Here is a 72,089-nt window from a genome sequence, read left to right as displayed (position 1 = left end):
TATAACAATAAAAAATAGATCATTAACACTCCACATTATACATTTCAAGTCTAAATTCCACCCCGATCCAATTGACCATTTTGCCCCTAACTTTTTGCATTTTTAAGATTTAATCCCTAGGCTCGTATAATGAAATGCATGCAATTTCTACATTACTTAAGCGTAGTTGAACACTTTTCCCTCTTATGGTAGCCCATATTTTCCATTATTTTTACATTTCTACCACACATTTTACAACTTTTGCAAAAAGGTCTCGTTAAGGGTTTTTCATGAAAATCACCTAGGAAAAGTTGTTTAACACACCTCAAAATTTCATATTCCTCCATAAAACATCAAAATACAAGTAACTCATGCATGGGTAAATTTTTAAAAATGAACCCTAGCATGAAATATGGGTAGAAATAGAGAGAGTAAGCTACCGAGATCTAAAAATTACGAAGAACATTAAAAACGGGGATTGGGAGCACTTACTAATGAGCTTGAAAAGCTTGGAAACCCTAGCTATGGTGGCTTAGGAACTTCGGCTAGACAAGGGAGAAGAATGGCTGATTTTTGCTTTCGTTTTCCCATTTTATTTCATTAATATGCCAAATGACCAAAATACCCTTAAACCCTTTCTTTGAAATTTCATCCATGCAAGCCCATTTTTGTCCAAAAACTTAGAAATTGGGAAAATTGCACCCCAAAACCTTCTATTTTATAATCTAAAGCAATTTCATGCAAATTGCTTCTAGAATCCAAGTTTTGCAATTTATTAAATTTAGTCCCTAATTTTCCAATTGGGCACTTACTCAAAGAATTCCTTCATGAAACTTTAACACATGCATATACTCATATTCTAATCCTCGTAATAATCATAAAATAAATATTTTTATGTCAAATTTTTGGTCCCAAAACCGTTATTCCGACTAGGCCCTATTTTGGGATGTTACATGTTATTATGCTTTGGCCAAATGTATTGGTTTATATTAAGTTATATGTATATGGCCACGAGATGTGACTCATATTGATTATGGCTTTTAAACCTAGCTATTCATGTCATGTCTAATGTTTATGATGTGGTTATGTTTGTTTGCCATGCTTGGTTGGTAATATGACATGTGTGTTGGATGTATGCTCTATGACCAATTGAGGTGGTCATAGTCATGTAGTAATTGCATGTTATAAAAACAACATTATAATGGTTGAACATAAGTGCTTGATGGATTTTTTGGTAACCATAGTATAATGGTAAAAGTGATCATCAAAATGACAAGTCTTATGAATGTGAATTAAGGAATCTAGACTTGGTATTGTATGAGTAGATGCATTGCTTGTAACAGGACATGTTAATGTTATGAATATGTCTTAATAAAGGTTGTTTAATCACTAAAATGATTCCATGATTTGTGGTTTTAATATGTATAATGTTGTAAGAGTTTATGGGTAACATGAAGGCTTCGAAAGTAGCCTAACTGTTGACTACACGGGCCGAGACATGGTCGTGTATCTCAATCGTGTGAGGGACCCAACCTGGAGACACGAGTGTGTGGCCCGGCCGTGTGGTTTGATTTGTATGCTGATTTCATAAATAGAGAGTTACATGACCTGAGGACACGAGCGTGTCAAAAACACATAGGCGTGTGACCTTGTTCCATGGGAAAATTTTCTAAGTTTTACCAAAACTTTCTAAGGTTCTCGGTTTAGTCTCTAACTACTTTTAATGCATGTTTAGGGTTTCGTAGGCCCGTGTATGGGACATTATGCATGTGTATGAAAAGTTTTGAATTAAAAGAAATTTTGTAGCCTAGTTTTTGCATGTTTGTGAACGATTAAGTCTGGTAATGCCTCGTACCCTATTCCAGCAACAGACACAAGTAAGGGGTGTTACTTTTAGTGGTATCAAAGTAATGGTTTAGTTAGTTCTTAGACTAACCTAGCACGTATGAGATTCTAGCTATACATGCCACAGATCTGTGATAGTGTGATGTCTCCCGACGCGAATGAAAACTATCTTGCTTAGACAAAGGTACTCTCTAAACGAGCTACACCCAACCATGTTGATAGTGATACCAAAGTGAAGTGCCGTGGTGATGAGTTGAAACTTGAAAAGGTACGAACAAGATTCATAATATCATGCTAAGGATAAAACGACATTATTTCGATTGGACATTAAAATTTTGATAGATTACAATGGTACCTTGATATGAGAAAACGACTATATTGTAATGAGTTTATTTATGTTTAGTTAATGATTCTATGATGTATATGGCTGATTTACTCGGGCGAAAGCATGTGTTTAGATAACTTATCAAAAATATCGATGGAATGAATATTCATGTATATTTATTTGAATGAATACAGTTGGAAAATTCACATAGTCTGAGTATAAGTGTTAAATTACTTGGATTGATTTACATTTTGTAATGATATGCATACGATGATATGCGAAATGAAAGTACAGATTGGAATATACTTATCCATGTTTGTTGACTCTCGTATGATGTTATGTACATGACTTGTTTGATTAAATGAATGGGATAAGTAAAGTCACTCAAAATTCATAGAGTGCATGCAGAGTGTACTTGTCTAAATGAGATAACTGGAAAGTTGGCATAAAACAAATATGAATGTCAGTTTTTCTGAAATGAATGATATGATTTTGATGATGTTTCTATGATGATGAAAGTTGTGTCACATGTGTATGTATATGAGAGTCGAGTTAAAGGCCCTACAACCTCACCCCCTTACTAGAGTGGTACTTTGTAATGGAATTTCATGAGATTTGTGTTGAATAAACTCACAAGTGTGAAAACCAAAGAGTTTAGTAGAGAAATATCTATAAACATGATTAGAGATTAAGAATGAGTTGAAAAGTAAAGTCGAAGCTAGAAAGGTATCAAGTTGACATAAAGATTATGTCAATTATACACTATCACAGTTAGAGAAGAAATTTACTTTGGTAAATTGAATTACTCAGGTACGAGGTCGAGAAAATGTAATGATTGAGATCTTCTCAGAACTGATCTTCTTTAGTGAAAAGAATAATATGGGATTTGTGATGACAGAAATAGTTAGAGAAATAATATTTGAAATATAAGATGTCTGAGTATGGAACTTTCAGTGAACAGATGATGACTGTCTCTCTTGATATATTCTAAAAGATCATTGTTCTCAGAAGTGTTATAGTAGCTATCTATCTTTTGATGAAATTCTTGTTATATGAGGATGTTGTTTGATTTAAATGTCAGATGAAGGCATTGTCAGTTTGACTGGTTTATAATCTGTTTTGCTCTACTTTTCTCTGGTATTCTGTTATATTCTGTCTGTTGGGAACTTATGAGAAAATGCATATAATGTCATGATTCTGTTTCCTTTAATTGTCACATTTGATCCCAGTGGGATGAAATGATGTTTTCTTCTAGACTTTTTCTCTCTGAGGAATTATCGAGGTCTTTCATATTTCTTTAAGAGTTTGTTTATGGTCTTTCGATATAGTATCGTATCTTGGGATTTCTCTATCTTGGATTTCTCCACTTGGTTTTCTTGTTATCTTTGTTCCATAATCTGTCAATTATGACTCGTGCTCAAAATGTGTTCTTTAGTTGCGATAATCATGTCAAGTGTGACTATGCTCCTAATTTGATCATGGTAATGCGATGATTTTAGTTTTTGGATTTCTCTAATTTATGTGTAAGGATTTGACATCTGCAAAGGCATAAGTGGTGAAATTTCGAATTTCAATTGGTATGATAGATCTCTTTTATCAAGTAATTTAATCAAAGCTAATGTCTTCAATTGAGATGTATTGGTTATTTGAGTTAATGCAAGTGAAATGATCTTTGATTAGCATGATGAATGAATTCCGAATGATTGTGAGATAAAATTTTTGTCTTATGAAAGTCAAATGGCTTAATCTATGATTAGCAAAACTTGGACAGATTAGAATATTATTAACCGAAGCATTTGAACTTGTCTAGTCTGCACTTGGGTAGACTTCTTAATTTTCAGTGACGCACTGTTGTATGAATTGTGATGTTTTTTAAGACAATAAGATAATGTGATAGCTTAGAGCATTCGATACCACAGAAATATTTAAGTTGTTAACAGGGTTAGAGTCAAGCATTAGGTTTTACCGGAGCTATCTTCTCCAGTGTTGATATTAGAATAGAAATGAGAAAGGATTATTCTTGAGGCCTTATCAGAATTATATCTGTTCTGGAAAGAGGAAAAAAAATGTGATGTAGCTTATTGTTAAATGTTTGATGAGATCTATAAATCATGCCGGTATGTACTGAATTCCATCTCATTAGATTAATGAGACTTCGTGTCTTTATGAATGTAAATTTCTTGGAATTCTAGTCTCCATTAATCGGATTGTGTGAAATTAGAGAGTATAAGGTCAAAATGAACTAACTAGTTTTACTATACGAATTCAAAAAGATTCAAGTATGTGTGTATATGTAACATGATGACATAAATCAGGCTTTTGTGTGTATGAACTCTCAGATAGAGGTTCAAATTCAGCCAAGGTGTAGTATAGCAATGAACCGCTTATGAAACTGATATGAGAAAGTAAAGAGATAAGTATTAAAGACACAGTCGAGTGACAGTTCTTTATCAATGATTATGGAAAAGAAAAGCTTATGTGAATACCAAAACCACTTTTCCGGTAAGATTTTCGGGGATGAAAATCCCTAAAAGGGGAGAATTGTAACAGCCCGATTTTGGGCCTAGTCAGAACAGTGGTTTTGGAACCACTATTTTGGGGCCAGAGAAATTTTTTTTAATATTATTTCATGTGTTATAGCATGATTGTATGAGTGCATGAAAATTTTGGTGCAATAATTTTAACGATTTCATGCTTAATTTCAAAAAAGGACTAAATCGCATAAAGGGTAAAAGTTTTGTTTTGCTAGCTAAATATGCTAAATAGCTAGAGAACCAAAATATGGGGTGTTTAAAGTGCAAATAGACCCTAAAAAGGTGCTTGGCCGGCCATAGAGAGAAAGAAAGTAGAAAAGTCAAAATTAGGTGAAGTTGGTAACTTAATTTTAACTAGAAATAAAATAAAATAAAACAAAAGGTATCATCTTTTCATCTTTCTTCTTCCCCACCAAAAATACCAGCAAAGAGGGGGTTGTCAAAGCTCAAAAATATCAACCACTCTTCACCCTTGCAAGTAAGTGGTTTTGATGGCCTTTCTTGATAATTTTTGTACTTTTGAGACCCTTGTAGCATAATCTAGCTAATGACGGGACTATTTTGCAAAATGGATGAAAGAATAGGGTTTTCCCATGTGAATACTCATGTTTTTTTCTGAATTTTTATGGAAGAAAATGAGTCATGGTTGTGTAATAAACAACTTTTGTGAAAGGAGTTTGCATGTAAACACCTAATAAAAGCTTTTTTGTAAAGTTTGTAAAATAAGTTGTAAATGTGTGAAATAATTGAAATTGTGAATTACTATAGTTATAAAGAGAATTCGGCTAGGCTTCGTAAGGGAGGAAATTCGATAAAAATCGATTTACGAACTTGAGGGCAAAATTATAATTTTTGTAAAGTCTAAGGGCAAATCGGTCATTTTTCCAAATTATGAATTATAGAATGTTTTGATTAATGTAATGACCAAATGAGTGAATTTCATCATGTTAGATCAAGAAAATCGAGATTCAGGCTTAAATCGAGAAAGTGTGTGGTTAAGGATAAAAAGAGAATAATTAGCCGAAATTGCATTCGAGGTAAGTCCGTGTGATTAAATAAACATGTTATCCATGTTATTGTAATATAATTGAAATCTATTTTGCTATGATTGCATTTAATTATATGTAGATGGGGCTATACATGAGAAACTGATGCCAAACGTTAATAACATTTTTGTGATGATTAAATACATTGGAAATTTGATGGAATATGACATTCCATTGAAACAAGTAAGTTGTATGTAAATAATGCAAATTAACTATTATTATGTATTATACAATTTGTTTGGCATGAATTTTTGAGTTGTGTTGGGAATGTGAAATATGAGAATTAATGTAATAAAGACTTTCGGTTGAACATTAGGAATAGATTTGGGATATTCATGCCATGACATTGGGTGATATGTGTGCTAGTGTAAGACATGTCTGGGACATGCATCGGCCACATTATGAGGACCAGTGTAATACATGTCTGGGACATGCATTGGCATTGGGATGAGAGCTAGTGTAAGACATGTCTGGGACATGCATCGGCCTCGAGATATACTAGCTAGTGTAAGACCTATTTGGGACATGGTGTCAACTTGTTGTGTGTCAGTGTAAGACCTGTCTGGGACATGGCGTCGACACCTATAGATGAGAACTGGTGTAAGACCTGTCTAGGACACGGCATCAGCCTCGAGATATGAAAGTCATTGTAAGACCTGTCTGGGACATGGCAATGGCATCGTATCCTATGTTTGGAGCTAATAAATATCCTGTAGTATTCCAAATGGTTCAACGAAAAATTTATGATTTATATCGAAATGAGAGATCTTATGACCATGTGGTGAGTGGTACAGGTACTTACATGAAATTGATGAGATGTGAATTCAATTCATATTGTATGATTAGTAAGGAATGAATATGAGCATGATGAGTAACCCAGGTATGTATGCCAAGCTCATGAAAAATGATTTCAGTTTATGATGCACATTTGGTGAAGATGTAAATAGGTAATTCACGCCTATGAGAATGATTTTATGATGACCTTGTGATTATAGGTCTATACTTATAATGTATAAATATGTATCTTTACCAATGTGGTGAAAAATGAATTAATAAGGTGTGATAAACTTAGTATTATTAATTTACACTAAAACAGTTTTGGATAGCAGCCGTAGTCTGACTTTGAAAATCCACCGAAAATTGTGGAAATTGAGTTAGAGGCTTAATAAAATATTAAATTAAAGCTTAATGAGTCTAATTTCAAATAGAATAAATGGTGTAAGGAAAAGAGTTTCATACTATGAAATATTTAAATTGTTGTGAGACATAGTCAAAATGATTTCGAAATCCCCTGTCCTGATTTGGGAAAATCATTACAAATTGTAAAAAAATAATTATGGTCTAAAATTTATATGATTAGAATTATTAATGAGTCTATTTTCAAAGGAAACAAACAGAAATATCATTTGAATCCTTTGTGCGGAGATAATTAATTTTTAGTAAAGAAACGTTTAAGCTGTCAAACAGCAGAATAAGAGTGAATTTGAAGAATAAACTATACTAATTTGCTAAACCAAAAATTCTAAAAATTTTATGGTAAGAATATATGTGAGTCTAGTTTCTTTGAAAATTTTAGAATCTTAATTTAGAGTTCCGTAACTTGGATATAAGTAATTTAGTGACTGTGACCTGAAAAAACAGCTTGACCTGAGCATAAGTAAAAAGGCAATTATGGTAGTATTTCCTTGAGATCATGTTGTAAGAATTGGTGGAAGCATATTGATAAATTTCTTATTATTTTCATATGGACTTTCTAAACATGAAGCTTACTCCCTCCTTTCCATTTCTTTCAGCTTGTCAAGTAGCTCGAGGTTGGAGATCATCGGAGGCAGCATCACACTATCAAGTCACTACCTTTGGAATAATGAAGTATATATTAGAAATTTCAAGTGAGTGACATGTATAGGGATCTAGTTTATTGACATGTGTTATTATGCTTTGGCCAAGTGTATTGGTTTATATTGAGTTATATGTATATGAGCATGAGATGTGGCTCATATTTATTATGGCTTTTAAACCTAGCTATTCATGTCATGTCTAATGTTTATTGTAATAGCCCGAGTTTGGGGCTAGTCGAAATAGTGGTCACGGGACCACAAATCCAAAGTAGAATAAATTATTTTATTATTATTGAGCCATTGCATGTTTATATTAGTGTATGAAAAATTTGGTGGGTTAATATTGACGTTCGTGAGCTCAATTGGGAAAAATGACTAAACGCATAAAATAAAAAAGTCCTAAATTGATAACTAAAGGTGTCAAATAGCTAGAGAATAAAAATTGGAGGCCTTTAAAGGGTAATGAGACCCTAATGTGATAGTTTGGCTGGCCATAGGAGGTAAAAATGTTGAAAAGTCAACATTAGGTATGTTGATGACATAAGGTGTAATATAATAATACCATAAGTGCCTAGCCTTCATCTTTTTCATCTATTCTTTCTTCTCAACCAAAGTTTTTAGCAAGAAATAGGGTTTTAAGAGCTTGAAATTTTAGCAACTTTAAGCCTTCACAAGTAAGTAATTTTTATGGCTTTTCTTGAATATTTTTTTACTTTTGATACCCTTGAAGCATAAGCTTTCAAATGAGGGTACTATTTTGCAAAATGATTAAGAGTTTAGGGTTTTTCCATGAAAGGTTTTGTAATGTTTGCTGAGTTTTTATGAAAGAAAATGAGTCTTGGGTGTCTTATGACCAACTTTTGTGAAAGGTGTTAGTATGAAAACACCTAAAAGGACTATGTTGCGTAAGTTGTAAAATAGATTATAAGTGTGTCAAATAGTGGGTATTTGGAGTTGCTATAAGAGTAGAAAAGGTTCAGCTAGGCTTAAGGTGTGAAGAAATTTGATAAAAATTGATTTTTGGGCCTAAGGTAAAATGGTCATTTTGTCAAAGCCTAGGGACAAAATGGTCATTTTACCAAAGTTATAAATTTTCGATTTGCCTAGTTTTAATTAGTGACTAAATAAGTACATTTTGCTATTATAGATCAAGAAATATCAAATCTGAACCTAAATCGGGGGAAAGCCAAGCAAATCGACTAAATCGACTAGTTGCTACATTTTGTAATCCGAGGTAAGTTGTATGTAAATAATACAACTACAATGTTAATGTATGTGTTGAATTGTACTTGAGATTAATATAGCATGAATTGCTTGATTGTGGAATTGAGAAAGCATGATGGTAATAGAGATAGTAGAGTTCCCGTTTGAACTTAGGAAATAAATCGAATATTCATGCCATAATATATGGGTCATTGTGAGCTAGTGTAAGACATGTTTGGGACATGTATCGGCCATATTATGAGGGCCAGTGTAAGACCATGTCTGGTGTAAGACATGTTTGGGACATGCACCAGCCTCGAGACGTAAGCCAGTGTAAGATGTGTCTGGGACATGCATCGACTACGAGATGTGTCAATGTAAGACCATGTTTGGGACATGGCATCAACATAGATATGCTAGAGCTTGTGTAAGACCATGTCTGGGACATGGCATCAGCACCTGCACCCATGTTTGAGGCTAAATGAGTATCTGATAATGTTCCAAATAGTTCAACGGTAAAAGTATGATTTCAAGTTAACAAGGAAAGTATAACCTGGTTATAAATGACACGGGAACCTATTTGGTATGTATGAAATGTGAGCTCAATATATGCTATATGAGGTTTATTGACTATTGATGAGTAAGTTTTGCTTATGCCACTTGTGTATTATGATACTTGTTGATGAATGGCAAAGTTATGTTGTATAATTATTTATGTGCAACTTACTAAGCTTTATTCTTACTCCCTCTCCTTTTTCATTTTCTTGTAGTGCCGCCTATCTAGCCCAAGGATCAACGAAAGTCAAAGATATTAATCACACTATCAATCAAAGCTTTCGGTATAGTTTGGTTCATATTTTTGAATATGGAATGTATAGGGAACTAGACTTATGTTTTGTGTCTTTATAAGTTTGGCCAAATGTATTGGTTTAGGATAAATCCTTCATTTTGTTTTAAGCCTTGAATGATGGCTAACATTCATTTTGATCTATATACAAGATGTTATTTTCATAGATGAGTAAAATGGACACATGGAATGTTGTTTATTGTGGCTGAAATAGTTGCACGAGATAGCCTTGTATTGGTTTTGATTCCTAATGTGTAGGCAGTGTAAATAAGGGTGGCAAAGAGGCATGGTAAATAGCCTTATATTGTCCATACAGGTAGGCACACGGGCATGTTTCTAGGCCGTATGTGACACATGGTTTGACTTATGGGCGTGTGGTCCGGCCATGTGTCCCCTGCACGTAAAGATTTCAAGTCAGTATGCATGATAATAAACACACAGGAAGAGACACGGCAGTGTGTCTCAACCGTGTGATGGACATGGCCTACCACACGAGCGTGTGCCTTGGCCGTGTGACATTTTGGGGATACTGATGTCAGAAACAGAATGTCCATGTTTTTGCACACAGGCTAGGACAAAGGCGTGTCATGGCTGTATGAAGGACACGGGCCAGGGAAACAGGCGTGTGCCAGGCCGTGTGAAAACCCCTGTAGATGTGCATTTAGAATTAATTCAACATGGGTAGAGGACACAGGCGTGTCCATGAATTGCTTAGGCCGTGTGAGCCACATGAGCCATCAACACGACCATGTCAAATTAGTCACACGGGTGTGTTGCCCCTCCCACACGCGCAATTGCAAGATTTAACAGATAGAGGTTTTGCATGATCAAGTTTTTCACCCTGGGGTACGCCTGTATTGTTCGTAAAGAAGAAAGTCGAGTCAATGAGAATGTGTATTGATTATCGTTAGCTCAATAAGGTTACAAAAAAAAAATGTATCCATTGCTGAGAATAGTTTATTTGTTTGACTAGTTGAAAAGTGCACCAGTATTTTCAAAGATTGATTTGAGGTTTGGTTATTATCAATTGCGAGTTAAAGACTCAGATGTGCCGAAAACTGCATTTAGAACAAGGTACGAACACTATGAATTCCTTGTTATTCCTTTTGGACTAACTAATGTTCCTAACATTTTTATGGATTTGATGGATCGGATCTTTAGACCGTATTTAGACATATTTGTTGTTATGTTCATTGACGACATTCTAATCTATTCTGAGATGATTTTGAGCATGCCAAGCATTTGAGAATTGTGTTGTAAACCTTGAGAGATAAGCAACTATTTGCTAAATTTAGCAAATGTGAGTTTTGGCTCCGAGAAGTTAAATTTTTGGGACATATTGTCTCGGCAAATGGCATTTGAGTTGATCCGAGCAAGATTTCTGCAGTTATTAACTAGAAACCACTTAGAAATGTATTCGAGGTCAGAAGCTTTCTAGGATTGGTTGGTTACTGTCAACATTTTGTAAAAGGGTTCTCGATGATTGCTACACCAATGACCAGACTGCTACAGAAATATGTGAAGTATGAATGGTCCGAGAAATGTCAACAAAGTTTCGATCAATTGAAAGCATTATTAACCGAGGCTCTAGTGTTGGTTCAACCTGAATCTGGTAAAGAATTTTTTATTTATAGCGATGCGTCATTGAATGGTTTGGGTTGTGTATTAATACAAGAAGGAAAAGTGATAGCCTATGCTTCCAGACAGTTGAAACTGCGTGAAAAGAATTATCCGACGCATGATTTAGAATTGGCTGCTATAGTTTTTGCATTGAAAATTTGGCATCATCATTTGTAAAGTGAAAAATGTCACATCTTTACTGATCATAAAAGCTTAAAATATATTGTGACTTAGAAAGATTTGAATTTGAAACAACGGAGATGGCTCGAGTTTTAAAAGACTATGAGTTAGTAATTGATTATCACCTGCGGAAAGTGAATGTGGTTGCGGATGCTTTGAGTAGAAAATCGTTGTTTCCTTTAAGAGCAATGAATACACTATTGACATTATCTGATACTGGTTCAATATTAGCTGAATTAAAGGCTAAACCAGTTTTTCTTCAACAAATTTGCAAAGCTAAAAGGTGTGATACTGAGTTACAAGCTAAAACAGTGCAATGAAAGTTGAATAGTGATTTTGAGTATCAAATTGGATCCGATGATTGTTTGATGTTCTGAGATAGAATCTGCGTACCAAAAAATCCAAAGTTGATTTAGAAAATTTTACACGAGGCGCATAGTGGTCGCTTATATATTCATTCAGGGAGTACCAAAATGTATAATGATTTGAAGAAATTGTATTGGTGGTCAAGTATGAAACGAGACATTTCTGATTTTGTATCGAAGTGTTTGATTTGTCAGCAATTGAAAGTCGAGCATCAAGTACCTTCGGGTTAGCTTTAGCCTATGATGATACCAAAGTGGAAATGTTACAGAGTTACAATGGATTTTTTATCGGGATTACCTTTGACTCTAAAAAAGAAAGATGCTATATGGGTTGTCGTTGATCGATTAACGAAATCAGCACATTTCATCCCAATACGTACTGACTATTCACTCGATAGATTAGCTGAATTGTATATTGTTAAGATTGTTAGGTTGCACGGGGTACCAGTTTCGATTATTTTGGATAGAGATTCGAGGTTCACATCGCGATTTTGGAAGAAATTGCAAGAAGCTTTGGGTACAAAGTTGAATTTTAGTATAGATTTTCATCCACAAATTAACGAACAGTCTGAACGAGTAATTCAATTCCTCAAAGATATGCTCTGATTTTGTGTTTTAGAGTTTGAAGGCAACTAGGAGAAATATTTGCCGCTGGTTGAATTCGCATATAATAACAGCTTTCAATTGAGCATAAAGATGGCTCTGTATGAAGCATTATATGGTCGTAAATGCCGAACTCTATTGTACTGGACTAAACTTAGTAAGAAACAGATTCACAGAGTTGATTTGGTTAGAGAAACCAAAAAGGAAGTGAAAGTAATTCGTGACTGTTTGAAAGCAACTTTAGATCATCAAAAATCATATGCGAATGTGAAAAGAAAAGATATTGAATTTTAGATTGGTGATAAAGTGTTTCTGAAAGTATCTCTGTGGAAGAAAATCCTTAGATTTGGTTGCAAAGGCAAGTTGAGTCCACATTTCATCGGGCCATACGAGATCATCGAAAGAATAGGGCCAGTGGCATATCGACTAGCTTTACCATCCAAGTTAGAAAAGATTCACAACGTGTTTCGTGTATCGATGTTACATCGATATAGATCGGATCCATCATATGTAATTTCCCCGTCAAAAATTGAGATTCAACCTGATATGACATATATTAAAGAACCGATCAGAATTTTAGCTCAAGAGATCAAAGGATTAAAAAATAAATGCATAGCCTTAGTGAAAGTTTTGTGGAAAAGACACGGTGTAGAAGAGGCTACGTGGAGCTTGAGGAAGCTTTGAGAAAACAGTACCCTAACCTATTCACTGGTACGGGGACGAAAATCCCTAAGGGGGGGAGAGTTGTAACAACCCGTTTTGGGTAAATCGGAATAGTGGTTTCAAGACCACATATCTAAAGTTAAAATATTTATTTTATTATTATTTTATTTTTTATAACATGATATGACGATTGTGTAAAAATTTCATTAAGAAATTTTATCGTTTAAATGGTCAATTTGAGAAAAAGGACTAAATCGCGTAAAGTGCAAAAGTAATGTTCCATTAGCTAAAGGTGTTTAATAGCTATAAAATATTAAACTAGAGGTCCTTATTTGTAATAAGACCATTATTTATTTGAGTGGACAAATATGGGCATAATATTAAGTGTTTTAAGGTTTATTAATTAAGGTTAAAGTTGTAAATTGATAATAAACTTAGTAAAAATAAAGAAAAAAAATTTCATCTTCCTAGTTGCATTCATTCACCAAAAATCAGCCAAGAAAACACCATTAATAGAGCTTCAACATTCGACTACATTGTTCCCTTGCATGTAAGTGTGATTTTGTCTTGTTTTTAATGATTTGTCCCGTTTTTAATGATTCCTACATTTTTGAGATCGTTGCAGCTTATTCTAGCTAGCCTAGGGTCTAATTTTGCAAAACTGTTAAAGATTTTAGATGATTTCATCGATGAATAAGCATGTGTTTTGAAATTTCTTGATAGATTATGAATGTTTGTTAATAGCTATACAATTTGTTAATAGCTATACAAGTTTTGTTAAGTGATTTTTAGTGAAAATGCAAAATAGGGATTAAATTGAGAATTGTTGAAACTTTGTGGTTAAAATGTGAAATAAATGAAAAATATGGGCTGCTAGCGACATTATAGTAATTTAGCTAGCATGGGTTTATTTTTAATTTCATTAATTTGTGATTAAATGAAATAAGGATTAAATTGTAAAAATGCCTTAAAGTGAATTTTGGACTAAATTGAATAGAGAAGTGATTAAATAAGCTGATTTTAATTACATATATATCAAGAAAAGCAAAACACGGATATAGATCAAGGGAAAAACAAATTTCTCGACTAATCGATCAGTTTAGCTATTTTTACATCCGAGATAAGTTCGTATGTAATAAGCATTGTTATAATTATGCTTTAAATGCTTTGATATTGAATAAATTGTGTATACGAGACTACAGTCACATTTGACAATAATTCGGCTATGTATGACACTTAATGTGCGATTCAAGATAGCTTCGGCTATGTATGGCACTTAGTGTGCGAGATTAAAATAGCTTTGGCTATGTATTGGCACTTAGTGTGCGAGAATTTGAGTATTCGACATTTTTCCATTTGGATATGAGTTTGTTACAAATTGGTTTAGGTATGTATATGAATCATATGAGCTTTAAATTGAAGAAGTTATGAAGTTTGCATATAAGTATATGATTAAGCATGTGGAAGGTTTGTTAGTATTTATGAATTTCAAATTAACAAGTTCAAATTGAAGATTTGTGTATTTGCGATTAGTTGAGTTTATTTCATACGATCTTACTAAGCTATAAAACTTCATTTTTCTCATGTTTTATAGTGATTTCAAAGCTAGCTCAGATTCGAGGATCATCGGAGACTACGTCACACTATCCAACCATCATTTTGGTACTTTTAAGCTTATGGTTTGGTCATATGGTATGTATAGGATTATGGTCATTTTGATATGTATCTTGGTAGTGAGTTTTGCCATTTGAGATGGCTTATGAATGGTTAGGTTTTGGTTTGTATATATAGCCATGAGACTTGACTTAATTTGGCTAGTTTGGTTATGTATGTAGAAGTGTGCATATAGTTTATATTGAGTGATTGAGGTTGGTTTGCAATGTTATTAATAGTTGGTATTATAGATGTCAAATGGTTGATAATTAAGAAGCTATGTGCATGTGGATTGATGCATAATGATGCATGTTTGGAAAATGTTTAATTAGATGATTTGAATATGTAAAGTTGGTATGGTTTGAATGAGTAAAACATGAGATAGTAAGCATGCTAGTTGCTGGAAATGAAATGGTATGTTTTAGTCTTGATTTTGGTTGAATTGGATGACCATTTATGCTGTCAGCGAGTACCATTTGAATTGTGTAGGTATGCACAAAAATTGGGTGGCAAAATAGCTTGGTAAATAGCCTATTTTTGTCCACACGGACAAAGACACGGGCGTGTGTCTCAGCCATGTGTGACACACGGTCATGTTATACGACTGTGTGTCCATTGGTGTTGAAATTGAAACGAAGTCAGTATGCTCCACACGGTCTCACACACGGGCATGTGGTCGGCCGTGTGGCATAAGTCAGTATACCCTACAGGTTTAGCATAGCCTAGTACACAGTCCGGCACATGAGCATGTGTGGCCACTTTGAAGGGCACACAAGTTAGACACACGAGCGTGTGGTTGGCCGTGTGACCCAAGTCAGTAAGCTCACTTGTTTGCACATGGGCTGGGACACGACCATGTGTTTCCATTTCGAATGTTCACACGGCCTGTGACATGGGCATGTCTGGTAGCCGTGTGAGACATACAGCCTGGCCACATAGGTGTGTGTTCCCTGTTTTGAGAAAAATTTTCTAAGTGTTCCAAATGTTTTAAAAGTTATCAGTTTAGTCCTGAACCAATCCCAATGCATATTTAGGGCCTTATAGGCTTGTATTAGGGACATATTGAATGAGATTGAATGATGAATATTTGAATTAACAAAATGTATGCTAAAAGTATGTATAATTGTGTTGTAAGTTCAGTAATACTCCGTAAGCCTATTTTGGCGTTGAATAGGGGTGAGGGGTGTTACATGGCGTGCCCCCTAGACCACACGAGCGTGTGAGCCCTGCACCTTGGAAAAAATTTTGAAAAGTCACAAAAAATTCTTATAAGTCTCGATTAAGTCCCAACTGGATTCTAATGCTCCTATTGGGCCTCGAGGGCCCGATCAAGGGACGTTATGAATGATCTTGGTAAATGAATAGTAATTTACGTAAATTAATTGAAAAATATTCTGAATGTTCTTGTAATGCTCCAAACCCCTGGTCCGATGACGAATACGGGTTAGGATGTTACATTTCAAATTATTCAAAATCCCTATTAGTCAGCTATACTGATGTTGGATACTTATCGGATCCACATAAAGGTAGATCTTAAACAAGATATTTATTTACATGTGGGGATACTGCCATATCATGGCATTCAACAAAGCAAACATTAGCTGTCGCTTCTTTAATCATATAGAAATAATTGCAATGCATAAGGCGAGTCGAGAGTGTGTTTAGCTAAGGTTATTGATCCAACATATCCAGACGATATTTAATTTGCCTTTACAGGAAAAGATGTCAACTATCTTATATGAAGATAATGTGGCATGTATAACACAATTGAAGGGTGGTTACATCCAAGGTGATAGAATGAAACATATTTCACCAAAACTATTATTCACCCATGATCTTGAGAAAAGAGGTGATATAAATGTTCAAAAAATTCATTCTAGTGATAATTTAGCAAATCTTTTTACTAAGGTAGTGCCAACTTCAAACTACTACACAAGATTGGAATGCGTCGACACAAAGATGTAATGTAACGGTGCCATAAGGGGGATTCTAAAAACAAGTTGTACTCTTTTCCTTCAACCAATGTTTTGTCCCATTGGATTTTCCTGGTAAAGGTTTTTAACGAGGCAGCTTGTAATAGAATATTGTGTACTCTTTTTCCTTCATTAGGTTTTTTATCCCACGGGATTTTCCTAATAAGGTTTTAATGAGGCACATTATCTACCAATGGACATCCAATTGGGAGTGTTATGAATATCTTAAGTGGATGTCCATCATGATAAAGACAAATTTTTGATGTACTTTAAATTCTAATAGTTATCAGAATTAGATCTTTACTTTTTTTACACTTCTTATGCCTAAAAATAGAGACTCTGATGAAGCATTGTAATCATCCCCTTATTAAAGTACATCCTCTATCGCTTTCATATTTTCTTTGTTCTTTACTCTCCCCATATTTCTTTATTTTATAACAATTATAATTTAATCTTATTATTTTAAATGTTTTTATTTTTATCCATCTTTTAAACGTTATACATGCATGGAAGACTAGTTATTTTAAATGTATAATTATTACAACTTTTCTTTTATTAAATAAAATAAAATATTTTAATTATACTTGTAATACCCCTAACCCGTATCCGTCGCCGAAACAAGGTTTCAGAGCAATACCAGAACATTCAGAAACATTTATTGAGATCATTCATAACATCCCTTAATTGTTTTCTTGAGGCCCAAAATGAGCATTAGAATCGAATCGGGACTTAATCGGGAACTTTAAAAATTTTTCGTGACTTTTCAAAATTTTTCCAAGGTGCAGGGCTCACACGCCCGTGTGATCCAAGGGACATGCCCGTGTGACCCTGGGACATGCCCGTGTTGGAGGCCGTGTTTGGCCCCGTATAACTCTCTGACTTGCACACACGACCATGCCCCACGCCCATGTGTTAGGCCGTGTGGGTAATTAATTCAATTCAAAATTAGGTGCAGGTTTCACACGGCCAAGACACAAACCCGTGTTCTAGGCCGTGTGGCAAACACAGCTGAGACACACGCCTGTGACTACGTACCCTTGTGCTCAATTCTGAGCATTCTGTTTCTCAAAATTAAGGTGCATGGGGACACACGGCCTAATCACAAGCCCATGTTACCAGGCCATGTGTTACACAGGGTCTAGACACATGCCCGTGTGGAAAAAATGAAGTCATTTCTAGCTTCATTTCTCACCCAAAATTTCACCCAAGACCTACACTTGAAACACACATGCAATACCAACCAATCCAAGTATTCAACTTAAGCAAATTTCATCATTCACAAGACATATCACTACAAGCATACATGATCACAACCTTACCTTAATTTAACTTAGGCATTCACAACATTGATCACATATTCTTAACATAACACATGTGTATATATATATCATAATAATCAACTTAGTCATACCAAAATGAACCATTACTAGCCATTCCAATGGCTAGGTTACAAAATAACATTATCAAGCTACCAATGGTCAAGTTGCCCTATACATGCCATTATACCAAAATGATTTTACTCAGTATAGCCAAAATGACTAGTTGATAGTGTAAAGATGCTCCAATAATCTTCCAACCTTCACGAGCTTCTAAGCACTATAAAACAGGGTAAAAATAAATGGAGTAAGCATTACATGCTTAGTAAGTTCGTATAACGGAAACTAAACTTACCAATCTTGTTCATTAAATATAAGCATACAATGTCATGTTTCCATCCATTTGGCTAAATTGCCTAATCACATACATTCAACCAAACATGTTAGTCACCAAAATCTTCATATCAATCAAGTAACATAGATGAGCTCATCATGCAATATTCTGTCAAGTCATTATCATTTCATCTCATAATTCTCATGTCATATCAAGATTTATATGTCTATTGAATCATTGAATTCCAATGGATACTCAAGTAGTACACTCGAAGTGTACGATTCAATAATCCGTCAATTCCTTATTCAAGGGTACCTCTTAGGGCACTTAACCAAGAAACACTCTCTCGAGCCACATATCGTATAACAGGATTACCAGTCCAGGCTAAATCTTTTATATAACATATGCTCAGAGGAGCTCGATTAGGATTACCAGTCCAGGCTAAACCCTAATCATAATGTATGCTCGAGAGGTATTATATCGGGATTACCCGTCCAGGCTAAATCCTTTTTATAACAAAGTTAATGGGATTACTTGTCTGAGCTAAATCTCGTCCGCAACAAATGTAGGACCTTATTAGTTTCAGGAAAGCGCATATAATCAGTAGAATTCAGTATTCAATCGGGACTTACCCCTTTATCATCATTTCAAACATGTATTCAAACATTCATCATAACAATCAAATAAATCATATCAATATAAGTCAAATTATATACAAACACAACATTTAATTAAACATATTTACAAGTTCGGTTAAGTTACACAAACTTACCTCAACACTTGTTCTCGTTAGAAGTCTACTAATCCGAAACTTTTTCTTTTCCTCGATCTAACCTCAAATTAGTGTTGTCCAGATCTAAATAAATGAATTTAACCATTAATTTCACATATTTCATATTTAAGTGGACTCAATTTACGTTCTAGTAAAATTACCATTTTACCCCTAACTTTTTCATAAATTCTGATTTTGTCCTTAGGCTAGGAAAATGAAACTTGTGCAAAGTACTCCCTATTCCAAGCCTAACCAAAGCCCTATTACAAATTTTCCAGCATATGTATTCATAAAATTTAAGAATTTTTCATCAAATTTTACAAATTTTCATTTTAGTCCCTAAATCATGTTTTCATCAAAAATCACTTTGTAAAAGTTGTTTATCTATCAATAATCTTTCATTTTCTACCATAAATTTCTAATTTTCAACATATACATCCATGATCGATTTTTCATACCTTGGTGACGTTTCAAATTAATCCCTTAAATAAAGAGATTAAGCTATCCTGGTTTCAAAAATAACAAAATTACTAAAAAAGGGACAAGGAAACCTACCCAATTAGGCCTTGAAAGTTTCTTTTCTCTCACCTAGGGTTTCCATGTGTTTTTAGATTGAAGATGATGAAAATGAGATGATATATTTTCTTTTCATCTTTTAATTAATTAAGTATTTTGCTATTTCCAATTTAATCCTTACTCTTTTTCTATATTTCCATGGATGAGTCACCAAAAAAAACATACATACTTTTTTTAATGGTCTAATTACCATATAAGGACTTCTAGATTTGAATTCCATAGCTATTTGATTCTTCTAGCTACTAGAATTTAACTTTCACATTTTATGTGATTTAATTCTTCTCGTAATTAAACATTTAATCGATAAAATTTTTGTATCAAAATTTTCACACGACATGCTTATTATAATACGGACCATCTAATAAAATAAAAATAAACCTTATTTTTGGGTTAGATTTGTGGTCCCAAAACCATTGTTTCGATTTCACTAAAAAAATAATACTTAATAAAAAATAAAACAGTTAATTAAAAAATGCTTTAAAAACTAGTTATTTGGTTGTTTTGATTAGAGTGAGTTTTTGTGTTGGTACATTTTTGCGAGATCGACTTTCATTCTTTTTCAACATGATTGCCTAAAACTTGGATATCATGAGCCAATGATTGGCATTTTCACCGTTGTTTATATACCCAGCTACTACATTCTCCATCATAAAGGGTTTCCTGTTTTTCACTGATTAATGGTAGTTTTGAAAGTAAAACTGCAATTCTAGAACCATTTATCCTAAGGGACAAAACTCTTACACTTGATAACTATATACATTTACAACAAGGTCTCATAATAGAAGACAGATTGATTGTTATACATTTGTACAACATTATCACCTACCTGCACTTCTCTTTCTTCCTTTTGTTCGAGCTTCAGGCTTTTGACTTGTGCGTCCACTGCTAACTTTTCTTGGCCGAGAAGCTGAAACCTTCTTTGTCACAGCTAAGGACTCATCTGATGCTGGAGAATCTGCAGCACTTGTCTTCCCATGACAAGCCCCATCTACGGGATTCCTGTCGTTTGATGCGTTTCCTAGTGGTTTGCGATTACCACAGTGAATGCTCTAGGGCTTTGCAAGAGGTTTGTGCATAGGTGCGTTGGAGGAAAAGGTGATCATGGGAACCTTGCCTCTGTACTCCTTAAAATGTTGCCACAAAGCGGCGGTGACAATACGTCTCAGATGCAGTGCGGATTTATATTCACGAGTGTTCTTGGAATAAAAGACCAAGGCATTGTTGGCAACTAATAACATATCACAAAAGAGTTCTCTAACAGACATGATCAAATTACTGACTATTCTTTATCTTCTGGTGTCGAAATCCATGTGTCGTAGGATCATTTTTTTGTATCTTCCTCTTTTCTGTGTGAGAAAAGAACAGTCTCGAGATTATCCATATATAAACATTAAGCCTCGGTACGACTGAACAAAGCTAGTGCTTGGTGTAACAGAAAAGCAGATTAATAAAAATTATTGACATCATTAATGAACTAAACTGAGAATACTTTCCTTTACCTGACTATCAAGCCTTTGCCGAAAGACGGAAGCACAGTCATTCTCTGCGACAGAACTGAATATTCTCATTATATCATCAATCCCTTCCTTGGTTGAACCTCCACTTTGATCCTCGACAGCTGAAGATTTGGCAATCTGAGCTGAGTTGCTAACTGAATTTTCTTTGCAAAGCAAAGCACTTGCAACATCAGCCGGGCATAAAGCCTCGCTTTCTCTCACACTCCCTTCTTTGGTATCCTTACTGCAATCTTTTCTCTTTCGTTTCCCTCTCCTCTTCCGCATACACGGTAACTTTCCTCCACATAGAGCATCTGCCAACTTATCAATGCTTGAAAATTTCTCCCTCTCATAGGTCAGTGCATCTCCTACTGGCTTGGAATCCATATCTTCAGTAGGCACTGCAGCTGGAATCTGACAATCAAGCGCCCAGTTTGTCTGGGCCTCCTGCGTAAAACTACCAGCAGAGAGGCCATCCTTGCATGTGTCCTTACTGGAAAACTTAAATCCCTCGGATTTAGGACATGGTAAGGTTGATTCTGTTGGACTGGAATCATAATCAACCCTTGAATCATTTCTTTTCTTAACTTTTAGGCTTTCAAGCTTTGATTCCAGAGACCTGAGGAGGACTAGAATAAATCCAAAGTAATATAAACACAAGAATGCAAGTTTTAGGACGTAAAAAATCCGAAGATACCAAGATCAAAAGCATAAATTTGCTTTGTTCTTATTTAAAACATAAATTCAGGTTCATGTACTTTGAGACATCCGAAATTAAAAGCTCAATTTTCACTAAAATTCAAACTAATACGCAAACAAAAGCTCTTTCAGGACTATCAACCAGGACATAGCTTTAGCTTTTACGCATTTTGGCTAGCATGACCAGAGAATCTTCTTAAAGTGTTGAGTATTTTGGAACTCCATTGCCAGATTACAAAAGAATAGTATAGGAACAAGACTCAAAACTACTAAAAGCATAGCCCATTTGGCAAAAGAGGCAAATTACTCACCCGATTGAATCTTCGGATTCCTCTAAAGCTTGCCTCACATCAGCCATTTGTTGTTTACGTAACTCCTCAAACCAAGCTCTAAAAGAAGCATACTTGAGAATGTAACTATGGAAATTAATACGTAATATTCGAACAAACTTGGGACAAGATTACTCACTTGCAACCTGAGTAACGTCGTTGTAGATCCTCATACTTGGCCTTACATGCCTGCATTCCCCATAATGTAGGAAAATAAAATCGACCATTTGGACAAATAATTTCAGTACACTGCATTAACAGCTGGAGCATTATCCTAGTACTCCCTCCCATTTAAACAAGGAAAGTTCAACATAAGTCAATTAAATACACATCCTTAATCATGTAGTTGTATTATAAAGATGTGAATTCATACTGATGCATTTCAAATATCATTCAATAGTTCAAGTAACCGACATCCTATGAGGCGAGATTCGAACCTTGAACCTTTTTGTCGAACATTAGGCAAAATGTCAAAACACGAATATCGAACACAAATACTTATATTTAGGGAGTCAAAGCAAACTATTAACTACCCTGATTTACAAAAATTGTGCGCTTTCATTTTCCTAAAATACATTTTATAGTAGAATCCAACCAGAAGTGAAGATCATAAATAATCAAGGTTTTCAACTTCATGCATTTTCATTAATCCTTATTGGTCACCTGGAAATCTCGTGACAAATACTTCCCCGTTACCCTAACAATAGTAATTAAATAATAATAATCAAAATCACAAACACAAACACATATGTTAATGTCAAGACTTGTTTGCCGCATAAAACGTAACCATTCATGTCCTTGTCTTGTTTCACTCTCATTTCTTTAATGCTAAAATTAATAACGAAGAACAATTTTATACCTAAAAAGGGAGAAATGGATCAAATCAGAATGTACAAATTAAAAAAAAAGTGTTAATCGTATAATAACCTCAGGAGTGAAGGCAAAAGGAGAAAGAGCTCAGGTTCGGAGCTCCGAAGCGACGAGGTTCCAATCTCGGGTACCATGGCGGAGAACTGCCCCACCTAACAAAAGCTCCTCCCAAGTACCCCACGTCGTGTACGGCCCACGATTACTTTCAAAAAAGCAACGACGACCCACCACCGGAAATTTCTATTAAATCAAGAAAGCTATAGCCTTTCTCTTCTCCTCAGGCACATCCGGCGCACTTAGCCGACGCCACCCTCTTATAATATAATATAAAAAAAACCAGAAACAAAAGTAAAAGTAAAAGGCGGTCTCTTTAGGTTTTTTTTTTCTTTTTTAATGAATTTTAAAACTCGTTAAAACTACAAGGGTATAAAAAGTTTAGAATTTTTAACGTAACGGAAAGTAGTCAAAATTTTAAAAAAAGTGAAATCAGCCAAAAAAACGGACGAGATTTTGCAGAATAATGTAGAAACAAAAGTGAGATATATATATCTCAAATATTTTTTTCAGGAAATAATCTCAAAGTATATAATTTGTTTTAGAGTGAGAAATGCATGGGACAAGGAGAAGGCTTTTTTTTTTTATTTTAATAAAGGGGTATGGAACTTTAAGTTTAGTTTTCTGCCATTGGGTTTTTTATATTTATTAATATTTTTTTGGTTTTGGTTGAGAAACAAAGACGCCGTCTTTTCTTCAGCTTCTCGGTTATTGGACGCACTGGATTCACCTAATTGTCTTCGGCTTCGTTTGGATGGGCGATTGACTGTGGTGCGGTGCGGTACGTTTAATTTACTTTTTGTCTCACGTTACAGTATCACTACAGTATCTAATTCCACCGCCACCGCTGTTTTTACACTAACCACAGCTAAACGCACCACCCATCCAAACTCACCCTTCGTCTATTATTTATATATATATCCACACTTCGCTTCTTTTTTTTTAATGACAATTAACTCCTTTCTTATTTCATAATTACTTAATTAGAATAAATTTCCATTTCTATATATTAGTGAATACAATAATTGGAAAGAAAATACATTTTGTAATATTTATTTGCATTAGATATTATAACCAAGGTTGAGAAGTGTCCTATAAGAGTATAGTAAAATATTTAATAAAAAAATACATATCTATTTTTTAAAATTGCTTCTGGAATAAAAAAAGATAATCTACTAGTGTACCAAATACTCACTTATTTTTTAATTTATAAAAATAAAATAAAATTTTTATAAATGTCTTTAGATTAAATTTAAGGTCGAAACAAGAGCGGTGATACAAGGTCTTTAAATAGTATGGGAGAATATAGAAAACTTATGTGCTTCTGGTAGAATCAATTTTAACCGATTTAACGACCAATAGCAAATTGGGGGAGTTAGGTTCAATACTTAGTTTGCTCAAGCAAGACTAAAAAGTAAGATTTCATCACGTTTTAAGATCTCAAAATAAGATTGTCGATCATATGGCGAAAATAGCTTCAAGTGGATTGGGTAACATAAAACTATTTGAAGAGCTTCCAGATTTAGTATGAAATATACTGATAGTTGAGCGTAATATTGTTTCTTTACGTTACTAGTACTTTAAAAATGTAATCGATTTGTACTGTAGTAATTGCATTAAATGATTTTCTTGTTCGTTCTAGGGAATTACGATGCTTTCTAGATTTGTAATTAAATTATTTTTTGAATTGTTATTTTGTCCCTTCTTCTCTAAATATTATATTTTCTATTTTCAATTAATGTTTTTTGGAAATCACCAACTGATGTATTTAATACTTGGAGAAAAAGAAAACAAACGGTTACAAGCCATCGATCATTGTCTGTCCTTAAAATTTTCTTTTAACCATTGGCCGACCAAACAAATCCTCGGGGATCATAGAAACAATAAAGAAAACATAAAGACAAAAGAAAACTATCAACAAAGTTAAAGAAAAGGAAAAAAAACTAAAACCACGAAACGAAAGGACCCCAAGCCTGAAATCGTACTTTCATTTCCAAGAAACTACCATGACCTTTTCTAGCACTAAAGAACCATAGAGGCACCTAAACCATCCTAGATTTCCAAATATCGTCAAGTTGTTCCCCAGCCTCTCCATATGCCACAGAGTTTATCAAACTATCAGTCGCCTTTTACATCTGGACTCAATCGCCACAAACTTACTTTCCCTTTACAAGCCCCCTCCTCTCACGATCAACGAGCCTTTCCACCTCCCTTGAGGCTTCCTCCATCCAGTAAACAAGGTAATCATATTTTTAGCTTTCCATCGCCAACCCATGTGTCGTTTCATTTTCCATTTGAGGTATGAATCTTGTAACAGCCTGATTTAGGGCCTAGTCAGAATAGTGGCCTCGGGACCACAAATTCAATGTCAGGAAAATTATTTTATTATTATTTTGATGTATTAGCATGTTTTTAAAAGTACATGAAAAACTTGGTGAGTTAAATTTAGCATTTGGAAGCCTAATTGAGAAAAATGACTAAATCGCATAAAGTGCAAAAGTCTTAAATTGATAGCTAAGGGTGTTAAATTACCATGAAACCTTAATTGGGGGGGTTTAAAGGGAAAATAGACCTTAGAAAGGATGCTAGCCGGCCATAGGGGACATAAGAAAGAGAAATGGTCAAAATTAGGTGGGTTGGTGACCAATTTTGACTAAAATAGAAATAAAATAAGAGAAAGATGATATCACCTTCTCATCTTTTTCCCTACCACTGAAATTTTCAACAAAATAAGGGTTTTTGAGCTTAAAAATTTTAGCAACTTTAAGCCTTCACAAGTAAGTGATTTTCCAACCCTTTGTTGAATATTTTTGTACTTTTGAGACCCTTGAAGCTTAAGCTTTCAAATGAGGATACTGTTTTGCAAAATGATTAAGAGTTTAGGATTTGTCCATGAAAGGATTTTTAATTTTTTTTGATTTTTTATGGAAGAAAATGAGTCTTGGGTGTCTTATAAATAACTTTTGTGAAAGGTGTTAGCTTGAAAACACCTAAAAGGACTATTTTGCATAAGTTGTAAAATAGATGATAAATGTGTGAAATAGTGGAAATTTGGAGTTGCCATAAGAGTAGAAAGGATTCGGCTAGACTTAAGGTGTGAAGAAATTTGATAAAAAAGCGATTTTCAGGCTTAGGGGTAAAATGGTCATTTTGCAAAAGTCTAGGGGCAAATTAGTCATTTTTCCCAATTATGAATTGTAGAGTGCCTCGATTGATAAAGTGACTAAATAAGTGCCTTTTGTTATTATAGATCAAGAAATACTGAATCCAAATCTAGACCGAGGGAAAGCCAAGCAAATCGACTAAATCGACTAGTCGCCGCATTTTGTATTCCGAGGTAAGTTGTATGTATATAATACAACCACATCACTAATGTATATGTGTTGAATTGTATTTTAATTATTATAGCATAAATTTCTTGACTTGTGGAAATGCGAAAATGTGATGAGAATAGAGATAATAGAGTTCTTGTTTGAACCTAGGAAATAAATCGGATATTCATGCCATGACATATGGGTTATTGTGAGCTAGTGTAAGAAATGTCTGGGACATGCATCGACCACATTATGAGAGCCAGTGTAAGACCATGTCAGGGACATGGCATCGACACTGAGATGAGTGCTAGAGTAAGACATGTTTGGGACATGCATCGGCTACGAGATGATAGTCAGTTTAAGACCATGTCTGGGACATGGCATCAACATGAGATATGAGCTAGTGTAAGACCGTGTCTGGGACATGGCATTGGCACTTTACCTACGTTTGAGGCTTAATGAATATCCGGTAGTGTTCTAAATGGTTCATCGATGGGTAGTATGACTTTAAGTTAATGAGCATAGTATAACCGTATTGTGAGTGGTACACATACCTATTTGAATTGTATAAGATATAAGCTCCATTTATGCTATGAGGTTTATATGGATAATGATGAGTAAATTATGCTTGTGCCTACTTTTGTGTCATGAGCATGTTACTGAATGGTAAAATTGTTGTAGTATATTTATTTATATGCAACTTACTAAGCTTTATGCTTACTCCCTCTCCTTTCCTTTTTCTTATAGTGCTGCCTATCTAGCTCAAGGATCAATGAAAGTCAGAGTTATTGATCACACTATCAATCGAAGCATCCGTTATAGTTTGATTATATTTTTGAATATGGCATGTGTAAGGAACTAGACTTGTGTTTTGTGTTGTTATTAATTTGGCCAAATGTGTTGGCTTGGGAAAAATTCCTCATTTTGTATTAAGCCTTGAATGATGGCTAATATTCATTTTGATATATGCAAATGGTGTTATGTTCATGGATGAGTAGAATGCACAAATGAAATGTTGTCTATTGTGGCTGATTTTATTGCATGAAATAGTCTTGTACTGGTTTTGGTTGTTTTTGTGTAGGTTGTGTAAGTAAGGGTGGCAAAGAGGCTTGGTAAATAGCCTAATTTTTTTCCAGACGAGTAGACACACGGGCATGTGTCTAGACCGTGTGTGATACACGACCAGCACCATAGGCGTGTTGTTCAGCCGTGTGTCCCCTGCACGTAAAAATTTCAAGTCAGTATGCATGATAGTAAACACACAGGCAGAGACACGGCCGTGTGTCTCAGCCATGTGAATGGCACAGTCTAGCACACGGGTGCATGCCTTGGCCGTGTTACCCTTAAGAAATGTTGACGTCAGAAATAGAATGTCCAAGTTTTTGCACACGGGCCAGGACACGGGCATGTTTCAGGCCGTGTGAAAACCCCTGTAGGTGTGCATTTGGAATTAATTCCACACGGTTGTCGGACACTAGCGTGTCCCTATGTTTCCTAGGCTATGTGAGCCACACGGGTCAACCACACGACCATGTCAAATTGGTCACATGGGCGTGTTGCCCCTTCCACACGGGCATGTGCCCCTGTGTCAAGTATCATTTTTCTAAAGTTGACTAAAGAACCCGAGTTGTTTTCAAATGATTTCCGATGGGTGTTTTTGGGTCTCTTAGGCCCACATTAAAGACGTGTTTATAAGCTTGAGAAAGTTTTAAATTTGTCCAAATCTTGAAGACTCGAAATTGGTAGTAAGCACGAGTTTAAGTTAGGTAACGCCTTGTACTTTGTTCCGGTGTAGGATACGGGTATGGGGTGTTACAAATCTGAACTGTATACTTCTAAATTTGGGCACTCTTCCCTTAATATATTTTATAAAATTGCTTATGTTTGATCTGTCCTATAACACCCCCACGCCCGAAACCATCACCGGAGTCAAGCTTGAGGTGTTACTAAACTCATCTTACCTTTTAAACAACTCTAAACCACTTATTTTAATTTTCAGAATAAACTGTTTTTCTACATCATGGTTGCTTAAAAAGTCATTTGTCGAGTTTCAAAACTCGAAATTAAGATACGTAAATTTTTCATGAAACTAGACTCATATATCTATCTACTAATTTTTTTCTAGAATTTTTGACTTGGCCAATTAGTACAGTTTATTAGTTAAAGTTTCCCCTGTTTCAAAACTCGACTGCACTGACCTCTTCTTACTATGAACCATGTTTCTTCCTGTACAAAATTCATATGACTAAGCTGTTTGTTTCTCTTAAAACTAGACTCAACAAGGATTCTAACCATATAAAGTAAACCTTCTAATTAGTTTTTTACAATTTATGGTGAATTTAAAAAGTCAAAATAGGGGATCCAGAAATTGCTCTGACCCTGTTTCACTAAAACTTAGATATCTCATAAAATATAATACCTTTACCTGTTTTGCTTATTCCATAAGAAAATAGACATAATAATATTTAATTTCATATATTATTCATCTTCAATTTTTAGTGATTTTTCAAAGTTACGTCATTTCTGTTACTTGAATCTGTTTTTAGGTTACTTTCACATTTTTCATAATTTTAATGTGATAATCACCATTCAATCATACATATTAATAAACATGTATATCATCGACCATTTTATTAGCTAATCACTAGCAAGTATTTACACATCATTCATTGTTCATATTATACCAAAAGTAGCTAAGTTTCTATACATGCCATACCCAAAACAAAACGTCTAATTATACCGAGTTATTTCTTTGATAGTGTGATCGGCCTCCAATGTTTCCTTCGATCCCCGAGTGGCTAGATAAGTACTATAATAAGAAGAAAATAAAGAGATTAAGCACTAGGCTCAGTAAGCTTACAAGCAAATAAATCACAACATTCAACATAATGGATAATTATGCATAATATCATCTAACATCATAAATTTCTTTACTTCTCAATTTCTATCTTCTTCTTTATTCCCTTACCTTCTTTCTTACCTGACCTTTCCTTTTTCATAAATATAATCTACTTTTCCTTTGCTGTTAATTCACTGTAATTTAAATCGTACCCTGACCCGTTGAACCACTTGGAATACTAAGGATACTAGGGTCGTTCCTGTCTTTCAATCTCCTGCCAATGCCATGTCTTTGACATGGACTTACATGAATTATTCCTGTCTCCAATGCCATATATAATATGGACTTACATGGCTCAATCCTGTCTCTAAAGCCATATTTCTAATATAGACTTACATGGCTCATTTCTGTTCTGTCCTATCAACCCTAATATCCTAACATTCCTAGGGTTCAACCGGGGCTTTCTAACACTTTTCCTCTGTCACTTCACCTTAAATTTGACTTTAAATATTTTCATAACATAAATATATAAATGCTGGAAATTGACAATAATAATGTAAAATAAAAGAATATTGCATTTATTTACTGTAAATTACCTTGATACAAAATGTGACTAAACTTTACAATTTAGTCTTTTACTTTTTCTTTTCCCCGATCTACTCCCGAATTTCGTTCTTCTTGATCTATAATAGCAAATTTAACTTATTTAATATTTACATTTATTAAAACAGTCCGTGACCCAAACTTTGGCAAAATTATATTTTACCCCTAAACTTTCACATATTTGCACTTTTACCCTAAGGCTCGTAAATTAAACTTCATCCTATTTTATTCTGTTTTATGACATGCTGATCATTTTTCCCTTCTATGGCAATATCAAAATCACACTCTAACATATACTTATGACTATTGGTATTTTTTTCCCGATTTAAGCCCTTTTACTCGTTTTCACTTAAAACCGAGTAGCATAAGTTGTTTAACATAATTTAAAACCTCATATTTTATCATAAAACACCAAAATACACAAATTTCATCTATGGGTATTTTTCCAAATATGAACCCTAGGTTGAATTATTGCTATAATAAGCTTAATCAAGTTACCGGGACTCCAAAAACGTAAAGATCATTAAAAACGGGGTTTAGAATCACTTACTATGAGGCTTGAAAGTTGAAGAAACCCCAGCTATGGAGGAGAGCAAAAATCGGCAGAAACTAATTGAGAAGATGACCATTTTTGTGTTATTTTTCCCTTTTTAATTCATTTAATATCCAAATGACCAAATTGCCCCTCCTTACTAAACTTTCAAAAATTCTTTCCATGTCCTAATTTTTGTCCATGAACTTAAAATTGGTCAAATTGTTATTTAAACCCTCCTAATTAATATTCCAAAGCAATTTCATACTAAAAACTTCTAGAATACAAGTTTTGCAAATTATTCGATTTAGTCCCTAACCTCAACTTAAGCACTTTATGCATAGAATTTCATCACAAAATTTTCACACAATCATGCAATCATACCATGAACCTCAAAATAATAATAAAATAAATTTTTCTACCTCGAATTTATGGTTTTGCAACCACTGTTCCGTTTAGGCCCTATTTTGGGATGTTACATTTCTCCCCCCTTTAGGGATTTTCGTCCCGAAAATCTTACCTGTGAAGAGATTTGGGTATTGTTTTCGCATAGCCTCTTCTGGTTCCCATGTAGCCTCATCTACCCCCTGTCTATTTCATTGTACTTTCACAAGTGCAATACATTTGTTCCTTAATTGCTTTACCTCTCGAGCTAGAATCTTTACCGGTTCTTCACCTTAAGTCATGTCTGGCTGAATCTCAACCTCTGTCTGAGAAATCACATGTGACGGATCTGAACGATAACGACGTAGCATAGACACATGAAATACATTATGAATCTTCTCTAACTCAATCGGCAAAGCTAACCGATATGCTAATGGTCCGACTCTCTCAATTTCTTCAAACGGTCCAATAAAACGTGGACTTAGTTTGCCTTTCTTACCAAATTTGAGAACTTTCTTCCACGGGGATACTTTCAAAAAAACTTTGTCACCAACTTGATACTCAATCTCTTTTCTCTTCAAATCTGCATACGACTTTTGTCTGTCTGAAGCTGCTTTCAAGCAATCTCTGATGATTTTTACTTTCTCTTCTGTTTCCTTAACTAGATCAACCCTGTAAATCTGATTTTCCTTAAGCTTTGTCCAATACAAAGGTGTGCGACATTTACGTCCATACAAAGCTTCATAAGGTGCCATCTTCAAACTTGACTGATAACTATTATTGTAAGCAAACTCTACTAATGGTAAATATTTTTCCCAACTGCCTTGAAATTCCAAAACACAGCATCTAAGCATATCTTCAAGTACTTGAATAACTCTCTCTGACTGACCATCGGTTTGAGGATGAAAAGCCGTACTAAAACTCAACTTCGTACCTAAAGCCTCTTGTAACTTCTTCCAGAACCGTGAAGTAAATCTTAGATCTCTGTCTGAAATTATCGATAATGGTACCCCGTGTAGTCTGACTATCTCTGAAATATATAATTCGGCCAACTTGTCAAGTGAATAATCCATACGAACTGGGATAAAATGAGCCGACTTTGTTAACTTATCAATCACAACCCATACTGCATCTTTCTTTCTCGGTGTAAACGGCAATCCTGTCACAAAATCCATAGTAACTCGATCCCATTTCCACTCAGGGACTAGCGCAGGCTGCAATAAACCTGAAGGTACCTGATGTTCGGCCTTTACCTACTGACAGATCAAGCATCTAGAAACAAACTCTGAAATGTTCCTTTTCATTCCTACACACCAGAACATTTTCTTTAAATCATTATACATCTTTGTACTACCCGGGTGAATAGACAAAGAACTACTATGTGCTTCCTGTAAGATCTTTTGAATAAGCTCATCATTCTTCGGTATGCATACCCTGTCTCTGAACATCAAACAACCGTCAGAACTGATCTGAAAATCTGACTCTATGCCTGATTCACATTGAACTCTTTTAGCTTGTAACTAATTATCATCTTTCTGAGCTTCACAAATCTCTTCAAGAAATACCGGTTTAGCTCTCAATTCAGCTAAAATAGAACCATCATCTGACATGGCTAAATTGGTATTCAAATCTCGCAATGTAAATAAAAGTTTCCTACTTAAAGCGTCAGCAACTGCATTTGCCTTACCTGGGTGATAATTAATCACTAACTCATAATCTTTAAGCAATTCCAACCATCTTCTTTGCCTCAAATTCAAATCTTTTTGAGTCATCAAGTATTTCAAGCTTTTATGATCGGTAAATATCCAGCACCTTTCACCATACAAATAATGTCTCCAAATCTTCAATGCAAATACAATAGCAGCTAGCTCTAAATCATATGTCGGATAATTTTTCTCATGTGGCTTCAATTGTCTAGAGGCATAAGCAATTACCTTTTCTTCCTGCATGAGTACACAATCGAGCCCATTCAAGGATGCATCACTGTAAATCACAAATTCTTTACCCGGTTCCGGCTATACTAAGATAGGAGCTTCCGTCAATAATGCTTTTAACTTGTCAAAACTTTGTTGGCACTTCTCAATCCATTCAAACTTAACATCCTTCCGTAGTAGTCTCGTCAACAGGGTAGCTATCATGGAAAATCCCTTCACAAATCGTCTATAATATCCAGCAAGACCAAGAAAACTTCTAACTTCTGATACATTTCTAGGAGGCTTCCAATCAACAATGGCTGAAATCTTGCTCGTATCAACCTTAATACCTTCACCTGAGACAATATGTCCAAGAAAACCAACTTCTCGTAACCAGAACTCACTTTTGCTGAACTTGGCATACAACTGATTATCTCTCAGAATTTATAAAACTGTTCTCAAATTCTCTGCATGCTCAGTCTCATCATGAGAATAAATCCAAAATATCATCAATGAACACAACTACAAAATTATCTAAGTACGGTCTGAAAATTCGGTTCATTAAGTCTATGAAAATGGCAGGAGCATTAGTCAAGCCAAATGGCATCACAAGGAACTCATAATGACCATACCTAGTCCGGAAAGCAGTCTTCAAGACATTTGACTCTTTAACTTGCAACTGATAGTATCCGGATCTCAAATCTATCTTGAAAAACACAGTAGCTCCCTTCAATTGATCAAACAGATCATCAATTCTAGGCAATGGATACTTGTTCTTTACTGTTACCTTGTTAAGTTGCCGATAATCTATGCACAATCTCATCGATCCGTCTTTCTTTTTCACAAATAGCACTGGTGCACCCCATGGTGAACTACTGGGTCTTACAAAGCCTTTATCTGTTAATTCTTGCAACTGAGCTTTCAATTCTTTCAATTCCAATGGAGCCATTCTATAAGGAGCAATAGAAATGGGCGTGGTACCTGGAATCAACTCAATACCAAACTCAACTTCTCTAACAGGAGGCAAACCTGCTAGTTCTTCCGGAAACACATCGGGAAACTCACATACCATAGGTACTGATTCAATTTTCAATTTTGGATCTTTAGTGTTCAACACAAAAGCAAGATAAACTTCATACCCTTTTCTCAAACATTTCTGAGCAGACATAACAGAAATTATGGGAAATAAACTAGCTGACTCTTCTGAATTAACCCGAAGAATTTCACCATTTTCACACTTCAACTCAATGAATTTCTTTCCACAATTCACTATCACATCATGTGTAGTCAACCAATCCATACCAAGAATCACATCAAACTCATCAAATGGCAATAGCATGAGATCGGCTGGAAAACAGTAGCCTCTAATCATTAAAGGACAATTTCTACATACTTTATCTACTAATACATGCTTGCCTAATGGATTCGATACTTTAATCACAAATTCTATAGATTCTATAGGCATACTTATACTAGGCATCAATTTCATACAAACATAAGAATGAGTCGAACCCGGATCAATCAGAGCAAGGACATTAATATCATGTACAGAAAATGTACCCGTAATCACTTCGGGGGAGGATGCCTCTTCGCGTGCACGAATAGCATAAGTTCTTGCAGGGGCTCTAACATCTGGTCTCACAGCCGAATCTCTAGAGGTACCTCTGTTACTTGCTCCTACTCCCAGTTGCCTCGGTGATCTACCTCTAGTAGGAGCATTTCCGGATCTAGCACTCTGTGTTACCTCTCGGCTAGCCACTTCTGGACATTCTCGTACAAAATGATTTGGAGCACCACATTTATAGAAAACATTTTCGCCTGCCCGACAAGGACCATAATGAAGTCTACCACACCGTGGACACCCTGATCTACCCTGTCTGACATTACCTACACTCGTAGTCGAGGTGGTCTGAGCTTTCGGATCCTTAAATCTGCTACCGCTATTCTGACTAGATTGCCCTGCCGAGAAGCTAGATCTGGTAGAAAACTCTTTGGGCCTCTTAGATGTAGCCTGAAATGATCTACTCATCTGTCTTTTCTTTGTATCTTGTGTCTCTGTCTCAACTTTGCCTTTTCTTTTTAACAGCTCCTCTGCCTTACAGGCTCTCTCAACTAAAATAACGAACTTTTTTATTTCTAGGACACCAACTGACAGTCAGATATCATCATTTAACCCATCCTCAAACCTTTTACACATGATAGCCTCTGTGGACACACATTCTTGAGCATATTTTCTAAGCCTGACAAATTCACGCTCATAATCGGTCACTGTCATAATGCCTTGTTTCAATTCCAGGAATTCCTTTCTCCTCTGGTCAATAAACCTCTGACTGATGTACTTTTTACGAAATTCTTCCTAAAAGAAATCCCAAGTGACCCTCTCTTTCGGTACAACTGATACAAGTGTCTTCCACCAGTAGTAGGCTGAGTCTCTAAGAAGTGATACTACACATTTCACACATTCCTCGGGTGTACAAGATAATTCGTCAAAGACTTTGATAGTATTTTCTAACCAAAATTCTGCTATTTCTGCATCATCATCTTTTGTTGCTCGGAACTCTTCTGCCCCTTGTTTCCTGATTCTATAACTGGTGGCTTTTCTCTTACCACTGTACCTGTGTAACACCCCTATCCCGTAACCGTCGCCAGAATAGGTAAGGGGCATTACCGGACTTGTAACTCATGTCAGAACAGTAAAATTTTGAACTTTTTCTTAAAATAAAGATCGTTCATTTAAATAAGTACTAAGCACAGCCAGAGGTAAAATTTAAACTTCACTAAGTAAACATTCAAAAGATGCCATTTTCGCATGGCTTATATACATTAACCAAAAATATTATTCCGCCACTAGTCTATTCTATACATGCCATAAAATAATTCTAAACATAACAGTAACAAGCGGTTGATAGTGATAGTGTGACTAGTTGCTGACGATCCCCGAGCCTGTAGCTTCGCAATGAGATCTATAAAACAGAGGAAACAGAGTAAACGGAGTAAGCATTACAATGCTTAGTAAGTTTTAAGCAATGTCAACAGATAACAATCAAATTATAACATAGTTGTTCGTATATTTTATTTCACTCTTCCTTCGGGCATACCATCCCTTTACCGAATATGCACATCTCATCATATACAATAGGCAGATAAACTTTCACATAAAAGTGAGCTCATGTGACATAGATATATTGTATGATTTCACATAACCTCTCACACTGATCCGATGTCACATAATCATAGGAATAGTCTCATAGATTGCTTTCGTATGCATCACATAAATACCTTATGATTTAATTCAAATCAAGCTCACATATAAACTTGGAGTACATACCTGTTTAACCTTTCGCATTGAATATATTTATAAGCAATTCTTATTACGAAGTCTTATAGCTTTAACCTCTACTTGGATTATCAGCGAGACCTTTAGCTTAGACGAAATCTCCACACGAAGTTATCGGGTCTTACACGGACAAAATCTCCACACGTGGTCATCGGGTCTTACCCGGACATAATCTCCACACGTAGTCATCAGGTCTTACCCGGAATATATTTCCAAGTTTCATGTACATTTAATCACATGTTACAACATTCACATCGACTGTCATATTTGTAATTCATTTGCCTCATCAAATATCTAATAATACACACCTTTCACATTTGGTCGTTCGGCCACAATATACGTACATCGCCTACATATTTCACACTAGCCATTCGGCTTTACCACATATATGCATGATCATATTCACCACATTGGCCATTCGGCCTTATCACACATATGCATGTTCACATTCATCACATTGGCCATTCGGCCTTATCACATATATGCATGTTCATATTCACCACATTGGCCATTCGGCCTTATCACACATATGCATGCCCACATTCATCACATTGGCCATTCGGCCTTATCACATATATGCATGTTCACATTCATCACATTGGCCATTCGGCCTTATCTCATATATACACATTCAAATTCATCACATAAAATCCTAAATCAAAATATAAATTTTCATGTATTCACATCACAATTATCCAAATATACTTCACATACCACATATACTATCATGTATACACTTTGTCTTGGCCGAATCTACATCAATCATTTTCCAATGAATAATTCAATTTCACGCCATACTGTCATTTCATATTCGAATACTCATAAACTTACAATTTCACAAATTTTAATATCAAAGATCCGTCTAACACTCATATATCGTTTTACAATATCACTTTTCAGAATTCACGTATGGGTTTAATCAATAGCTTATGAGCAACTAAAACAAGTTTTATCCATGTTTACAACAAAATCACATATTCACTACGAGTTGTTTTCTTGAGCAATAGTCACTAAATTATTTATAAATGGAGCTACAAAACTCCAAATCACTTGCTGTTAATTTTCCCTGAATATAGACCCGTATATCTTCCATCCATAAAATTTCCAAAATTTTAAGTTTGGCCAATCAATACCAGATTTTTCTTAAAGTTTCCCCTGTTTCACTATTTGACTAATCTGACCACTCTTCAGTACGAATCAAATTTTTCATTGTACAGAATTCAAAAATGTGTTCTATTTGATTTCATTTGAAACTAGACTAATTAAGGAGTCTAAGCATATAAATTTTATCTTATAACCATTTTTGTACAAATTATAATGATTTTCTAAATACAGAACAGGGGATTTCGGAGTCATTCTGACACTGTCCCACACAACTTTAAATATCTCTTTATAGGAAATTTCTTTGCTTACACGGTCTCTTTTATAAGAAACTAGACTAACTAAGATTTGATTACATATTTTATTCAGCCTATAATTCCACACCAACAATTTATAGTGATTTTCTAAAATCACGTTACTGCTGCTGTCCAAAGCAAATTATTACAATTTGCTCTTAAATTTCCAAGTCCAAACACTTATGAACTTACCATTTGAGTTTAAGACATATCATGGCCACATCATATCTTATTAAATCAACTCATTATGTCATATTATGATTGAATTTACTCAACGTTTAATCACTTAAAACTTACCTCGGAAGTGGTCGACGATTAGATATCCACGGCTATTCGTTTACTCTCTCTTTTCCCCTATCCGACTTTGATCCTCTTTGCTCTTAAGCTTAATTAAAACAAATGAATTTGTTTCATTACTTATTCAACATTACTTCTTTAATAGTCACAGTTGATAATCGTATAACTTCAGTGCATAATGTGTTTATGAAATATACCATGACTAACTTTTATGTTTATTTCACTAATACCCAATTCACATGCACAAACAAGAACTCACATTACTTGCCATTATAAATGGAACCTAGATAGCCAATTACCATGGCCAAAAATACAGCCACTTATATAAATAACACAAAGTGATACAAATTTATTTTTACCATTACAAAACATAAAAAAAATGACCAACGCATACGACATCAACAATATATGTACATGCCAAATACCTATATTGCATACTTATCAATATGAACTTAAAGCCCTATCCTAATACTCATGTACATATTATCCACCATTTTCAAACCAATTCATCAATGCAATCATACCATTACAAATCAACCTAAAATAACCATATCTAATAATCAAATACCTGTAGCATTGCATATTTCTCACATAGCAAGTACAACTAAATTCATTATTAATATATATATCTAAACACTTAACTACAAGATTTAATCACCATTATCAAATCATAAAACAGCTTATAATCATCATCTATATTTACTTCACATAAACCGAAATATCCATTACATCACCTTTAATACACTTAGCATTTTACCCATTTAATCAAGCCAAATCTCAAGGCCATTCCATCACACAAATTATACCATAAATCATACTTACAATTTAAGTTAATGCATGACCGAAAATCACCATCTTCAACACCTTTATCACACCAAAACCAAAACACATCTATCAACCGTATACCAAGCTTACAAAACAAACTACTATGAGTTTCAAGCTTATTGACCGAATCTCAAACATCAAAATTCTAAGTTTAATCTATGGGATAAGTAGAGTTTGAACTAATCCTCTCAAACATGCATAGGTTTTCAAGAATCATTCAATACATACCTCATTCTAGCCATCTTCTAAGCCAAAAATCAAGGCAACCAAACTTTCTTCTCCCTCCCTTTAGGCTACGACAATGGAGGACAAGGATCAACCAACTTTTGATTCAATTTTCTCTATGACCGAATGCACATACCTTAAATTTTTAGCTTGCTATCTTGCCGAAATCCTCAAAATATATTTCTTCTTTCTTTCATTTTTCGGTCAAGAAGAACAAAGAGGATGAAGCCTTTTTTTTTCCTTTTTTTTTCTTCTAGGTACGGCAAAAATGGGGAAACAACCACGCATATATTTTTTTTGTTTCTCCTACTACTAACACTATTATTTTATTGCCCATGTTCTTTATTTTATTATTCCTAACATAAAGCATTAACCCAACATGTTTATGACATGTTTTAGCCATAACATTTTGTCCACCCTCATGCTCATGGCCGGCCACTACTAATTAGGGGGGAAATTGACATGCAAGTCTACCCTTTTGATTTCATGCACTAATTGATCCTTATAGATTAACCTATCACATTTTAAAAGTGTCATACATAAGTCTGATTAGCTGGATTCACATGCAATCGACTAAATCGAAGCTTGAAACTTTCACACATTCATATTCACATATAATAAACATAAAATATGACTAATTATTTTTATGACTCGATTTTGTGGTCCCGAAACCACTTTTCGACTAGGGTCAAATTAGGGGTGTCACAACCTGTGACTGAGGAAGCTTGAGCTACATGGGTAGCCTGAGAATCATGTGGAGGTGGAGGTCTAACTACCGGATTCGTACGAACGAACTCAGCAAACAAATCATTCAAAGCCCGGAAGAGAGCTTCTCGAGTCACTCCTCCTTGATCAACTGTTACTGGCCTATTCTCAGATGGCGCTGCCCCTTCTGCGGGAGCAGACGCATTACTTTCTACATCATCATCACCAGCTCGCCCGGGATCCATTACTATAAAACAAAATATTTAAAAATCGTCAGGAGTCGTCACACTATCAAAATACAAGTATGGCATGTACAGCTAGACTTTTTCTCACACTGACTGTTCCGAGAACCGACTAAACCTGCTCTGATACCAATAAATGTAACACCCCCATGCCCGAAACTGTCACCGGAGTCAAGCTTGAGGTGTTACTAAACTTATCTTACATTTTAAACAACTCTAAACCACTTATTTTAATTTTCGGAATAAACTATTTTTCTGCGTCATGATTGCTTAAAAATTCATTTCTCGAGTTTCAAAACTCGAAATTAAGATCCGTAAATTTTTCCTGAAACTAGACTCATATATCTATCTACTAATTTTTTTCTAGAATTTTTGACTTGGCCATTTAGTACAATTTATTAGTTAAAGTTTCCCCTGTTTCAAAACTCGACTGCACTGACCTCTTCTTACTATGAACCATGTAATAACCCTTTTGTTTCTCTTAAAACTAGAATCAACAAGGATTCTAACCATATAAATTACACTTTATAATTATTTTTGTACAATTTATGGAGAATTTCCAAAGTTGAAATAGGGGATCTAGAAATCGCTCTGACCCTGTTTCACTAAAACTCAGATATCTCATAAAATATAATACCTTTACCTGTTTTGCTTATTCCATAAGAAAATAGACATAATAATATTTAATTTCATATATTATTCATCTTCAAACTATGTTTCTACAATTTTTAGTGATTTTTCAAAGTTACGTCATTTCTGTTACTTGAATCTGTTTTTAGGTTACTTTCACATTTTTCATAATTTTAATGTGATAATCACCATTCACTCATACATATTAATAAACATGTATATCATTGGCCATTTTATTAGCTAATCACTAGCAAGTATTTACACATCATTCATTGTTCATATTATACCAAAAGTAGCTAAGTTTCTATACATGCCATACCCAAAACAAAACGTCTAATTATACCGAGTTATTTCTTTGATAGTGTGATCGGCCTCCGACGTTTCCTTCGATCCCCGAGTGGCTAGATAAGTACTATAAGAAGAAGAAAATAAAGAGATTAAGCACTAGGCTTAGTAAGCTTACAAGAAAATAAATCACAACATTCAACATAAGGGATAATTATGCATAATATCGTCTAACATCATAAATTTCTTTACTTTTCAATTTCTATCTTCTTCTTTATTCCCTTACCTTCTTTCTTACCTGACCTTTCCTTTTTCATAAATATAATCTACTTTTCCTTTGCTGTTAATTCACTGTAATTTAACTCGTACCCTGACCCGTTGAACCACTCGGAATACTAAGGATACTAGGGTCGTTCCTGTCTTTCAATATCCTGCCAATGCCATGTCTTTGACATGGACTTACATGAATTATTCCTATCTCCAATGCCATATATAATATGGACTTACATGGCTCAATCCTGTCTCCAAAGCCATACTTCTAATATGGACTTACATGGCTCATTTCTGTTCTGTCCTGTCAACCCTAATATCCTAACATTCCTAGGGTTCAACCGGGGCTTTCTAACACTTTTCCTCTGTCACTTCACCTTAAATTCGACTTTAAATATTTTCATAACATAAATATATAAATGCTGGAAATTGAAAATAATAATGTAAAATAAAATAATATTGCATTTATTTACTATAACTTACATTGATACAAAATGTGACTAAACTTTACAATTTAGTCCTTTACTTTTTCTTTTCCCCGATCTACTCCCGAATTTCATTCTTCTTGATCTATAATAGAAAATTTAACTTATTTAATATTTACATTTATTAAAACAGTCCGTGACCTAAACTTTGGAAAAATTACATTTTTACCCCTAAACTTTCACATATTTGCATTTTTGCCCCAAGGCTCGTAAATTAAACTTCATCCTATTTTCTTATGTTTTATGACATGCTGATCATTTTTCCCTTCTATGGCAATATCAAAATCACACTCTAACATATGCTTATGACTATTGGTATTTTTTTTCCGATTTAAGCCCTTTTACTCGTTTTCACTTAAAACCGAGTAGCATAAGTTGTTTAACATAATTTAAAACCTCATATTTTATCATAAAACACCAAAATACACAAATTTCAGCTATGGGCATTTTTCCAAATATGAACCCTAGGTTGAATTATTGCTAGAATAAGCTTAATCAAGTTACCGGGACTCTAAAAACGTAAAGATCATTAAAAACGGGGCTTAGAATCACTTATTATGAGGCTTGAAAGTTGAAGAAACCCCAGTTATGGAGGAGAGCAAAAATCGGCAGAAACTAATTGACAAGATGACCATTTTTGTGTTATTTTTCCCTTTTTAATTCATTTAATATCCAAATGACCAAATTGCCCCTCCTTACTAAACTTTCAAAAATTCCTTCCATGTCCTAATTTTTTTCCATGAACTTAAAATTGGTCAAATTTTTATTTAAACCCTCCTAATTAATATTCCAAAGCAATTTCTGTAATAGCCCAAAATTAGGTCTAGTTGGAACCGAGGTTTCAGGACCACAAAATCTGAGATATAAATAATTATTTTATGATTATTTTTAGGTCTATGATATGATTGCATGATTGTGTGAAAATTTCGTGAAGAAATTCTATGCATAAAGTGCTTAATTCGAAGTTAGGGACTAAATTGAATAAGTTGCAAAACTTGCATTCTAGAAGTTTCTAGTATGAAATTGATTTGAAATATTAATTAGGAGGTCTTAAATAGCAATTTGACCAATTTCTAAGTTATGGACAAAAATTGGACATGGATGGAATTTTTGGAAAGTTTAGTAGTAAGGGTATTTTGGTCATTTAGGGGTAAAATGAATTAAAATACAAAATTAAAAGCAAATTTTGCTCATCTTCTTCACCATGGACGTGTATACCAAGGGAGACTCCATGGCTAGGGTTTTCAAGCTTCCCAAGCTCAATTGTAAGTCCGTTCTAACCCCATTTTTCAAGTTTTTTACGTTTTTGGAGTCCCGGTAACTTGATTTAGCTTATGCTAGCAATAATTCAACCTAGGGTTCATATTTGGAAAAATACCCATAGGTAAAATTTTTGTATTCTGGTGTTTTATGATACAATATGAGGTTTTAAGTTATGTTAGACAACTTGTGCTACTCGGTTTTAAGTGAAAACAAGCAAAAGGGCTTAATCGGTAAAAATACCTAATAGTCATAAGTATATGTTAGGGTGAGAATTTGATCTTGCCATAGAAGGGAAAAGTGATCATCATGTCATGAAACATAATAATAAGGGATGAAGTTTAATTCCCGAGCCTAGGGGCAAAAGTGTAAATATGCAAAAGTTTAGGGGCAAAATTGTAATTTTTCCAAAGTTTGAGTTAAGGATTGTTTTGAATAGTACATTAATTAAATAAGTAAAATATGATGTTTTAGATCCCGGAAAACGAGATTTGAACCTAGAATGAGAGAAAAATTGAAAATTGGGAAAGTTGGTAAAATGGTCGTTTTAATATCAAGGTAAGTTCATATGTATAATAAGCATTAATTTATGCATGTTCCAATGTAAATTGATATATTTACTATGATCTCCGAAGTGTTGAAAGTATGTAAGTTGGTATGATAATAATACAACAATAATGCTGTAATTTATATTTGAAAGTTAAATTTAGTGAATTAATTGAATTATGTTAAATTAAATGATTATGGTGCCAAGTTTATGAATTGATTTAAAAATATGTCTATGGTACATGAAGTGCATTGAATTATCATACATAAATGTGATTTCTATGATTATGGATATTATGGGAAATTGTAAGTTCAAATGATTTTTAATAAGACAATGTGTAATTTAATGTTATTGCGTTGATATTAAATGAGATGTAAGTTTATATGTAAGTAATACATCAATATTACTTGTATTATGATATTTTATAATAATATTGGAAATATGTTCGTGGATAATTACTTGATTGGTGAAGTTGTTGGGAAAGAGAGAGAAATCCCGGTTGAACCTTCGGAAAGATTGGATGATACAGATGGTATGTAGCTAGCTCACATGTATAGTGCTGAGTGCACATCATGTGTACAAGAGAGCTACAAGACATTATGATGTAGCTAGGTCGCATGGGTGATACTATGTGTACACCATGTAGACAAGAGAGCTACGGGATATATGTAGCTAGGTCGCATGCGTGGTTCCAAGTGAAGGACACCATGTAGACAAGAGGGCTACGAGATAAACTGGCTAGGTCACATGGGTGGTACTAAGTGTTCACCATGTGTACAAGAGAGCCGAACTATATGATGGGTGGAGCTATATGCTGAAACCACCAAGTATCAAGGATTGATCCGAAGTGTTCAACGGGAGACTCTCTATGTATTGCTTTGTGAGTTTTGTGATGAATAAGTGCATGAACTTGGTTATGTGAATGATGTGTTCATTAAGTGACCAGGATGTGGTAAGGTTATAAACAAGTAAGTTATACATGAGGATGATTTTATGGTGACCTTGTGATCATGGGCCTATACTTGTGATGTATGAAATGTGGTGAAAATGATTTGTGATATGTATGTTAAAATGAGGTTAATACAAAGAAAGTGTGAAAAAGTGAATTAGCAATAAAACTGTTTTGGATAGTAGCAGTGACGTGATTTTGAAAAATCACCAAAAATAGTATAAATTGAATCAGAGACTGAATGAGATATCAGATTAAATCTTAATGAGTCTATTTTCATATAAAAGAAACATACAAAGCAAAGGAGTTCTATATTTTGAGATATTTATGTTTTTACGAGACTGATTCAGAATGATTATGTGATCCCCTATTCTGACTTTGGAAAATCACAAACATTTGGAGAAAAATAATTAGAGTCTAAAAATTATATTTTTAAAATCCATAATGAGTCTATTTTCAAGATAAATCAAAAATTATGAAAATTTTATAGTGGAATGATATGTGAGTCTAGTTTCATGGGAAATTTACGGATCTTAATTTGGAGCTCTGTAGCTCGAATTATAAATAATTAAGTGACTATGACTCGTGTGGATAGTTTGATGTGAATATTTATTAGTAAATTGTGAAATCGTACTTACAAGAATGCTATATACATTAAGGATGTGGAATGGAGAGGAGGAGGAGGAAAATAAATATATGTGGAATACATGAAAACTATGGTATATGAAATATTGATATAATGAAATAAATGATATGTGTTTATAAGAAAACAAAAAGAGAATGTTATGTATCATGACATGTATATATATATGACTAGTCTCAATGTAATGCTTGTTGGGTATGGAATTGAATTGAAATGTTTCAGGCAAACATGTTATTCTGTGCATCTGAATCGTGGTATTTTATAAAGATATGATCTAGCTTTAAATATGAATGCTTGATGATTAAGCTGAAGATATTTGGTAAGATGATAATCTTGGTATAAATGTATAAGTGGTTTAATTGAGTATGTTTAATCATTAAATGAATACCATGTTATATGCTTTTGATTTTGTATAAGTGTGTAAGAGATCAAGGTTGACCAAAGCTTGGAAAATAGCCTAGGTATATTCCACACAGGCAGAGACATGACCATGTGTCTCAGCCGTGTATGGAACACGACTTTGGGACACGGGCGTGTGGAGCCTTAAAGCATGAAATTTCCAAGATTTTCGTAAGTTCTCGGTTTAGTCCCAAACCCTTTCTAAAGTATGTTTTGGGCTCCGTAGACTCAAATAAGGGACTATGTGTAAGAGAATGAACGCTTTGAAATATGAATAAAATTTTATGGCTCGTATTTTAGTTTAATGTTTGTATGTTTGTCTGGTAACGCCTCGTACCTTAGCCCGGCCTCGGATACGGGTAAGGGGTGTTCAATTTCATACTAAAAACTTCTAGAATGCAAGTTTTGCAAATTATTCGATTTAGTCCCTAACCTCAACTTAAGCACTTTATGCATAGAATTTCATCACGAAATTTTCACATAATCATGCAATCATACCATGAACCTCAAAATAATAATAAAATAAATTTTTCTACCTCGAATTTGTGGTTTCGCAACCACTGTTCTGTTTAGGCCCTATTTTGGGATGTTACATGTCCTCTTCTGCAAATTTCAATTTTTTTACTACCGTTAAAGCATTTCTTTTCAAACAAACATCTCTAAACCCTAGTTCTTCTGTGAAGATGACTACCTGTAAACATGCTCACGCCTCTAGTATAATCGGATTCAGAATATTCTCCCATGGGTAAATACATGTTGCCATCACCAACCCCTCTTTATTTCATGCTATAATCCCCGAACTTGATTTATGCAACTCTTGATGATAAGAGGTATCAAAGTTAATCTTAATTACATCACTCTCTGGTGATTCCCAACTATCAAATTTTGGCCTTTGCATGACTCCAGATAACTCCCCTAGCTGCTCAAATTTTAAGCAATAGGCATTAATGAACACCACTGTGTCTTGTACCCGTTCCCTTATCCCCTCATGAAGAACCTTGTTTCGATTGTACCATAAGGCCCAAAAAGAAATAGCTAATTTTTTGCACGCTAACATGCTGCTACTTCCAAATTCCATTATTAACCACTGTTTCCAATTTTGTTCCATATTGGTAGTCGAGAAAACCACTCATACTTCCTGTAAGACTTGCTTCGTGAAGACATAATCCTAGAATAGGCTAGACAAAGAGTATTCATTGCAAGCCTCTGTGACTTCAATGCACTCAACGGAGACACAAATTCATTAGTTATTTTTCATAGATTAATACGAATTTTGCTGGGAATATCAATACTCCACAATCTTTTATAAAAACTAATTAGGTTCACAGATTTCAATGTATTATTACCTCCCATGAAATTATCCTTCTTTGTAATGATCCACTTGTACCCACTCTTTGTTGTATACTCTCATGTATTATGATCCCTCCAGATAACTTCATCTGTTTAGACACTATTAACTAGTGGAATTAATAATATCCTCTCCAACTGCTCATCACCAAACAAATCTCGGATAACATCACGCTTCCAAGTAACCACTTTCATATCTATTAGATATAAAACAGTAGTATATCTAATATAAATGTTCTGAAGTTGCACTCTACCATCTCCAGGACTTGGCAACCATGCATCATTTCATATGTGAACAACTAAACTATCCCCAACCTTCCAGCTTGTACCATTCTCTAGTAGCCTTCGGGCCCTCAAAATACTCCGCTTGGTATACGAAGGATAAGAGCCTAAACATGCACTTATGAAATCCCCTCATGGATAAAACTTTTCTTTCATTACTCTTGCAAACAAACTATTGGGCTTTGTAACTAATTTCCATCCTTGATTCACTAATAATGCCATATTAAACTTTGAAAGCTCCTTAAACCCCAATCTTCCTTGCGCTTTGAGAATGCACATAACACTCCAATTGCACCAATGTATACCTTTATTGGTTTTCATGTTGCGCCACCAAAACTTGCACATTATAGTTTCCAATTCATGACACAATGTAATAGGCAGCATAAATGTAACGAGCCAATAGTTAGGGGTGTCAGAGAGTGCATTCCCGAGACTCCGTTCTCGTAAATCGGACTTGTAAATATTTTAATAAAAATATTTACGAAGTTAGTTGAGTAGTTAATTAGATTTTATTTAAGTGAATTTGCATGATTTATAAGTTGTTAAGGTATAGGAATCAAATTATATAAGTATTAGAAGTTTAATTATTGATTAAAAATTAAATAAAGTGACTAAAGAAACAATTATGCCCTTGTTCCATTAAGTGGACGGCATTAACAATGATTACATATATATATGTTAACTTATTAAATATTATATGTTATATTATATAATAAGAAATACATATATATGTATGTTTATGTTATAATATTAATAAAATAAAGTATAATAAAATAAAACAAAAGAAAGAAAGAGAACATGCAAATTAAAAAGAAAAGAAAGAAACGGAGAAAAGCAAAGGAGAAAGACGCACGGCTATAGGGACCTTAGGGTTCAAATTCAAAATTGGTTAGTCAATTTAGTCGCTTTTCTTGTAACTTTTATATTTTTGGAATCCCAATTTGTAGTACTACCCGACCCATGTTGCAATTTTAGCATTGATTAAGATTTTAACTGTTGTTAATGTTGAATAGTTTTAGTATTAGAGATTAAATTGATAGATTTTTAAGCTAGAAATGGAAATGGATTAAATTGTAGAAGAAATTGTAAATTTTGAGTTATAGAGACTAAATTGTGAAAATTTCAAAATTTAGGGGTTTAATTGAAAATAGGGAGCTAAATTTAGCTTAAAGTGAAGTTAGTATAAAAATATAAGATTAAACGTGAAGAATAAAAATTAGTTTCAGTTTAGGGACTAAATTGGAATTTAAGAAATTATTGAGTAAAAATTGAAATATTCAATGTGAAATTGAATTGTGTTGTATTGATGTATTTCAATTGTTTTAATTTCATAGCTAACATCGTACCGAAATCCTCGACTAAAAAAGGGAATGATAAAATCGACATCGAATAGCTCGAAATCCACGGTTTGTATTTCTATAATCCTAACCTAGTTATTAATTGTTGTATTCTGATTTAATGCATATGGTAAGTGGTTTAGGTGAGTATTTTTGCATTTTGATACTGAATTGAAATTATAGTTGATTGAAATGGATTGAATTGATTATTTGAATTGAAATTAATAAATGTGTAAATGTGATAATGTGCAAATATGAGAATTGGATATTGGTTGTATTTGAGAAGTGAAATGAAACTCTATTAACTGTATCGGGTTGAGTCGGATATAAATGGCATGCAATAAGATAGGAAGAGTTTAGAGATTTCTTCGACTTCGAGTCGATTGGGCACTAGGTGCCAATTTCCTTCGGTTTAACCGATGAGACACTAGGTGTCAATTTATATAGCGCTGGATGCAATTATTACTTTGGATTTATCTGATGAGGCACTAGGTGCCAAACTGGTGTGTTGGTTGGATCCATGTATCCATCCAAGTCTGAGTCGTGTCAATAGGGGTAAATAAATAATAAAGTTTTATAATTGATATTGAAATGACATGATATGTGAAATGGAAATGAGATAATGGATTTGAAAATGAAATGTGAAATATGTTGTGAACAAATGGAATATATGAGTTATGTACTCATGAATTGAATATGGAATGGATAATGCCATTGTTTAAATGAAATGCGGATTGATATGTGAAAAGCTATTTATATAGCTAGTGATGTGTATTGAGATATTTGTTAAACAAATCAAATATGATAGCTTGTGGAAATTGAATATGGTATGAAATGATATGGTAATATGCATGAAATTGAAATAATGGTATATGGAAATTATAAGCTTAGACAATAGTATGTTCATATAATTCAAATTATGCATTCTTGTATCATCATGTCTTTAATTGTTCTGATTATAAAAATGTCACTAAGTTTTACTCAACGTACGATTTTGTTTTCCGTGTGCAGGTTAGGTACTTCTTTTTTGATCGCCGACTCAGCATCCAACAATAATCCCGATCTCAAAATAGCATGTACGTAGGATGTGTTTGGTTTTTAATAAATTTGGTATATGTGATGTAATTGAGTTTAAGTATAATGTTGGTTTGGTATATATAAAAACTTATATTTGTGTTTGGACCCATAATTTGACATGTTGATTTGAACCAAGACTTGTTAGGTGTTGTGAATTTAAGTTTGATGTTTTAGGTAGATATAAGCTAGGCCAAATTTGTAACACCCTCGCCTATATCCGACACCGGGACATGGTTCGAGGTGTTACCTGACTTAACTCAATCAACTATACAAAATCGGGCGGTAAAATTTTGATAAATTTTAAAACTTTTACTTTCATAAGCAATTAGTTCCTTGAATGGGCTTACGAGGCCCAAAACATACATTCGAGACGATTTAGACTTAGCTGAGAATTTAAGAAAAACTTGGTGAAATTCATGCTTTAAGGTTCCACACGCCCACGTCCTCAGCCCGTGTGCGACACTGACTTTAGGGCACGGCCATGACACACGCCTGAGTGGCCTACCCGTGGGCAATACTGATTTAAAAGTTTAAGTGCAGGGGGATACACGGCCATAACACACACCCATGAGGGTGAGCCATATGTCACGCACGGTCTAAACACACGCCTGTGTCTCTTGCTCGTGTGGATAAACTAGGCTATCTTCCAAGCCATTTTGTTACCCAATTTGCCCAACCTACACACGATCATTTCAATATGCTAATTCCATCCCAAAAGACATCAATTCATCCATAGAAGGAACATCATATACATTTGCCAAAATGAATAATTTATCTAGGCTTAATACAAAATGAATGGCTTTTATCTTAAGCCAATATACATAAACAATTCTCAATAATACAACTCCCTACGCTAGCCCTATACATACCATAATAAAAAATATAAATCCAAATATACCGAATATTACGGCTGATAGTGTGATCGATATCTCTGACTTCAAGGGATCCTCCAGCAAAATGGCAGTACTGAAAGAAAAGGGAAGGAAAGAGAGTAAGCATAAAGCTTAGTAAGTTGCATATAAATATATATACAACAACAACTTCACTGTTTATCAATTATGCTCATAGCTCAAAGGTAAGTATAAACTGGACTTACTCATTACCATCAACTCAAATCATATTTTCTAATCGAGCTCATTACTCATGCCTACCAAATAGGTACCTATAACACTTACAACATTATCATACTTTCCTTATTAAATCTCTTTCTTAACTCTTAAAGTTGAACCTTTTGGAATACTACCGGATATTCTATAAGCCTCAAACATGGGTTAAGTTGCCGTTTCCATGTCCCAGACATGGTCTTACACTGCTATCTCCATCGAAGCCGATGCCATGTCCCAGACATGGTCTTACACTAGCTCTCGTGTATACATGCTAATGCATGTCCCAGACATGTCTTACATTAGCACGAAACTTAGCCGATGCATGTCCCAGACAAGTCTTACACTGGAACTCACCTCTACGCCAATGCCATGTCCCAGACGTGGTCTTACACGGGCTATCATGATGCAGTTAATGCATGTCCCAAACACATCTTACTCTAGCCCTCGTCTCAATGCCGATTCCATGTCCCAGACATGGTCTTATACTGGCTCTCACATAACCCCATGTCATGGCATGAATATCCGGTTTGTTTCCTGGGGGTTCTTATTGGATCTTTTGACTTTCTCAATCATAAATACATATACTTAGTTCCAATTCTAGAAATTTATGCTATATCAAATCAATAACAATCGACTACATGCATTAATAATATAGTTCTATTATTTACATACAACTTACCTCGGTTTACAAAAAGTACTTAACTAGTCGGCTTAATCGGATTGCTATGCTTTGCCCCGATCTAGGCTCAGTTTTGGCAAATCTTGATCTATAATAACAAAATGCACTCATTTAGTCATTAAACACAATTAGGCTATCTAAAATTTAGATATTTGGTAAAATGACCATTTTGCCCCTAGACTTTAACAAAATGACCTTTTTACCCTCATGCCCAAAATTCGATTTTTATCGAATTTCTTCGTATTTCAAGCCTAGATAAACTCTTTTCACTACTATAACAACCCCAAATTCTCACTATTTCACACACTTATTACTTAATTTGCAACTTATGCAAAATAGTCCCTTTAGGTGTTTTCATGCTAACACCCTTCATAAAAGTTGTTTATAACACAACTAGGACTCATATTCCTCCATAAAAACTCAGCATATACCAAAAATACATCCATGGAAAAATCCTAAACTCTTGACCATTTTGTAAGATATCACCCTCATTTGAAAGCTCATGCTTCAAGGGTCTCAAAATTGTAAAAATCCTGAAGAAAACTAATTAAAATCACTTACTTATGAGTGCTTTAAGTTGCTGCAGATTTTTGAGCTTTCAAACCTCAATATTTGATGATAATTTCGATGAAGAAAGAAGATGGAAAAGAAGAAAATAACATCTAGGCTTTTAGGCATTATTTTATCACCAAATCATGACATCTTTTACCTAATACTTTGACTATTTGTTTAAAATCCATCACATGGCGGCTAACATTATTAAAAAGGGTGTAATTTCCCTTTAAAAGCCCTCAATTTTGATTTTCTAGCTATTTAACACATTTGGGTACAAAAATGTAACTTTTTCCCTTTTTTGTGATTTAGTACTTTTTCTCAATCGGGCTTGAAAATATTAAAATTAACTTACCAAATTTTTCATGCACAAATATAATCGTGCTATAACCTCATAAAAATAATAAAAATAATTTTTCTATCTTCAGATTTGTGGTCCGGAGACCATTGTTCTGACTAGGCCCTTAATCGGGTTGTTACATTTCTCCCCCCTTAGGGATTTTCGTCCCCGAAAATCTTACCAGTGAATAAGTTTGGGTACTGTTCTCTCAGAGACTCCTCGGGTTCCCATGTGGCTTCCTCTACTCCATGTCTATGCCACAAAACCTTCACAAGTGGTATATTTTTATTTCTTAGCTGTTTGACTTCTCGAGCTAAAATCTTGACCCGCTCCTCACTATAAGTCATGTCTGGAAGAATCTCAACTTTAGTTGGCCCAATTATATGCGAAGGGTCTGATCTGTATCAGCGTAACATAGACACGTGAAACACATTGTGAATCTTTTCTAACTCTGGCGACAATTTCGAATGGTAGGCAAAAGGCCCTACTCTCTCGGTAATATTATAAGGTCCTATGAAATGAGGACTCAACTTGCCCTTTTTACCAAATCTGAGGACTTTCCTCCACGGGGAAACTTTCAAAAATACCTTATCCCCGACTTCAATTTTAATCTCCCTTCGTTTCAAATCCGCATAGGATTTTTGTCTATCCGAGGCAGCTTTCAAACAGTCACGAATCACCTTAACTTTTTTCTCAGCTTCTTTAATCAAATTCACCCCGTGAATCTGATTCTCTCTCAACTCGGTCCAGAATAAGGGTGTTCGGCACTTTCGCCTGTACAAAGCTTCATAAGGTGCCATTTTCAGACTCAACTGATAGCTATTGTTATAGGCGAGTTCAACCAATGGTAAGTATTTTTCCCAACTTCCTTGAAATTCAAGAACACAACACCTTAACATGTCTTCTAAGATCTGTATTACTCTTTCCGACTGTTTGTCAGTTTGTGGATGAAATGTTGTACTGAAACTCAACTTGGTTCCTAGAGCCTCTTGTAACTTTTTCCAAAACCTCAAGGTGAACCTCGGGTCTCGATCAGATACAATCGATAACGGCACACCATGAAGCCTCACAATCTCAGAAACATACAAGTCTGCCAACTTCTCAAGGGAGTAGTCGACACGCACTGGTATGAAGTGTGCTGACTTAGTGAGTCTATCGACAATAACCTACACTGCATCTCTCATTTTAGGGGTTAGAGGCAAACTGGTCACGAAGTCCATGGTGATACGATCCCATTTCCACTCGGGAATCATAATAGGCTGAAGTAAACCCAAAGGCACTTGATGTTCAGCCTTTACTTGTTGACACACTAGGCACTTGGAAACAAACCCTGAAATGTCTTTTTTCATACCCAACCACCAATACATTTTCTTAAAGTCGTGGCACATTTTCACGTTACCCAGGTGAACTGACGAACAACCACTGTGTGCCTCTCGTAAAATCTTCTGAATGAGCTCACTATTTTTGGGTACACAAACTCTGTCTTTGAACATTACATACCAATCAGTACTAATACGAAAATCTGATTTAATCTCTGATTCACACTGAGTTCTTTTGGCTTGTAGTTTCTCGTCATCTTTCTGAGCTTCACGGATTTCATGAAGGAAAGTCGTTCTGGCTCTCAACTCTACTAGGACCGATCCATCACTAGACGTAGTCAATCGAACGTTCAAGGCTCTCAAGGCAAACAACGACTTCCTACTCAAAGCATTGGCGGATGATAGTCGATAATTAACTCATAATATTTTATTAGCTCTAACCATCGTCGTTGCCTCAAATTCAACTATTTCTGAGTCATTAGATATTTTAGACTCTTGTGATCGGTAAATACTTGGCATCTCTCACCATACATATGGTGTCGCCAAATTTTCAGTGCGAACACCACAGCTGTTAGCTCTAAATCATGGGTCGGATAATTCCTCTCATGAGGTTTTAGCTGTTTCGAGGCATAGGCTATAACCTTGCCTTCTTGCATTAGCACACACCCTAAACTGTTTAGGGAGGTGTCACTAAAAACTATAAATTCCTTGCCCGACTCTGGTTGCACGAAAATTAGGGCTTTGGTCAACAGAGCTTTTAATTTCTCGAAGTTCTGTTGGCACTCTTCTGTCCATTCGAACTTGACATCTTTTTGCTGTAGCCTTGTTATCGGTGTAGCTATCATGGAGAATCCATTTACAAATCTTTTATAGTATCCCGCTAGCCCCAGAAAACTGCGAACCTCTGTCACATTCCTTGACGGTTTCCACTCCACAATGGTGGAGATTTCATTTGAATCAACTCGGATTCCATTGATCGACACTATATGTCCTAGAAACCCGACCTCCTTGAGCCAAAACTCGCTCTTACTAAACTTGGCATAAAGTTTCTTATCCCTCAAGATCTGCAACACAGTTTTCAAATGCTCCGCGTGCTTATTCTCGTTATGCGAATAAACCAAGATGTCATCAATAAAAACAACGACGAACCTTTCCAAATACGGTCGGAAGATGCGGTTCATCAAGTCCATAAATACCGCTGGGGCATTTGTCAATCCAAAAGGCATAACAAGAAACTCGTAATGCCCATATCTCTTCTACAAAGCAATCTTCGGCACATCTTGTTCCTTGACTCTTAACTGGTAGTAACTCAACCTCAAATCTAATTTAGAAAATACAGTGGCTCCTTTCAGTTTATCAAAGAGATCATCAATCCTCGGTAAAGGATACTTGTTCTTCACTGTCACCTTGTTAAGTTGCCTATAGTCGAAACATAACCTTATCGATCCGTCCTTCTTTTTCACAAAAAGCACTGGAACACCCCATGGTGAGTAACTTGGTCTAGCAAAACCTTTATCTGTTAACTTTTGCAATTGCACTTTCAACTCCTTCAACTCAATGGGGGCCATTCTATACGGTGCAATCGAGATTGGTGTTGTGCCAGGAACTAACTTTATACTAAACTCAACTTCTCTTTCTGGAGGTAACCCGGGCAACTCTTCCTGAAAAATATCTATAAACTCACAAACCACTGGTACTGACTCAATCTTCGACTCAGACAATTGGGTATTCAGCACAAAAGCTAAATAAGCTTCATAACCTTTTTTCAAATATTTTTCGATGACTAAAAATGATATTACCACAGACAGGTTATCTGACCCAACTTGAAGAACATCACCATCCTTACATCTTAACTGAATTACTTTTCTTCCACAGTCTACTACAACACCGTGAGAGGTCAGCCAATCCATCCTAAGAATTACATCGAATTTATTAAACGACAATAACATCAAGTTGGCCAGAAAGCAATGGCCTTTAATCATCGAAGGACAGTTTCTACATACTTGGTCCACTAATACATGCTCGCCTAACGGGTTAGACACTTTTATTAAAAACTTAGTGGACTCTACTAACATGTTTATACGGGCATCAAATCAATACATATAGGAGTGGGTAGACCCCGGGTCAATCAAAGCAACAACATAAATGTCATGAATAGAAAAAGTACCCGTAATCACGTCAGGAGATTCTGCCTCCTCATGGGCACGGATAGCATAAGTCCTTGCAGGCGCTCTGCCCTCGGACCTCGCCACTGCATCTCTAGTCGCGCTTCTACTGTTAGCTCCACTACCCGTATTTCTTTGGGGTCTGCACCTCAAAGGAGCACTACTTGCCCTCACCTCTTGATTTTTCTCTTTGTCATTTTTTTTGAAACAATCTTAGATAAAGTGGTCTAACGACCCACACTTGAAACAGCCCCTCTCATTTACTCGGCATTAGCCCAAGTGGCATCTCCCACTTTGTAGACACTCCTGCCTATTTGGCTGTATACTATTAACACTAGCAACCGAAGTGGTTTGGGCTTTAGACATCATATTCTGTCGATTTTTGTTCCTCCTCGAAAATCCCATTGAAGCGTTCGATCGGGTATTAATTTCTTTCGACCTCTTGGAGAAGGACTGATGCATCTTCCCCATCTATCTTCTCTTTAAATCTTGCGACTCAATGGCCACCTTCCTCCTCTCCTTTACCAGCTCTTCTTCTTTACATGCTCTCTCAACGAGCACAACAAATTCTCTTAACTCTAGGATGCCCACAAACACTCGAATGTTTTCATTGAGGCCATTCTCAAACCTCTTACACATAGTAGCTTCAGTGGATACATATTCTCGCACATATTTGCTGAGCTTCACAAACTCACGCTCATACTCCGTCACAGTCTTACTACCTTGCTTCAACTTTAGAAATTCCTTCCTTTTCTGATCCAGGAACCTCTGGTAATATACTTCTTTCGAAACTCTTCTTGGAAAAATTCCCAAGTGATCCTCTCTCTCGGTACAACAGACACGAGAGTGTTCCACCACTGGTAAGCCGAGTCTCGTAAGAGTGACACGGCACACTTTATGCACTCATCAGGTGTGCATGACAGCTCATCAAATACCCTCATGGTATTTTCTATCCAGAACTCCACTCTCTCCGGTTCATCATCTACACTAGCCCGAAATTCCTCGACCTTTTACTTCTGGATCTTATCTACCGGAGGGTTTTCTCTCCTAAACATGTCTGCACCTTGCAGAGCCACCGGGGCATACTAAGGAATCAGAAGAGGTAGGGGAGGTGGAGTGTTCAGGTTCGCACGAACGAACTCTGTGTACCAAGCATCCATCATTCAGAGGTAGGCTTCCCTATCCCCTACGCCTTGACCCATACTTACGAGCTCACTCTCTATCGACGCGGTCCCTTCTGCTAGAGCCGGCGCATTACTTTCCACGTCATCTACCGTGGTTCCAACATGATTCATTTACTATATAAGAAAAACACAATTTATAATTGTCAAGAATCGTCACACTATCAATATATATATATGGCATGTATGGCTAGACTCATACTTTAGCTAGGTTAGTCCGAGAACTGACTAAACCATGCTCTGATACTACTAAATCTAACACCCCTCAACCATATCCAACACCGGGACATGGTTCGAGGTGTTACCTGACTTAACTCAATCAACTATACTAAACCGGGCAGTAAAATTTTGATAAATTTTAAAACTTTTACTTTCTTAAGCAATTAGTTCCATGAATGGGCTTACGAGGCCCAAAACATACATTCGAGACAATTTAGACTTAACTGAGAATTTAAGAAAAACTTGGTGAAATTCATACTTTAGGGTTCCACACGCCCGTGTGCGACACTGACTTTAAGGCACGGCCATGACACACTCCCCTATGGCCTACCCGTGGGCAATACTGATTTAAAAGTTTAAGTGCAGGGAGACACACGGCCATAACACACACCCATGGGGGTGAGCCGTGTGTCACACACGGTCTAAACATATGCCCATGTGTATTGCCCGTGTGGACAAACTAGGCAATCTCCCAAGCCATTTTGTTACCTAATTTGCCCAACCTACACAAGATCATTTCAATATGCTAATTCCATCCCAAAAGACATCAATTCATCCATAGAAGGAACATCATATACATTTGCCAAAATGAATAATAGCCATTATCTAAGCTTAATACAAAATGAAGGGTTTTTATCTTAAGCCAATACACATAAACAATTCTCAATAATACAACTCCCTACTCTAGCCCTATACATGCCATAATCAAAAATATTAATTCAACTATACTGAGTATTACGGCTGATAGTGTGATCGATATCTCTGACTTCAAGGGATCCTCCAGCAAAATGGCAGTACTGAAAGAAAAGGGAAGGAAAGAGAGTAAGCATAAAGCTTAGTAAGTTGCATATAAATATATATATACAACAACAACCTCACCGTTTATCAATTATGCTCATAGCTCCAAGGTAAGTATAACTGGACTTACTCATTACCATCAACTCAAATCATATTTTCTAATCGAGCTCATTACTCATGCCTACCAAATAGGTACCTGTAACACTTACAACATTATCATACTTTCCTTATTAAATCTCTTTCTTAACTCTTAAAGTTGAACCTTTTGGAATACTACCGGATATTCTATAAGCCTCAAACATGGGTTAAGTTGCCGCTGCCATGTCCCAGACATGGTCTTAAGCTGGCTATCTCAATCGAGGCCGATGCCATGTCCCAGACATGGTCTTACACTAGCTCTCGTGTATACATGCTGATGCATGTCTAGGACATGTCTTACACTAGCATGAAACTTAGCCGATGCATGTCCTAGACACGTCTTACACTGGCTAACATCATCGAGGCTGATGCGTGTCAAAGACATGTCTTACACTGGCACTCACCTCTACGCCGATGCCATGTCCCAAACGTGGTCTTACACGGGCTATCATGATGCGACTGATGCATGTCCCAGACACGTCTTACACTAGCCCTCGTCTTAATGTCGATGCCATGTCCCAGACATGGTCTTATACTGGCTCTCACATAACCCCATGTCATGGCATGAATATCTGGTTTGTTTCTTGAGGTTCTTACTAGATCTTTCGACTTTCTCAATCATAAATACATATACTTAGTTCCAATTCTAGAAATTTATGCTATATCAAATCAATAAAAATCGAATACATGTATTAATAATATAGTTGTATTATTTACATACAACTTACCTCGGTTTACAAAAAGTACTTAACTAATCGGCTTAATCGGATTGCTTGCCCTGATCTAGGGTCGATTTTGGCAAATCTTGATCTATAATAGCAAAATGCACTCATTCAGTCATTAAACACAATTAGGCTATCTAAAATTTAGATATTTGCTAAAATCAGCATTTTGCCCATAGACTTTAGCAAAATGACCATTTTACCCTCATGCTCAAAATTCAATTTTTATCGAATTTCTTCATATTTCAAGCCTAGCTAAACTCTTTTCACTACTATAGCAACCCCGAATTCTCACTATTTCACACATTTATTACTTAATTTGCAACTTATGCAAAATAGTCCCTTTAGGTGTTTTCATGCTAGCACCCTTCATAAAAGTTGTTTATAACACAACTAGGACTTATATTCCTCCATAAAAACTCAGCATATACCAAAAATACATCCATGGCAAAATCCTAAACTCTTGACCATTTTGTAAAATATCACCCTCATTTGAAAGCTCATGCTTCAAGGGTCTCAAAATTGTAAAAATCTTGAAGAAAACTAATTAAAATCACTTACTTATGAGTTCTTTAAGTTGCTGCAGCTTTTTGAGCTTTCAAACCTCAATATTTGATGATAATTTCGATGAAGAAAGAAGATAGAGATGAAAAAAATGATAGCTAGGCTTTTAGGCATTATTTTATCACCAAATCATGACATCATCTACCTAATACTTTGACTATTTGTTTAAAATCCATCACATGGCCGACCAACACTATTAAAAAGGGTGTAATTTCCCTTTAAAAGCCCTCAATTTTGGTTTTCTAGCTATTTTACAAGTTTGGGTACTAAAATGCAACTTTTTCCCTTTTTGCTATTTAATCCTTTTTCACAATCGGGCTTGAAAATATTAAAAGTAACTTACCAAATTTTTCATGCACTAATATAATCGTGCTATAACCTCATAAAAATAATAAAAATAATTTTTCTATCTTCAAATTTGTGGTCCCGAGACCACTGTTTCAACTAGGCCCTAAATCGAGTTGTTACAAAATTGATTGATTTTGGCATGTTTAAAAATTTGATTTGAATGATGCATGGATGATATGTTTTGATGATATAACATGTGGTACCAATGAGGGTACATTGTTTAGGTATATTAGGTGATGAATTTTGTGTATTTTAGACACGTTTAATCGTGTTTTGAATAGGTTAAACGATTGGTAATTGAGTTGTTTAGTGCCCAAGTAAGTAGGAAATAGTAAACTTGAGTTTCAAGGTACCTTTGGATGCACGCGACTTGGCCACACAGGTGTGTGTCATACACAGGAAACACACATGGGCTTTGACCCAAGTTAGAGAGTTACACGGCCTGGCCACACGGGTGTGTGATCCCTGTAGTTGAAATTTTTCTAACTTTTTCCTAAATTTTTCAAATGTTCCCGGTTTAGCCCTGAATCATTTCTAAAGTGATTCTAAGGCCTCGAGGGCTTGAATAAGGGACGATATGCATGTTTAATGATGGGTCATGTTATGATTATTGAAATGTCTTGAAATGAATGATTTAGGTTACGTTCACTTGGTAATGCTTTGAAACCCTATTCTGGCGATGGATACAAGTTAGGGGTGTTACATTTAATGGTATCAGATCTTACAAGTTTAGCCGATTATCGAATTAAATCGAACTTAAAATTGAGTCTAGAGGTACATGTCATAATTGAGTCGAATTGAGTCGGGATTTGGATGATGATATATTTGTTTTTGTTTTATAGTTGAAAATGTCGGATGACTATAATAATGATGTTGATCAATTGATATATACTGGAGATGATGTCTCTAATGAACTAGATAGAACCGAATCAGTAACGAGAGTTAATCCAGTTAGTGTTCAACAACCTAACATTAAGCCATATAATACTGAGGGAGGAGGCGACTCACATTTACTTTGAGCTTTAGCTAATGCTCTTCAGTGTGTTGTGAGAATTACATCCGCTACGACATCTGTACCTACTATTCATCGAGCTCTAATAAAATATTTACGTAGATCATTGCAACCAAATTTTTAGGGTTAAAAGGAGTTGATCTTTTTGCAGCTGAGGTTTGGATTGAATCCACTAAACGTGTCTTGCAACAACTTGAATGCAACCCATATGAAAGCATAATTTGTGTTGTTTCTCTACTGCAAGGAGAAGCATATGCCTAGTGGAAGTCAGTGACTTGCCACGTACCGTAGATTAGGCTAATTGGGAATTCTTTCAAAAGGAATTTCAAAAGAAATATGTGGGCGAACTATGTATCGAAGATAGAAGACAAGAGTTTTTTATGCTGAAATAAGGTGGAATGTTTGTGGTTGATTATGAACGAGAGTTTTCGCGAATTAGTAGGTTTACTATTGAATTTGCACTGACTGAAATTAATAGTTGCAAGTGAATTCTGAATGGTTTACACGAAGAGTTACGGGTACAGTTAATATCGTATAAAATTACTGAGTTTGCGAATTTAGTTGAATGGCGAGAATGGTAGAACAAGTTCTAGGTTTTGATAAAAAGCCTGAGACTACTCGTATACTCGTACTGTTGGAAAATGTCCTGGAGCTACTAGTTTCAAGTCCACAACCAAAGAGATCAAAAGAATTCCATGGTAGCTAGAGGTTAACTTTTAAGTCAGATAGAGCTGATAGAAATCATGATCGACAACCGACTAAGTCCACGGGTAGTGTGCGAGGTCCAATCAAGGATACTAATATCTCGATTTGTGTGCATTACGAGAAAAAACACCATAGTGAATGCTGGAAGTTAACTCGAGGTTGTTTTCGCTTTGGATCCACGGAACATTTTGCTAAAAAGTGTCCGAACAATGAGAATGCTACACCTATTACTTCTTAGAGGTCTGTACCTGCACCTAGGGGTCGCAGGTTGCGTTGGGGTGGTTCATTTTTGAGAAGTGGTGCTAGAAAAAAGAATGATTCTGTTACTCATCAATCGAAGGCCAGAGCGCCGGCTCGAGCTTATGTTGTGCAAACATGTGAAGATGGTGATGTTAATGAAGTTGTTGTAACACCCCTTATCCATACCAGAGACTGGAATTTGGTACGAGGCGTTACCGCTCGTAAATAAGATCATTTCAAAAAAACGGATTATAAAATTTCATTTCCAAATTAAAACCAATTAAGAAAAATCATATTACCCCTATTATGGACCTACGGGGCCCAAATCATACATTATTAGCAGTCTGGGACTAAACCGGGGACTATAGAGAATTCTAATAAAATTCTTAGGGTTATGCCTCACACGCCCGTGTAAAGGCAAAGCACACACCCATGTGCTTTGGGACATGCCCATGCCCCTCACCCGTGTTGAATTATTGGATTTATTTTCCATTTTGAACCTACAGGGGTTTTCACACAGCCAAGCACATGCCCGTGTCCCTCACACGGCCTAAACACGCCCGTGTCATCACCCGTGTCCAAAAACTCAGACATTCTGTTTATAATGTCATCATCCATTTTGAGGCTCACGGCCAAGGCACACGTCCGTGTGTTAGACCGAATCCTCCACACGGATGAGACACACGACCATGTCTCTACCCGTGTGTTTATTACCATGCGAACTAACCTAAAATTTTAAGTGCAGGGGACACACGACCAGGCAACACGCCCATAGGGACAAACCGTGTGTCACATAAGGCCTAGACACATGCCCGTGTGTCTAGCCATGTGGACCTTTTTAAGGCTATTTCCCAAGCCTTTGGTCACCATCTAACAACCATACACACTTATAAACTTCAATGGTATTTAACATGGCCTAATTATACTCTTAAACAACCTTGGCACAACTCATTGCGTGTTAACCTCCTCTCATCGGTTTAGTACATGCTAAATTATCCTTTTCGTATTAGGGATTAACATAGCACATTTTACACTTAGTCATATTATAACCATATACCATTATATGCTATATGCACTCTCAAGTTATTAGGTCCTTTTTCATGCATCCATCCATGATAAACCTCATTATCATATCTCATGAAACATTTAAACATAAACATGCATTATTAGTAAGTTTACAACCTACATCAATATGAGCCATATCTCATAGACATATACAAAAGAATAAGTATACCATTTAAGCCCTTACATTGGCTAGCCAAATGACACATATAACAAAATAACCAAAAACCCTATATATGCCATTAAGCAAAATAAAAGTATCTATGTACCAAAGCAGCACAAGTTGATAGTGTGTTGATTCTCCAACCATCTTCCAATCTTCACGAGTCCACGAGCTCTGTAAGATGGGGAAAAGAGAAGGGGGTAAGCATTTGTATGCTTAGTAAGTCTGGATAACTGGAAAGTAAACTTACCGGTTAATTAGCATACAACCATATTAGGCAATGATTCTAACAAGCATGCAATAGTTTCCCTATCACATGCACTCAATCATCAAGTTAGTCTCATATGAATACATCATGTCATTAGTTTTAGATGAGCTCATCAATTCAAATTTCCATTCTCTATTTCTCATGTTAATCCCGTTGAATTCCTCAGAAATCTCGATGGATAGCCCATTTACCATCAAGTCATACAAGTGATCTTTCCAAGTACGCACTCTCGTGAACCTTACATCTTACGGCGGGATTACTAGTCCAGGCTAAATCCTCCATAGTATTAACTCATAGAGCATTGTCGGGATTACCCATCCGGGCTAAATCCTTATTGCACCCATATTCTTCGGGAGGCTCAATCACTCAAGGAACACCCGTACAAGCTAGATCCTTTCTATATTAAGATCAGCGAATTACCCGTCCAGGCTAAATCCTTCTCTGCAATACATGCAGGATCTCAAGTCATGTAAGCCATAATTTAACCATCGGATTTCCCTTTTTATTTCAACCGGTACATTTATCATCTATTCATTTACACTAGCACTGTCTTATGGATTATCATGCAATGAATATCTAATTATCATACATTCAAGAACGTGCATTTTTAAGTATATTAAGAGTTTACTTCGGGTTATACGAACTTACCTGGTAGTTGTTTCGAATTCGTGTCTCGGTTATTCTGAAACCTTTCGTTTTCCACGGTCGACCTCTGGAATTGATTCCTCAGGGTCTATATCAGTAAAATTAGATTATTAATACATCACATTATTCGTTTTAGGCCTAAAACTCACCCCTTATAAAAATGACCATTTTACCCCTAACTTTTCACAATATTTACAATTTAGTCCTAAGTCTCGTATAATGAAATACATGTAAATCCTTGGCTACCCAAGCCTAGCTGAATGTTATTCACACTCATAGCAGCCCATGTTTTTCCTTCATTCCATATTTTTCTACCCACTTTCACAACTTTTACAATTTAGTCCTTTAAGCCATTTCCATGAAAAACCATTTAGTAAAAGTTGTTTACCATCCTTTAAACTCTCATATTCCATCATAAATCATCAAAACACAAACATCTCATGCATGGGTAATTTTCTAAACATGAACCCTAGCATGAGATATGGGTAGAAATAGAAAGAGCATGTTACGAGGATCTCAAAAATATGAAGAGCATTAAAAACGGGGTTAGAGAGCACTTACTATTGAGCTTGAAATGTTGAAAACCCTAGCTATGGAGAGCATGCAAATTTCAACAGCATGAAGAAGATGAATGACATGATTTTGGCTTATTTTTCCCTTTTTTATTCTTTAATTAACCAAATGACCAAAATGCCCTGCCTTACACAACTTTCATAATTTTCCATGCATGCCTATTTTTGTCCAAAAACCTAGAAATTGGGTGAATTACTCTTTAGGGACCTCTAATTAATATGCCAAAGCAATTTCATACAAATTGCTTCTAGAACCCAAGTTTTTCTATTTATTCAAATTGGTCCCTAATTTCCAATTGGACACCTTACACATAGAATTTCTTCATGAAACATTAATACATGCTTATTCTCATATCCTAGACCTCATAATGATCATAAAATATTTTTAACATTAGATTTGTGGTCCCGAAACTACTATTCCAACTAGGCCTTAATTCGGGATGTTATAGTTGTTACATGTTTCATTCTATTACATTCAGAACCTATTTATGCTTTGATAGATCTGGGGTCTTCGCATTCATATGTTAATATTGAATTAGTTAAATTTGAAAGTTTAAAATTTAAGACGTCTAGAGTATCGATAGTGGTGTCAAGTCTGTTAGGATAACCTGTGTTAGTAGATCAGGTGTGTAGGAGATGCCCATTAGTGATACAGAATCTAACCTTCCTTATTGATTTGTTGATAATGTCATTTTGAAATTTTGATATGATTTTGGGTATTGATTGGCTTACAGAACATGGAGTGATTCTGGATTGCCGTAAAAAGAAGTTTGTTGTTTAGAGTGAGGACGGTGATATGATTGAAGTAAATGGTATTCAAACGAGTGGTTCAACTCATATCATTTCAGCAATTCGAGTTGATAAACTTCTCAATCAATGCTGTGAAGCTTTTCTAGCCTATGTTATCAATTCAAATTTTGGTGATAGTCAGAGTAGTAAAATCCAAACTGTTTGCGAATTCCCTGATGTATTTCTCGAGGGATTACCGAGATTATCACCAGATCGAGCGTTTGAGTTTGCAATTCAAGTGTTCCTTAGTACAGCTCTGCTGTCAATGTCTCCTATCGTATGGCACCCATAGAATTGAAAGAATTAAAGGTGCAATTGCAAGATTTACTGGATCGTGACTTTATACGCTGTAGTATATCACCTTAGGAAGTTTCAGTGCTTTTCGTCAAAAAGAAAGATGGCTCGATGAAACTCTATATTGACTATTAGTAATTGAATAAGTTGAAAATTAAGAATCGATACCCTCTACCTCGTATTGATGACTTATTCAATCAACTAAAGGGAGCTTCTGTCTTTTCAAAGATCGGTTTGAGATCAGTTACTATCAATTGAAAGTGAAAGATAGTGACGTACCGAAGACGGCATTTTGTACGTGTTATAGCCATTATGAATTCTTAATAATGCCTTTTGGGCTGATGAATGCTCCGATAGCATTCATGGATCTCATGAACAATATTTTTCAACCATATTTAGATCAATTTGTGGTAGCCTTTATTGATGACATCTTGATATATTTGAAATTTGAATCCGAGCATGAGTAACATCTTAAATTTTTTTTACAAGTGTTACGAGAGAAACGATTATATGGAAAGCTCAACAAGTGTGAATTTTGGTTATCAGAGCTAGTATTTTTAGGTCATTTTATCTTGGCAAATGGGATCAGAATTGATTCAAAAAAGATCAAGGCAATTGGTCAGTGGATAGCACCGAGTAATGTATCAGAGGTTCGCAGTTTTCTTGGATTAGCTAGTTATTACTAAAAATTTGTAAATGGATTTTCGAAGATAGCTTTGTCGATGACAAAGTTGTTGCATAAAAATGTTCAATTCATCTTGGACAATCAATGCCAAGAAAGTTTTGAGAAATTGAAACAAATGTTGACTGAAGATTCATTTTTGACTTTACCAGAATCGGGAAAGGATTTTGTGGTATATATTGATGCTTCATTAAGCGGTCTTGGTTGTGTTTTAATGCAAAATGGGAAAGTAATCGCTTATGCGTCTTGTCAACTTAAAACGAATAAATGCAATTATTTGATGCATGGTTTAGAGCTAGCTGCTATGGTTTTTGCTCTAAAGATATGAAGACACTACCTGTACGGTGATATAATAGCCCATTTTAAGGTCAAATCGAATCAATGGTTTTGAGACCAGAAATATGAAGTAAAAATATTTATTTCATTATTTCTTTAAGGTCTACAGCATGATAGAATAATTGTGTGAAAATTTCATTAAGAAATTTTATCGATTGAGTGCCCAATTTGACTAGAAGGACTAAATTGCAATAGGTGCAAAACTTGAGTTCTATAAGTTAAAGGTGTCTAATTGCTATAAAATTTTAAATTGGAGGTCCTTAATGGTAATTAGACCATTATACCTAGGGTGGACGAAAATGGACATCTTAGATGTATTCTTAATGTTTTAAGTTAGGGTAATTTTGTAATTTGGTAAAAAAAGCCAAAATAACTTAATAAAAAGTGTTCATCTTTTCTAATTCCATCCTCCTAGTCGAAAATTTCAAGAGAAACCATAGCTACGGTTTGTCCAAGCTTTTAAGCTCAGTTGTAAGTTCATTCTTGTCCCATTTTTAATGATTTTTATATTTTTGAGATCGTTGTAACTTGATATAGCTATTCCAAGGACTAATTTGAAAGAAAGTTGAAGTCTAAAATTTTACCCATGTTGAATATGCTTGTATTTTAATGTTTGATGATAGAAAATGCATGTTTGTTGTTCGATAAACAACATTTGTAAAGTGATTTTCGATAAAAACGACAAATAGGGACTTATTTGTAAAATATTATAAAATGTGTAGAAAAGTGTGAATAAATGAAAAATATGGGCTGTTATGTGTACAAATAATAATCATCTAGGCTTGGGTTGTGATGAAATTGAAAGAAATTCATTTTTACGAGCCTAGAGACTAAATTGTAAAATGTTAAAATGTTAGGGGTAAAAATGTAATTTTTGTCATAATGTGTTTTGGGGCTATATTGAATAATGTGATGATTAAATAAGTTAAATTTGACATTTTAAATCAAGAAAAATGAAGTTCGGATCTAGATCAGGAGAAAAACAAAATAATTGACGAATAGATCCTTTTATCGTTTTTGGAACCGAGGTAAGTTTGTAACACCCCTTACCCGCGTCTGACACCGAAATAGGGTACAAGGCATTACCGGGCTTAAACATTCCCAAATATGTAAAATCAGGCCACAATATTTCTTCCAATTCAAAATCATTCATAAACGTGTATAATGTCCTTAAACGGGTCTACGGGGCTTTAAACGTACTTTGAGAGGGGTTAGGGACTAATCTAGGTACTTTAGAAAGATTCGGGAAAACCTAGGAAAATTTTTCCAAGAAACAGAGTCACATGCCCGTGTGGGCACAGGGACACACCTGTGTGCCCTGGACACGCCCGTGTCCTCAGGCCGTGTAACTCTCTGATTATGACGTTAATAACAAAATTTAACTACACGGTCAAGCCACACACCCATGTGCTAGGCCGTGTCATCCACATGGCTAAGAAACACGGTCGTGTCTCTGCCCGTGTGGCCAACACTTAGGCTATTTTCCAAGCCTTTTATTGCCCTTAATCTCTTTCATACTTAAACATATCATAAACACATGTTATAACATCATTTCAATGGTCAATCATTCTTTAATAAAACCCAATTAAAGCATTTGCATGTTATCACACATGTGTTTTTCAATTTCTCATGTTACACCAAGTTAGACATTCCAATTCACGTTCAATAGCCTTGTCATATTGATGACCACTTTTACCAATTAACCACAACATTTTACCCAACACTCAATCTCTACTGATTCGAAAAATGTTCATGTTCAATCATTATCAATTTATTACCATGTCACACATTTATTCCATAGCCATAACCACTTCGAATGGTCTTAAGGCATTCATTATGCACATATGTCATACACTTCCCATTCATAGTAATCATTATCAATTAAAGCATTTGCATGTTATCATACATGTGTTTTTCAATTTCTCATGTTACACCAAGTTAGACATTCCAATTCACGTTCAATAGCCTTGTTAAATTGATGACCACTTTTACCAATTAACCACAACATTTTACCTAACACTCAATCTCTACTGATTCGACAAATGTTCATGTTCAATCATTATCAATTTATTACCATGTCACGCATTTATTCCATAGCCATGACCACTTCGAATGGTCCTAAGGCATTCATTATACACATATGCTATACACTTCCCATTCATAGTAATCAAGCAAAATCACATAATCACATCTCAAGACATTAACACCTAATGTAACAGTCTAGTTTTGACCCAAGTCGGAACAGTGGTTTCGAGACCACAAATCCGCTTCAGAGAAATGTTTAAATATTATTTCCTGTGTTTATGATGTGTGAATTAGCATGTGTGAAAGTCTCGTATGAAAATTTGAATGTTTGTGTGCCGATTTGATAGAAAGGACTTAATCGCGTAAAATGTAAAAGTTGCCTGCTGTTTGTTAAAGTGCTGAATTGACATGGCTTTTTAAGTATGAAGTCCTTATGATGCAATTAAACCATTGAATTAATTCATGGACATATTTAATCATGAGTTAGTGGAATTCTAATGAAAATAAAAAGGTTAAAATTGTAAATGGCTAATTAATGTTTGTCTAATTAAAACAAAAGCATGAAAATGGCCATTATCATCTTGTTCAAGTCGAAATTGAAGAAAGAAAAGCTAGGTTTTGTGTTTTAACATTCATCCATTGAAGAACTTGATTAAGGTATGAGTTTCACTCAGTTTTTGATGATTTTTACGTTTTTGTGATCGTTGTTAAGTCTTCTAACTAGCCCATGCTTAAATTCATGAAATTGTTGATGATTTGATGAGATGCCATTGATGAATTCATGAGTTTTGTAATATTAAATGATGAATTATGAAAGCTTAGTTCTTGATATACATGTTTTGTAAAGTGATTTTGAGTAAAAATGTATAAAACGGGCTAAATTGTGAAATAAATGAAATGTATGGACTTGTATGAGAGCTATGAAATTTTATCTAAGCTTGTGTACAAGCAAACTTTGTGTATTTTTTGATTTTTTGAATTAGGGACTAAAGTGTCGAAATGTGAAAATGTGAGGGTTAGTTTGCAATATGCCTTAATTGTGTGTATATGGATTGGTTTGAATGATTTAGTGAATAGAAGAGTTAATTTTGAATACGTATAGATCAAGAAAAGAGGAATTCAAACTTAGACCTAGGGAAGTCAAAGATTATAGAGTAAACAGTCCGAGTCAACAATTCCGAGTACGAGGTAAGTTCGTACGTAAAACATGATGTTACAAATATATTTTTGATGGTTAGATTATACATAGATTGTATATATAATTGATTATGGTTGAATTTCATGATAAATCAATGGTATTTGGCACTAAGTGTGCGATTCAAAATAGCTTCGGCTATTTGAGGCACTAAGTGTGCGATATCGAGATAGCTTCGGTTGATTGAAATCACGCTAAGTGTGCGGAATCGTTCTAGCTTTGGCTAACCCTTAAAGCACTAAGTGTGCAGATGTTAAAGCATGAATAATCTCCGGAAAGTTTTAAAATATCTGAACGAGATGAGAATGAAAATGAATAAATACGAGAAGGTTCAGGTATGTATGATACCTATGTGATAGATGATGTTATGCATATGAAGTTCATTCAATTGGTATAAATATATGAATGGTGTTGGTATAGAATTGATAGATGAATTGAGAATTAATAAGTATCCCAGTGTTGATGTTTTACATTTTATAAACTATTGATGATTTTTGGTACGAGCTTACTAAGCTTTTGAAAGATTACTCTATGTATGTTTGCATTGTTCTTATAGATATCGAAGCTACTGTAGGCTCAGGGATCGTCGAGGATCGTCACCACACTATCGAATCTCATTTTGGTACCCTTTGAAAATGTATCTAGTAAAGTATGGCATGTATAGGCTAGAAGTACTTTGGATAGGTTTGTAATGTTTATATTTAGCCATGTCATATGGTCTGATATGGTTAGGTTTATGTTTTGATTTTGGTATATTAAATATGATGCAAAACAATCTATTTGATGTATTCATGTATGGCTAAGAGAAATGGTAAGTTTGGTAAGTTTTGGTATGAGATTTGGTCATGAGTTTAGAGATTATGAGACCATATGTTTTGATATGATTTGGTCTTATGTTTTGGCACAATTGAGTTGAGTTTACAAGCATGTAAATGGTTGATAATGTTATGTCATGAATGTTTTAAGGTTTGGTATAGAAATTGGCTAAAATTGTTGTGTAAACATGCTTGGTTTGGTACTTATAGGTTTGACCCATTTGGGGTGGCAAGTTGGCTATTCAAATGGCTTATTTTGGTCCACACGAGTAGGGACACAGGCGTGTGTCTCAGCCGTGTGTGATACATGGTTATGTTGCATGGTCGTGTGTCCCCTGGGGTACCCTACAATTTTAAGTCAGGCTTGAGCATGGCCAAGGCACACGGGCGTGTGGCTAGCTGTGTAGCCCAAGTCAGATTCGACCATGGCCAAAGGACACGGGCGTGTCTTGTGGCCATGTGAACAAGTCAATATGTATGTCCTATTTTGACATGGTCTACACATACGGGCGTGTCTATAGCTATGTGAGGGACACGGGCTGTTCACAAGGGTGTGTGACCTGTACTTGTGTTAAAAAAATGTTTAAATTTTGGAAAAATTTTGTATGTGTTCGATTTAGTCCCGACCTCTTTCTAATACATGTTTAAGGTCTCGATGACCTATATAAGGAACTTTATACTGATGATTGATCTACGATGCTTATGAAATGAATGTTAATGTTTCAATTTTGTCTGGTAATGCCTTTAACCCTTGTTCGGCAACGGATACGGGTTAGGGGTGTTACACCTAGTATGGATGAATAGGCTTACAGGCCATAACCATTATAAGCCATCTCATAGCTATATACAATGAATCAATATAAGACAATACATTTGGCTAATCATAACAACATCTAACATAAAAACTAAGTCCCTATACATGCCACTCACTTGCAGACATTAAGACTCGTCACTACTCCAAATGTGGTAGCTTGATAGTGTGATGCTACCTCTGACGATCTCTAACCCCGAGCCGACTTGACAACACTAAAGAAATGGAGAGGAGGGAGTAAGCTTAAAACTTAGTAAGTTCGCATGAAAAATAATAAGCATTGCATTAACATGCTACTTTTCAATTTCTCTCTATTTATTCAAAGTCCAGTTACACTGTTTTCTCGAGTCAGTCATTAAATTATTTATATCCGAAGCTACGGGACTCCAAATTGAGAACCGTTAATTTTTTTAAAAACTAGACTTATATATCTTCTTACCAAGAAATTGTCAGAATTTTTTGTCTAGCCAATAAGTACATTTTATTCTTTAAAGTCTCCTCTGTTTCGCTGTCGGACAGTTCTGACCTTCCTTTACTAAAAATCAATTATCTCATAGTACAGAACTCGGATGATGCTACCATATATTTCCCTTGAAAATAGACTTAGTAATATGAATTATAACCCATAATTTTTTTTTACAATTTCTAGTGATTTTCCCAAGTCAGAACAGGGGATTCCAAACTCATTGTGGCTCTATCTCACAAGAATTCAAATATCTCGGAATGTGAGATTCCTATGCTTACAACGTTTCCTTTATACGAAACTAAGCTCATTAAGCTTTAATTTTATATCTTATTCAGCCTTTAATTCGACTTCCACAATTTTTAGTGGATTTTCAAAGTAGGACTACTGCTGCTGTCCAAACTGTTTTAGTGCAGCAAAATGATAATCTACATAAGATTGCCATAAAAATTATTCACATATGAATCACTCATTCATTTGCATTCTTATCACAAGTTCATTTCATTTCACATTTCAAACATATGTTCGTGGGTTTCAAGTACGTACCTGTGCTATCATTTAGCACAACACTCATCCAAACATGACAATTCATATGCATCATAATATATCATATAATATAAATGATGTATCATGGCAA

General features: G+C 35.1%; 1 pseudogene; it reads right to left on the bottom strand.

Moving 5' to 3' along the window:
• Positions 1-20,409: 20,409 nt before the first annotated feature.
• Positions 20,410-54,430, bottom strand: LOC107963179 (uncharacterized; annotated as a pseudogene).
• Between the last annotated feature and the right edge of the window lie 17,659 nt (positions 54,431-72,089).

Source organism: Gossypium hirsutum, chromosome A06 (genome assembly GCF_007990345.1).
Source record: "Gossypium hirsutum isolate 1008001.06 chromosome A06, Gossypium_hirsutum_v2.1, whole genome shotgun sequence".
NCBI lineage: Eukaryota > Viridiplantae > Streptophyta > Magnoliopsida > Malvales > Malvaceae > Gossypium > Gossypium hirsutum.
The sequence above is the reverse complement of the archived record's forward strand: the minus strand, read 5'-3'. Positions and strand labels throughout refer to the sequence as shown.